The following is a 72,089-nucleotide window of genomic DNA, read 5'->3' on the forward strand; positions in this document are numbered from 1 at the left end:
GTTTTTCCTAGCCACCGTGCTTCTACACCTGCATTGCTTGCTGTTTGGGGTTTTAGGCTGGGTTTCTGTACAGCACTTTGAGATATCAGCTGATGTAAGAAGGGCTATATAAATAAATTTGATTTGATTTGATTGATTTGTATGTGTGCCACTCATAGGGTGACTGGGCAAAACAAAATATTTATGTGCCTTTGAACAGGTTATGGTAGTAGGTACCAGACACACCGGTTTGAGTGTGTCAAGAACTGCAATGCTGCTGGGGTTTTCATGCTCAAGTTTCCTATGTGTATCAAGAATGATCCAACACCCAAAGGATATCCAGCCAGCTTTACACAACTGTGGGAAGCATTGGAGTCAACATGGACCAGCATCCCTGTGGAACACTTTCGATACCTTCTTAATGTGTTCTTAATGTTTTGTACACAGTGTATATACTCTCTATCTACCCATATCAAGATACAAACAACACACATAATTATGGAGTCCTCATATGAACTTGGGACCGCAAGCGTATAAAATAGATGGTAATCACAGTAGAGCTTTTGGTTCTGTAAAGGCAAGACAGAAAAGAAGGTTGACGTTTATTGTCATGAATCTTGCTCTGGAGGCAGAACTGAACGAATTCTGCCAGCTGCAAAGTACAAATTGGATATGTGGGTTCGCCAATTAATATTTTTTGCAATATCTTTTTTTTTTATGGAGAAAAAAATTAAGAGGGCAGATTATTGTATGGCACAACATACACACGTTTTTGAGAAAGATAATTAGAAAAATAAAATGTTGAGGAAATGTATTTATTAGTTTCTTTTCATTTTGATAAGTGTTGAAAATTTTATGAATTGAAGGTTATTTGTTGATGTGAAAATTGGGGTGGGGTCAAGAGAAATTATTGTAAAAAATGTAATCCCCAGAAATTCTGGTGGAAAAAATGGTGTCCTCGCTGAAAAAGTTTGAATAACACTGCATTAGGGTTATCGGTGTGGTTAAGGTTAGGTTAAAAATCCAATTGTATGATTTTGTGGCTGTGACAGCTATAGTGACCACTCTGCAGAGCTGCCTCCAGGGCAAGATTCGTGACAATAAATGCCAACCTTCGACAGAAACACTGTAATAACTGAGTTGACTGGGGGAGGGTGACATGAAGATGTCATTGTCAGTAATCCTCAATTACAAACAACATTAACTGAAAACATATTTGAAGCCAGGTATCCTATGCATTCAGCTGAATTCACTCCTTTAATTCTGTCTCTGTACACTTGTATAGGGAGGAAAAGGAAAGTTCTCTACCTTGGTTTTATAATATGAGATGTCTAATCACATGGTCTCCCAAAATATTCAGTAATGTATAAAACAAAGGACACCCGTATCCCCTAAGTTAATATCAAAGGCCTACATCACATAATTCAAGGAGGAGTCGTGCCCCTCAAACGTTACCCAGAAAAAAATACGAATATTATTTTTTCTCCCAATGATCTGAACGCCGGCTGAAATTTTCCTCTTCCTGAAAATGCGGAAGGTGTGAGTAGAAGTCAAGATCAGAGAGGAACACAGACACAGAGCGTTACTAAGGCGTATTCTTTCTCTCTCTTTCTGGCAAGGCATTGACTTTCACTTTGCACAGGACTTCTACTATGATCTATGAAATATTATTAAACTAACATGGATTGCTTATAGTGAGCATAGGCGCCTAACTCTAAAGTTACGCTTCTTGTAACTATTTGCGGAAAAAGGATCATATTCATATAGACTCGTTTTGTAGGCTACACTATAGGCTTTGCGCCAAGATGTGGTGGACTCCTTTGATTGGAAACTTTGCTATTCAGGTAAAGTATAGCAACCAGGTTTAGAGAATACATGCTGTTTACCATTTTGGTTAGCACATTATAACTTAGAAGACCATTCATTGCGTTTGAGTCCTGCGGCTATAGCAGAAATGATATTTGATTCTAGCATTGCAACGCCACCATAGCTACGTATGCCAGATAGAAAAACATATGAATGTTATTAATTTTGCTTCCATCACTTTTGCTCCAATAAATACTAGTATTTGATCAATGTTAGATTATATAATAATGAATCATCATTACTTTAACCATGAATAAAACACTGTTTCTAGAGGAAAATATGACAGTGACTTAGTTAATCACCTGTAATGAACATAGTAACTGTTGATAATAACTTCATAATGGGTCGTTCCATGTCATTTCATCAAGCCATGACATCCACTATCTCAAATTGTTTCTGTAGGTAGAAACAGATAAGATTCCTGCAACATTATTTTCTTGAAATATAGTTTGATCTCTGAGAAATTAAGCTAATTAATTGAACCCAAATGGGCCCTTTTAATTCATAGGATTCATATAATATTCGAAATTATAATAGCTTACATTTGAAAACAGTTAGTATTTGAAACAGTGGTCAACAAAAACAAAGCATTGGTTGCTGCCATACCTTGTCAACAGACTGTTTACTGGGTAAGGAAATCAATGTCCTTTTGTAAATTGGGTAAATTCCAAACCAAGTTTTATTAGTCACATGCGCCGAATACAACAGGTGTAGACCTTACAGTGAAATACTTACTTACGAGCCCCTAACCAACAATGCAGTTAAAAAATATATGGATAAGAATAAGAAATAAAAGTAACAAGTAATTAAAGACCAGCAGTGAAAAAACAATAGCGAGACTATATACAGGGGAGTACCGGTACAGAGTCAATGTGCGGGGGCACTGGTTAGTTGAGGTACATGTACATGTAGGTAGAGTTATTAAAGTGACTATGCATAGATGATAACAACAGAGAGTAGCAGCGATGTAAAAGAGGGGGGCAATGCAAATAGTCTGGGTAGCCATTTGATTAGGTGTTCATGAGTCTTATGGCTTGGGGGTAGAAGCTGTTTAGAAGCCTCTTGAACCTTGCCGTGTGGTAGCAGAGAGAACAGGACGTGTACTGCGTACTAGGGTGGCTGGAGTCTTTGACAATTTTTAGGGCCTTCCTCTGACACCGCCTGGTATAGAGGTCCTGGAGGGCAGGAAGCTTGGCCCCAGTGATGTACTGGACCATTCGCACTACCCTCTGTAGTGCCTTGCGGTCAGAGGCCAAGCAGTTGCCATACCAGGCAGTGATGCAACCAGTCAGGATGCTCTCGATGGTGCAGCTGTAGAACATGTTGAGGATCTGAGGACCCATGCCAAATCTTTTCAGTCTCCTGAGGGGGAATAGGTTTTGTCGTGCCCTCTTCACGACTGTCTTGGTGTGCTTGGACCATGTTAGTTTGTTGGTGATGTGGACACCAAGGAACTTGAAGCTCTCAACCTGCTCCACTGCAGCCCTGTCGATGAGAATGGGGGCGTGCTCAGTCCTCTTTTTCCTGTAGTCCACAATCATCTCCTTTGTCTTGATCACATTGAGGGAGAGGTTGTTGTCCTGGCACCACACTCCTCCCTATTTTTTCTTTTATCTAACCTTTATTTAACTAGGCAAGTCAGATAAGACTTGCGGGGGCAAGAACAAATTATTATTTACAATGACGGCCTAGGAACAGTAGGTTAACTGCCTTGTTCAGGGGCAGAATGACATATTTTTAACATTGTCAGCTCGGGGATTCGATCTAGCAACCTTTCGGTTACTGGCCAAACGCTTTAACCACTAGGCTACCTGCCGCCCCTATAGGCTGTCTCGTTGTTGTCGGTGATCAGGCCTACCACTGTTGTGTCATCTGCAAACTTAATGATGGTGTTGGAGTCGTGCCTGGCCGTGCAGTCATGAGTGAACAGGGAGTACAGGAGAGGACTGAGAATGCATCCCTGAGGGGCCCCTGTGTTGAGGATCAGTGTGGCGGATGTGTTGTTACCTACCTTTACCACCTGGGGGTGGCCTGTCAGGAAGTCCAGGATCCAGTTGCAGTGGGAGGTGTTTAGTCCCACGGTCCTTAGATTATTGATGAGCTTTGAGGGCACTATGGTGTTGAATGCTGAGCTGTAGTCAATGAATAGCATTCTCACATAGGTGTTCCTTTTGTCCAGGTGGGAAAGGGCAGTGTGGAGTGCAATAGAGATTGCATCATCTGTGGATCTGTTGGGGCGGTATACAAATTGGAGTGGGTCTAGGGTTTCTGGGATAATGGTGTTGATGTGAGCCATGACCAGCCTTTCAAAGCACTTCATGGCTATAGACATGAGTGCTATGGGTCGGTAGTCATTTAGGCAGGTTACCTTAGTGTTCTTGAGCACAGGCACTATGGTGGTCTGCTTGAAACATGTTGGTATTACAGACTCGGAGAGGTTGAAAATATCAGTGAAGACACTTGCCAGTTGGTCAGCGCATGCTTGCAGTACGCGTCCTGGTAATCCGTCTGGCCCTGCGGCCTTGTGAATGTTGACCTGTTTAAAGGTCTTACTTACATCGGCTATGGAGAGCGTGATCACACAGTCTTCTGGAACAGCTGGTGCTCTTATGCATGTTTCAGTGTTATTTTCCTCGAAGCAAGCATAGAAGTCGTTTAGCTCGTCTGGTGGGCTCGTGTCACTGAGAAGCTCTCGGCTGTGCTTCCCTTAGTAGTCTGTAATGGTTTGCAAGTGCTGCCACATCCGACGAGTGTCGGAGCTGGTGTAGTACGATTCGATCTTAGTCTTGTATTGACGCTTAGCCTTTTTGATGGTTCGTCGGAGGGCAAAGCGGGATTTCTTATAAGCTTCCGGGTTAGAGTCCCGCTCCTTGAAAGCGGCAGCTCTAGCCTTTAGCTCAGTGCGAACTATCCCTTTAACATTGCAGGGGGGGTTCTTCAAACTTTGTTCACCTAATAGCAGGAACAGCACCATCTAGTGGTCAGAACCTGGTAATATCAGGATGTGGGATGGGACATAAACAACTTAAATGACTAATTTATCAGTACAGGGAAAGAAACATCACCATAATAATTGTCAGCCACATAGAACAGATACTATATAGTCGTTGTTGCGGTGGGATTGGTGTGGGGGTCCGAGGGTGGCTTTTGACTATTCCCTTGGATGGTGTCGAAATCCACTTCCTTTTTGTGGTGGTACGACCCAAATCTAACTACATACGCTATATGCATTCAAACTGTAAAAGCCAATTAGAGAGCTGTTAAAACAATAACATGAGGCACGTACAGTACATATACATTTCAATTAAGATATCTAAGCCTTTAAAGTGTACATAACATTGCGAACACCTGCTCTTTCCATGACGTAGACTGACCAGGTGAATCCAGGTGGAAGAAAGATATGGTCACTTATTGATGTCACTTTTTAAATCCACTTCAGTCAGTGTACAGTGCATTCGGAAAGTATCTATAAAGTACTTTTCCCACATTTTGTTACGTTACAGCCTCATTTGAAAATTGATTCAATAAAAAGGTTTCCTCATCAATCTACAAACAATACCCCATAATGACAAAGCGAAAATAAAAAACAGAAATGACTTATTTACATATGTATTCAGACCCTTTGCTATGAGGCTCAAAATTGAGCTCAGGTGCATACAACTTGATTGGAGTCCACCTGTGGTAAATTCAATTGATTGGACATGATTTAGAAAGGCACATACCTGTGTATATAACGTCCCACAGTTGACAGTGCAGAGCAAAAACCAAGCCATGAGGTTGAAGGAACTGTCCGTAGAGCTCCGAGACAGGATTGTGTCGAGGCACAGATCTGGGGAGGGGTACTGAAAAATTGAAGGTCCCCAAGAACACACTGGACTCCATCATTCTAAAATGGAATACGTTTGGAACCACCAAGACCCTTCCTAGAGCTAGCCACCCGGCCAAACTGAGCAATCGGGGGAGAAGGGCCTTGGTCAGGGAGGTGACTGGTCACTCAGGCACCTAAAGACTCTGAGACCATGAGAAACAAGATTATCTGGTGTGATGAAACCAAGATTGAACTCTTTGGTCTGAATGCCAAGCGTCACGTCTGGAGGAAACCTCGCACCATCCCTAGGGTGAAGCATGGTGGTGGCAGGATCATGTTGTGGGGATGTTTTTCAGTGGCAGGGACTGGGAGACTAGTCGGGATCGAGGGAAAGATGAACGGAGCAAAGTACAGAGAGATCCTTGATGAAAACCTGCTCCACAGTTTCACCTTCTAACAGGACGACGACCCTAAGCACACAGCCCAGACAATGCAGCAGTGGCTTCGGTATAAGTCTCTGAATGTCCTTGAGTGGCCCAGCCAGAGCCCAGACTTGAACCAGATAAAATATCTCTGGAGAGACCTGAAAATAGCTGTGCAGCGATGCTCCCCATTTGACCTGACAGAGCTTAAGAGGATGTGCAGAGAAGAATGGGAGAAACTTCCCAAATACAGGTGTGCCCAGCTTGTAGCGTCATACCCAAGAAGACTCAAGGCTGTAATCGCCGCCAAAGGTGCTTCAACAAAGTACTGAGTAAAGGGTCTGAATACTTATGTAAATGTGTTATTTCCGTTTTTTATTTTGAATGAATTTGCAAAAACGTATAAAAACCTGTTTTTGCTTTGTCATTATGGGGTATTGTGTGTAGATTGCAAAAAAGAAATGTAATCAATTTTAGAACAAGGCTGTAATGTATCAAATGCACTGGAGATGAAGGGGAAAAACAGGTTAAAGAAGGATTTTTAAGCCTTGAGACAATTGAGACATGGATTGTGTATGTGTACCATTCAGGGGGTGAATGGGCAAGACAAAAGATTTAAGTGCCTTTGAAGAGGGTATGGTAGTGGGTGTCAGGCGCACCCGTTTATGGCGAGACCTGGAACACTCCTGGGGGTTTCACACTCAACAGTTTCCTGTGTGTATCAAGAATGGTCCACCACCTAAGGACATCTAGCCAACTTGACACAACTGTGGGAAGCATTGGAGTCAACATGGGCAAGCGTCCCTGTGGAACGCTTTCAACACCTTGTCGAGCTGTTCTGAGGGCAAAAGGGGGTGCAACTCAATATTAGGAAGGTGTTTCTAATGTTTTGTACACTCAGTGTGTGACCAGTATAGTCTACATAATAGGGGCTCAGTCTGTGTTTTCATTGAGTACCTGATTCCTAGCAGTTGCTCATCTAATAGCATTAGGAGGACGGGGAGAGAGAGGCAGTCATTTCTGGAGATATGGAACACTAGGCAGAACCACTGACTTAAACAGGTTTTGGGGCCTAATGGATCCCAAGGGGAAATTCACCATAGCAACCAAATGGTTATGAAGGGATGCTGTCAAAATCCTTTGTCTGTTGCGTATTCTTCACTGACAGGGTAAGTAATGGTTCAGAGGGAGATGCGTGGACATGTGCTCAGGAGGCCACACACACACTGTACACTCCAACTGTACACTCCATCCATCTCAAACCTGTTGCTCCATATGTAGGCCTATGCCTATTAGTAAATCAATGTTTTCCTTTGTATTCACTGAGGGAACATTGAGAGGCACTCTATTCTCCATTATCTCCATTTATAACACCCCAGAGCCCACAAAAGAGACTCCTTGTGGGTGTCTTCAACCAGGCTAGTGCTCCATAATAACCATGAAAACATATGTATATTTCTTTGGTTGCTATGTATATTTCTCCCCTGTCATGCCTAATGTCCTTCGAGTGAACACTTAGCATGCCCCTTTCCCGATTCACTTGTTGTCACTTTTACATCATTGGCTTACATCACTAGAGGTCCATAGTAACCTTTGAAATGTATATAATTCACATGTAAACTCCCCCAACGTATTTATTTGGACAGTGAAGCTAAACTTAAAGTGCTGAACTTAAAATGTGGCTCTATACTCCAGCATTTTGGATTTGAAATCAAATGTTCTAAATGAGGCGACAGTACAGAACATCACCTTTTATCTGTTTTACCGTTTAGAAATTAAAGCACTTTATGTATCAGGCGCCCCATTGGGAATGTATCAGAAGTATTTGGACAAATTCACTTATAGTGTATTGGATTTAGTCCAATGTTTAGTATTTGCTCCCCTATTCATAGCAGGAAATAACTACATAAATACTACTACCACACTACATCAAGCATGTGACTCTTCAAACTTGTTGATGGTAAGAGGTTAGCATGTTTTGGGGGCATGACCTTTGTGCTTCTGTAACTTTCTCTCTCATCATTATTCACGATACACGATAATCCGTCATCATGGTAGCATCTACATTAATGTAGAAGTGTTCAGAAACATATTCTATTCTTATTTAGAATTAAAGTGACTCCAAAATGACACAATACATTATTTACATTGGTCACAACATCATCTGAAACACACAAAAAACCTGGAAAATACATCCAACAAGTTTGTAGAGTCACAAGCTTGATGTAGTGTGGTAGGATTTTGATTTGATTTATTAGGATTCCCACTAGCCGACACCAATGGCGACAGCTAGTCTTACTGGGGTCCAACATATAACACAAAAGACATTACAGACAAAAGACTTTACAATTTACATACAGTGGGGCAAAAAAGTATTTAGTCAGCCACCAATTGTGCAAGTTCTCCCACTTAAAAAGATGAGAGAGGCCTGTAATTTTCCTCATAGGTACACTTCAACTATGACAGACAAAATGAGGGAAAAAAATCCAGAAAATCACATTGTAGGAATTTGTATGAATTTATTTGCAAATTATGGTGGAAAATAAGTATTTGGTCAATAAAAAAAGTTTCTCAATACTTTGTTATATACCCTTTGTTGGCAATGACAGAGGTCAAACGTTTTCTGTAAGTCTTCACAAGGTTTTCACACACTGTTGCTGGTATTTTGGCCCATTCCTCCATGCAGATCTCCTCTAGAGCAGTGATGTTTTGGGGCTGTTGCTGGGCAACACGGACTTTCAACTCCCTCCAAAGATTTTCTATGGGGTTGAGATCTGGAGACTGGCTTGGCCACTCCCGGACCTTGAAATGCTTCTTACGAAGCCACTCCTTCGTTGCCCGGGCGGTGTGTTTGGGATCATTGTCATGCTGGAAGACCCAGCCACGTTTCATCTTCAATGCCCTTGCTGATGGAAGGAGGTTTTCACTCAAAATCTCACGATACATGGCCCCATTCATTCTTTCCTTTACACGGATCAGTCGTCCTGGTCCCTTTGCAGAAAAACAGCCCCAAAGCATGATGTTTCCATCCCCATGCTTCACAGTAGGTATGGTGTTCTTTGGATGCAACTCAGCATTCTTTGTCCTCCAAGCACGACGAGTTGAGTTTTTACCAAAAAGTTCTATTTTGGTTTCATCTGACCATATGACATTCTCCCAATCTTCTTCTAGATCATCCAAATGCTCTCTAGCAAACTTCAGACGGGCCTGTACTGGCCTGTACATGTACTGGCTTAAGCAGGGGGACACGTCTGGCACTGCCGCATTTGAGTCCCTGGCGGCATAGTGTGTTACTGATGGTAGGCTTTGTTACTTTGGTCCCAGCTCTCTGCAGGTCATTCACTAGGTCCCCCCGTGTGGTTCTGGGATTTTTGCTCACTGTTCTTGTGATCATTTTGACCCCATGGGGTGAGATCTTGCTTGGAGCTCCAGATCGAGGGAGATTATCAGTGGTCTTGTATGTCTTCCATTTCCTAATAATTGCTTCCACAGTTGATTTCTTCAAACCAAGCTGCTTACCTATTGCAGATTCAGTCTTCCCAGCCTGGTGCAGGTCTACAATTTTTTTTCTGGTGTCCTTTGACAGCTCTTTGGTCTTGGCCATAGTGGAGTTTGGAGTGTGACTGTTTGAGGTTGTGGACAGGTGTCTTTTATACTGATAACAAGTTCAAACAGGTGCCATTAATACAGGTAACGAGTGGAGGACAGAGGAGCCTCTTAAAGAAGAAGTTACAGGTCTGTGAGAGCCAGAAATCTTGCTTGTTTGTAGGTGACCAAATACTTATTTTCCACCATAATTTGCAAATAAATTCATAAAAAATCCTACAATGTGATTTTCTGGATTTTTTTCTTCTCCTTTTGTCTGTCATAGTTGAAGTGTACCTATGATGAAAATTACAGGTCTCTCTCATCTTTTTAAGTGGGAGAACTTGCACAATTGGTGGCTGACTAAATACTTTTTTGCCCCACTGTACATTTAAAAACATTAACATGTCGTGTGTGTGTGTGCATCTATCAGTTACACATAAATGTCAGTACATACACACAACAAGTAGGTCACATGGTGGAGAGTCGTTGTGCCGTGAGGTGTTGCTTTATTCGTTTTTTGAAACAGGTTTGCTGTTCACTTGCGCAATATAAGATGGAAGGGAGTTCCATGCACTTTGACTCTGTAAAATACTGTACGTTTCCTTGAATTTGTTCTGGACCTGGGGACTATGAAAAGACCCCTGGTGGCATGTGTGGTGTGGTACGTGTGTGTCAGTGCTGTGTGTAAGTTGACTGTGCAAACAATTTGGAATTTCCAATATCCAACACATTCATGTTTCTTATAAAAACAACAAGTGACGTAGTCAGTCTTTCCTCAACTCTTAGGAATATTGGTCCAAGATACTAACCATTTGACTAAATGTTATACACTATAAGTGAATTTGTCCAAATACTTGACACCTTAAAATGTGCGGACTAGATACATAAAGTGCATTCATTTCTAAACGGTTTAACAGATACAGTGGGGAGAACAAGTATTTGATACACTGCCGATTTTGCAGGTTTTCCTACTTACAAAGCATGTAGAGGTCTGTAATTTTTATTATAGGTACACTTCAACTGTGAGTTGAAAATAATCCAGAAAATCACATTGTTTGATTTTTAAGTAATTAATTTGCAGGACATAAGTATTTGATCACCTACCAACCAGTAAGAATTCCGGCTCTCACAGACCTGTTAGTTTTTTTTTAAGAAGCCCTCCTGTTCTCCACTCATTACCTGTATTAACTGCACCTGTTTGAACCCGTTACCTGTATAAAAGACACCTGTCCACACACTCAATCAAACAGACTGCAACCTCTCCGCAATGGCCAAGACCAGAGAGCTGTCTAAGGACATCAGGGATACAATTGTAGACTTGCACAAGGCTGGGATGGGCTACAGGACAATAGGCAAGCAGCTTGGTGAGAAGGCAACAACTGTTGGCGCAATTATTCGAAAATGGAAGAAGTTGAAGATGACGGTCAATCACCCTCGGTCTGGGGCTCCATACAAGATCTCTCCTCGTGGGTCATCAATGATCATGAGGAAGGTGAGGGATCAGCCCAGAACTACACGACAGGACCTGGTCAATGACCTGAAGAGAGCTGGGACCACAGTCTCAAAGAAAACCATTAGGAACACACTACGCCGTCATGGATTAAAATCCTGCAGCGCACGCAAGGTCCCCCTGCTCAAACCAGCGCATGTCCAGGCCCATCTGAAGTTTGCCAATGACCATCTGGATGGTCCAGAGGAGGAATGGGAGAAGGTCATGTGGTCTGATGAGACAAAAATAGAGCTTTTTGGCCTAAACTCCACTCGCCGTGTTTGGAGGAAGAAGAAGGATGAGTACAACCCCAAGAACACCATCCCAACTGTGAAGCATGGAGGTGCAAACATTCTTTGGGGATGCTTTTCTGCAAAGGGGACAGGACGACTGCACCGTATTGAGGGGAGGATGGATGGGGCCATGTATCGCGAGATCTTGACCAACAACCTCCTTCCCTCAGTAAGAGCATTGAAGATGGGTCGTGGCTGGGTCTTCCAGCATGACAATGACCCGAAACACACAGCCAGGGCAACTAAGGAGTGGCTCCGTAAGAAGCATCTCAAGGTCCTGGAGTGGCCTAGCCAGTCTCCAGACCTGAACCCAATAGAACATTTTTGGAGGGAGCTGAAAGTCCGTATTGCCCAGCGACAGCCCCGAAACCTGAAGGATCTGGAGAAGGTCTGTATGGAGGAGTGGGCCAAAATCCCTGCTGCAGTGTGTGCAAACCTGGTCAAGAACTACAGGAAACGTATGATCTCTGTAATTGCAAACAAAGGTTTCTGTACCAAATATTAAGTTCTGCTTTTCTGATGTATCAAATACTTATGTCATGCAATAAAATGCAAATCAATTACTTAAAAATCATACAATGTGATTTTCTGGATTTTTGTTTTAGATTCCATCTATCACAGTTGAAGTGTACCTATGATAAAAATTACAGACCTCTACATGCTTTGTAAGTAGGAAAACCTGCAAAATCGGCAGTGTATCAAATACTTGTTCTCCCCACTGTATGTATAAAATATATCCTCAAACAAAAGGTGACATCCTGTGATGTTGCCTCATTTAAAATATTTGATCTCAATTCCAAAATGCTACAGTATAGATCCAAAGAAAATGTTTTACTTCACTGTCCAAATAAATATGTATTTCTACCCTAATGTCCTTCAAGTTATCACTTCTCACTTTCTTCTCAGTGGCCTCTTAAGTCCTAGTGATACCACACTGTTGGGCCACCTGTGCTTCAGCAAACACTTTTGTCTGATGTTTATGGGCCCCCACTCAAATACAGAACTTTATGTGTCTGTCTGCGTGGCCTCTCCGGCATGTGTCTCCCTCAACCATTACTTAAAGCTTAATGACTGACCATATGAAGTAAACTACTGATAGACTATGTAACTATTTAGTAGACTATGATGGGATCGTTTATTATTTTATGTTAAATAGGATTGACTTCATCAGTTTACTTCATTGAGTCCAATATCACTACTTAATGACAGTTACACATATAAAAGATATATATATATATTTATATCAAATATAAAATGGCTGCAGTCAGTCAGTGAATGAAATGTCAGTGTTCCCACATCTACAGTATAGGCCTGCTACTCTCACCAACCGCGTTCAACAGTGACAAACTCTATCCATGGCTTGCATATACTACCGATGTGAGTGTTTGCGTAGTTAGATTGCGCAGAGGAAAAGTGGACCTTATCGCACTCTGTACTGCTAATCTGCATTCCAAATGGCACCCTGTTCCCTAATGGTCCACAACTTTTGACCAGGCCCCATAGAGCTCTGGTCAAAGTAGTACATTATATACGGATTAGGCTGCCATTTGGGACGCACGCTAGTCTGCTACTGCAAGTGAGTGGGGGAGTCATGTTCGTGGCTCGGCATTCAAGGCTCAACTTTTCTGCTTAGATCTGACAGCTTGTGAGTATCATGCTGCTGCTGAACACACACGCAGACACGCACATGCACACAGCAGAGCAATGTTTTGAATTACTGTAGCCTCCCTCTCTGTCTAGTTTTGTTAAAGAGGTGCCATGCCGATCAGCAAACCGTCATTTCCTAAAAGGCTAATATTCTTCCGTCTACTTTCACAAGTAAGAAACTCTTGAGGTCAAAGGTACAGGATTCCATTGCTTTCAGTAGATGATCTACAGTGACGGTTCGAGTAGACAATCTACAGCAAACAGAAATAGCGACACCCAGATAGTTGTTGACGACAACAATACCTCTAGGAACTACAACACCACCTTGGTTGTAACCAGGTTCTTTGTTGGGATTTGTAGTTACGTGTGTGTAGGGCTTAGCTAAAGTAGGGAGTGTATAAGGATGTCTACTGCCCTATAATAACCCCTTGAGAAAAAGCCTGCCTTTCCTGAAGAAAAACAGCAGTGTTGTTGACATGTTGTGGGCTTGTGTGTTTTTGTTGTTGTTTGTATCCAGGTGGCTGCTGCAGGAACACCAGTGCTGTTCCAGTTCCCCTTTCTGGGCCCTTCTCCCATGCAGGAGACCCACATGGGCTAAGAAGGTCTGGGTCGGGACCACAGGAACAGCCTGACCAGTAATTTCCTGCTACTCACAGGTAATATGCTAGATATCATTTGATACAGCGGGAGGAACTAACAGTGGTTACAATGTCTCAGTGGGTTGGTTCATGGTGCTTGAAACACAAAGCTGTATGTTCACTCTCACTTTCAAATTGGAAATATATAAGGAGACGTGTTAAATGAAGTAATTACCATTGTTGTACTTTTTATGATTAATCAAAGCATTTGCTGCTTCTAGGCTCTGTTTGTTTTCTTAGAACAGTTTGACCCATGTAGCAAATTTTACACTCGGTTAACATTGCACAACCATAGAGATTCCTTTACATGCCAGTGCCCCGAGGCTCAAGAAAGCTCTCAGTGAAATGAATAATGCACATGGAAATGTGTGGCTCTTTTGTGTGGGGAGGCCAGTTTAGCCTGAGATTACACTGACACACTGACACCTGTAATTGGTGTCATGAAGAGAGTTCCTCGAATTTGGGATCGCATGATGATGCTAGTCTGGGCATTGTAAAAAGAGAGGGAGGAAGAGAAGGAAATAAAGAAGGGATAAAGAAAAGTGTGCACAACTCATTCCTCCAGGATTAGGGGATGAAAAGCGGGCTGGTATGCGGCTGCTGCTGGGTCCGGCTCGGACACAAACAACGCACTGGCCCTCTAACCTGCTTTACCTTCAAACATTTCTCCTTAAGTCTACTGCCTCAAAACCGTAGGCCCACCAGCTGTGGCCCACAACTACCTTTCACTATGTTTCTGAATGGGCCCATGCCGTCTAGGTTTGTTGTAAGTCTGCCGATCTCGTTATGGTCGCTTCACACTCTGTACGTTGTAAGTCTGTAACTTCTGGGTTTGGTCTCTTACTTCCTCTTTGTCTCTATCACTTCCTGTCCAGGTCCGGAGACTGCAGAGAGCCAAGATGCACGGCTGCCGGAAGAAAACCAGGGTGCTGTGTGTGATGATGATGCTCAACGTCTTCGTCTTCATCCTCGTGGGCGTGTCTCGGAACCTGGGCCAGGACAAGGGGGACCAGCGGAAGCTGCGCATTCCCTCCAAGAGGTTCTGGAGGAAGCAGATGACCAGCGAGATCTTTTGGAATAAGGAGCAGCAGAGGCTGGACTACATCTACAACCCCATCCTCATGCCGGGTTTGACCAATGACTCCCTCCTGGAGCTACCTGATTGGCTCAACGACACCAGGTCCCCGGACCCCTGCAAACCGGACTACAGCGTCACCACCCAGGTGAAGGACTACAACTCCCTGCCACCCCGCTTCCAGGACTTCCTGCTGCACATGCGCTGCCGCTCGTATCCGATGATCATGGACCAACCACGCGTGTGCGAGAGCAAACCCTACCTCCTGTTGGCTGTCAAGTCCCTGGCGCCTCACTTCGACCGGCGGCAGGCCATCCGGGAGTCGTGGGGGCGGGTGGGCGTTCTGGCCAATCGGACTGTAGCCACGGTCTTCCTCCTTGGCAATGCCTCGGCAGCCGACCACTTCCCCAACCTGTTTGGGATGCTCAGTCATGAGGCCAGACTTTACGGGGACCTCCTCCAGTGGGACTACCGAGACTCCTTCTTCAACCTCACCCTCAAAGAGGTGCTATTCCTGGACTGGTTCAGCCAGCGTTGCCCCGACGCCCGCTTTGTCTTCAAGGGGGATGACGACGTCTTCGTCAACACCTGGAGGATCTTAGACTTCCTCCACAATCTTCCAGAGATCAGGGCCAGGGATCTGTTCATAGGGGACGTAATCACCAACGCCGGCCCGCACCGGGACAAGAAGCTCAAGTACTTCATCCCAGAGAGTGTATTTATGGGGCCATACCCGCCTTACGCCGGGGGAGGAGGGTTCCTGTACTCTGGGGAACTGGCACTGCAGTTGCACAACATCTCCCAGCAGGTGGCACTGTATCCCATTGATGATGTCTACACAGGAATGTGTCTCCAGAAGCTGGGCTTGGTCCCGGAGAAGCACAAGGGCTTCAGGACGTTTGACATTGACGAGAAATACAGGGGCAACCCGTGCGCGTATAAGAGCTTAATGCTCGTGCACAGCAGGACACCGCAGGAGATGATCAAAATCTGGGCCTGGCTCAGCGATCCGGAATTGGACTGTCAGTGAGACATCTACATCATCCCATATTACACCCTATTCCCTACACAGGGCACTATTTTTGACCAGAGACCTATGCACCCTGGTCTAAAGTAGTGTACTATATAGGGAATAGGGGTGCCATTTGGCATGCATCCAATGGGTCTTTGAGAAATTTGTTTGATGTGTTCTAAGGGAAATCCTCGAGGTTCGGTAGCAATGTTGCGTTCACGTGCTAATCTGACTTGCTAACTAGTTGTAGTTATACACGTGCCGCGTTCAACCAGTTAACAAGTCGAACATTTTTAAGTTTCCTAGTTCCGACAAGCACGTCACAAGTCAGTGTGTTCCAGCTTCAATAGAATCAGCTGATATATCCCAAGCATTCCAAAGTATTTTTTACATGAACAACCATTCATGTACACTTTCCAAGACAGTGTTCGGCAAATGTAGTATCATTAATATAAATGTACTACTACTGTATGTACTATACAGGCACTATTGCATGCGAGGTCCTTCATTTGCAAGAAATATAATTTGTCACAATAACAGTCATGTGAAAATCATCTACGATTTGGGGGGGGGGGGGGGGGGGGGGGGAATCCATATCACAAGAAAGTTCTCTACTTGTGCAAAATGGCAAATGGTGTGTGAATGTCCTGCTTAACCTGTTTCTCCAGATGGTTACACCATCAATGGATCTGACGTTCCTTTGCACTTGATTCTAGAAACAAACTATTTATGTTATTTGAAAGATTGCTGGTTTATTATAACTCTTAAAAGGTGGAAACCGTAGCGGTGAATCTACCACGCCCGTTTGTGTGATATTACAACAACAAAGAATTTACTTAAAACAACACTGTTTTTTTTCCCCTTCATAATGAACATCATTGAACATCATTACACACACGATAGGACAGCAGAGTATACTGAGTGTACAAAACATTAAGGACACCTTCCTAATATCGAGTTGGACCACCTTTTGCCCTCAGAACAGCTTCAATTCGCCGGGGGGTGGACTCTACGAGGTGTTTAAAGTGTTCCACAGGGATGCTGGCCCATGTTGACTCCAATGCTTCCCACAGTTGTGTCAAGTTGGCTGGATGTCCTTTGGGTGGTGGAACATTCTTGATACACATAGGAAACTGTTGAGCGTGAAAAACCCAGCAGCGTTGCAGTTCTAGACACAAACGGGTGTGCCTGGCACTTACTACCATACCCAGTTCAAAGGCACTTCAATCTTTTGTTTTGCCCATTCGCCCTCTGAATGGGACACAAACAATCCATGTCTCAAGGCTTAAAAATCCTTCATTAACCTGTCTCCTCCCCTCCCCATCTATACTGATTGAAGTGGATTTAACGGGATCATAGCTTTCTCCTGGTCAGTCTGTGTCATGGAAAGAGTATGCATCCTTAATGTTTTGTACACTCGGCGTATGTAAAAAATTTTTACCACACTTATTGAGCTCCTCTTCTCCATTTCATAAACAAAACAAAAACTATAACAAATGTGCCTGGGGCGACCAGTGGCACCTTTGTGTAGATCTCAGCTTTAAATTCGTGCTCTTTCTGTATACTCACAACAGAGGAGGCTGCTGAGGGGAGGACAGCTCAATAATAATTGCTGGAATGGAGCAAATGGGGTGGCATCAAACCATGTGTTTGATACCATTCCACTGATTCCACTCCAGCCATTACCAGGAGCCCGTCCTCCCCAATTAAGGTGCCACCAACCTCCTGTGACCCACAAGCCTATAATGGAATTAACTGAGTCTGTACTTCCAACTCCATTTTCTGCCCTATGTTTGTTTGTTTTTATGTTTTCAGAAAGTGTCTTATGTGATGGATACCTGGAGTATTTTCATTTTTTATGACAGTGAATAAAAAAAACGATTCAAACATCAAACCTTGGAATCACTCTCGTGCTTCAAAGTTGATCTGAATCATAAAGCACTCACTAAAGATGCCATACCTTGATAAGCTTTGCTAAACTATTGCTCTATCTTTATCATCAATCAGCAGCATTAGGCTACTTAAAGTGTCCCAAAATAAGTATCTGTTCACTACTGTATACAAAACATCAAACGTTTAGAATAAACATCTTTACCATTAGATCATTAATAATTGATGGAATTGTCGTTCTTGTAAAATAGATTTGTATTTATAAAGTACTTGGTAAGATAAAAGTACAACATAATACTTGTTGCTTCTGAGATGTACAGCTGCAGAAGTCAAGTTATCTTACCTACAACAGTGTAGCAGTGACACCTAGTGGATACACCCCATATAGACCAGAAGCATCCGAATATCAAGGCGTGCTAATTAGCTAAATGGCAATATATTTCACCTGTTTACGTCCACTTTTAGCGGAAACGAAAAGAAACATCGCAGGAAATAATTGACAATAGCTGGGACAGTGTAGGAAGCCGACCTGCTTGCTAAATAGTGGAAAAAGTAAACACAACGTGACACAAAAATGTCACGAAATCATTCAAAGTTCATATTTGTACGTTCACTACTACTTGCCAATGGTTTATTTACCGCAAACTGCGACCTGTCCTGGGTAAGTAGATGACTGACTTCCTTTTATAAGCATTTTCCCTACATTTCGCTGGAGATTGTAGTTAGATTTCAAGTTGTTGACTAACATTCGTGGTTTAATGCTACCTCAACGTTTTTATTACGTCCTTAGATAAATAACTTTAGGAATGACGCTTACAACCCTCCCGGTAAGACAAATATTTATTATGTAGCCTTTGGGCCCTGTACTATGGTCTTTGTTTAATTCTCAAGTGTGTGTGTGTTGGTGGTGTTAGGCCTATGACTGACATTTGGACATTACTGGATTGTCCTCTACACTCTCTGTCCACAACTTCTCAGATGACAGTCATGGTAATGTGGGCAACGCCTTCTTCGCGCTGCGAAGTTGCCACCAGGTGATGCGCGGCAAGAGCGGCGAGTTCTTCTCCCCAGACTACCTGTGCTCCAACCCACCTCTCTGGTGCAACTGGACCATCCAGGTAGACCCTGGTAAACGTGTACTCCTCCACCTAGAGGACTTCACCCAGTCAGACGCATGCAGCGGGAAGCTGGACCAGATCCACCTGGACGAGCCCCTGGGGGTCGCGGGGGGTCACAGGATCCTGGAGAAGTGTTGGCGTGAGGCCAAGTACACGTCCCTCTCCAACATCCTCCACGTGGTTCAGCTGATCAGAGGCAAACCCAGTCCACCCCACAGGGGCTTCTATGGGCGATACGAGGCGTTCGTACCGCCAGTCACGTACCATGCTTATGGTGATACCACCGAAGAAGACTGGAAGCTGATGACTGAACCAAAACCGATAGAACTGGAACCCTTTCCCTCTCTGGGAAGTTTCACCAAGTTTCTTCCCGTGAAGAGGGGTGAACCTACGGAGGGCATTTTACTGGAGAGCCCCACCCCGCCAGCTCAGACCAACCCGGAGTTGGTGTTTGACTATTTTGACCAACTCACTTCCTCCTCTGTGTCCAATGAGCTTCCACCATGGGAAGCAGAGGAGCAAATGGTCAGAGAGGGGCTCTTCAAGTCTTCTCCTGTTCAGAGAGAGGAGGAAGTTTGGAACAGAGGAATCTCAGAGGGGACTGAAGCAGACGAGAGCCACCTGACAATGGAAGACTGGAAAGTGGGTAACTTGAGTGGAGATGTGGTGGACCGTGAGTCCCATCTGCACTTGACTCCCACTCCCCACATGGTGGTCACTCGTCATGGGACGTCAGGGAGGGATGCCACTCGGACCCACACAGCACACCTTGGAAGTGACGCCTCCACACGCCAGCCCCCTGTTTTGAATCCCAAATCCTCATTACGCACTCCGTCTGCTATGCGAAGGAACGTGGATGCTCAAACTACAGATTCCATTCCTCCTACAGAGTTGAACATCGTGTCACACACAACAGAGGTGGATGACCAAGGTGAGGATTCTGGCAATGAGGAATTGCTGAAAATGACTCTGGGTGAGTCTACAGCATCCAGTGACACTCATACACCCACTGATACCCAGGATCCCTTCAACCATCTCCCAAACATGGTTGAACCGTTTTTCGACAGCAGACGTTATGGTAGGTAGTCAGCAATTTAATTTGCATACTTTGTTGTCTGGTTTATGAAAACTGTCTTGCGTGTTTACTTTGCAGAGGAAGCCAGAAATCACACCGAAGTATCACACTTACCAGAAGGTGATTTCTTTTTTCTTTTCAAAAAGGTATTTTTAATATAATTCCAAGGCTATAACAAAAGTTTCAAGTCACTAGCCTTTGTACAATTAGTTATAGAGCTGTGTATGAGTATTAAAGTAGATGCCTACTTTTTGTATTTCTCAGACTACCTATTTGAAGTGGCTGTTGAAGTCAACTTCCTTGTGACGCCAGAGGAGAATTGGGACCATCTTGTGAGATCACTGTTGATCTCTGTGGAGTCTCTGGTGAGTTATCTCATGTACAATAGAGCCTGACAGTGGAGGTGTCATAATACCCATAAAACCTAGCAGTCAAACAAGGAAATGGTTCCAATCGTTTTTCCACCATGAATTTTCCCATGGGAGGTTTTAGAAACACTTAAAATAAGGGCTGTCGTTTTGTCTTACCTTGGCGTGACATTTTGATATCCATGTAAATCTCTCTTAGACAAGGTGAGAGATATTCGGCTCTATTTACACTCAGATTAAAAAATTCTAATAAGCATCAAAGTAGACATCATGCAAAACTACAAATCCCTGTAAGCTCCTGCACGTCATCTCTAGCTGACACCTTTGCTAACAGGTATTGTATCAATTTAAAACTTGCACAAGACGGTTCCCAAAACTGTCTATTTTAAAGAAATGTGGCCAACATGAGGTAATACAGAGATTCTTACCTTTGCCTCGATTCGACAGTCTCATCTAGATTATGGCATTTGTTGTTCTTTATGATGGCCAAATTAGTAGCCAATTAGTATTTCAGTTTTTTGGGGGGGTACCCCCAAATACAGGTGAATACAGTGCCTTTGGAAAGTGTTCAGACCCCTTGACCTTTTCCACATGTTAGGTTACAGCCTTATTCTAAAATTCTCATTAAACATCATATTTACATAAGTATTCAGACCCTTTACTCAGTACTTTGTTGAAGCACCTTTGGCAGCAATTACAGCCTTGAGTCTTCTTGGGTATGACGCTACAAGCTTGGCACACCTGTATTTGGGGAGTTTCTCCCATGCTCTCAAGCTTTGTCAGGTTGTATGGGGAGTGTTGCTGCTCGGCTATTTCCAGGTCTCTTCAGAGATGTTTGATCTGGTTCAAATCCGGGCTCTGGCTGGGCCACTCAAGGACATGGAGACTTATCCCGAAGCCACTCCTGCATTGCCTTGGCTATGTGCTTAGGGTTAATGTCCTGTTGGAAGGTGAATCTTCGCCCCAGTCAGGTATTGAGCGTTCTGGAGCAGGTTTTCATCAAGGATCTCTCTGTACTTTGCACCGTTCATCTTTGCCTCGATCCTGACTAGTCTCCTAGTCACTGCCGCTGAAAAACACCCCCACAGCATGATGCTGCCACCACCATGCTTCACTGTAGGGATGGTGCCAGGTTTCCTCTAGACGTGATGCTTGGCATTCAGGCCACAAGGTTGAATCAAGGTTTCATCAGACCAGAGAATCTTGTTTCTCATGGTTTGAGAGTCCTTTAGGTGCCTTTTGGCAAGCTCCAAGCGGGCTGTAATGTGCCTTTTACTGAGGAGTGGCTTCTGTCTGGCCACTCTATCATTTAGGCCTGCTTGGTGGAGGGCTGCAGATTATGGTTGTCCTTCTGGATGGTTTTTCCATTGCCACAGAGGAGCTTTCTGAGTGACCATTAGGTTCTTCGTCACCTCCCTGACCAAGGCCCCCCCGATTGCTCAGTTTGGCCGGGCGGCTAGCTCTAGAAAGGGTCTTGGTGGTTCCAAACTTCTTCCATTTTAGAATGATGGAGTCCAGTGTGTTCTTGGGGACCTTCATTGCTGCAGACATGTTTTGGTACCCTTCCCCAGATCAGTGCTTCGACACTATCCTGTCTCAGAGCTCTACGGACAATTCCTTAGACCTCATGGCTTGTTTTTTTGCTCTGACATGCACTGTAAAATGTAGGACCTTATATAGTCAGGTGTGTGTGTGCTTTTCCAAATCATGTCCAATCAATTGAATTTACCACAGGTGGACTCCAATTAAGTTGTAAAAACAACTCAAGGATGATCAATGTAAAACAGGATGCACCTGTGCTTAATTTCGAGTCTCATAGCAAAGGGTCTGAATACTTATGTAAATAAGGTATTTGTTATTTTTTTATAAATTTGCAAATGTTCATAAATCTGTTCTCTGTTATTGTGTAGATTGCTGAGGATTTTTATTTATTCAATTTTAGAATAAGGCTGGATTGTAACAAAATGTCAAGGGGTCTGAATACTTTCCGAAGGCACTGTCCTAAGTCACCTTGTCCTAGAGAGATTTACACGGTTATCAAAACGCCACGCCAGGGTAAGCCTAAAGGCCCCTGTGGGGGAAATTAATGATGGGGAAACATTTCCCTGTTTGACCTCTAGGCTTTATGGGATTTATGACCGGCTGTGGTTCTCTAACTTTCTTCATAAATGAATGTCATCTTACAGTGCCTTCAGAAGGTATTCATACCCCTTGACCTATTCACCATTTTGTTTACAGCCTGAATTCAAAATTGATTAAATATTAAATATTATTTTCTTTTCATCATGTTCCCAGTGGGTCAGAAGTTTACATATACTCAATTAGTATTTGGTAGCATTGCCTTTAAATTGTTTAACTTGGGTCAAACGTTTCGGGTAGCCTTCCACAAGCTTCTGAATTTTGGCCCATTCCTCCTGACAGAGCTGGTGTAACTGAGTCAGGTTTGTAGGCTGCCTTGCTCGCACACGCTTTTTCAGTTCTGCCCACACATTTTCTATAGGATTGAGGTCAGGGCTTTGTGATGGCCACTCCAATACCTTGACTTTGGAAGTATGCTTGTGGTCATTGTCCATTTGGAAAACCCATTTGCAACCAAGCTTTAACTTCCTGACTGATGTCTTGAGATGTTGCTTCAATATATCCACACAATTTTCCTACCTCCATGATGCCATCTGATTTGTGAAGTGCACCAGTCCCTCCTGCAGCAAAGCACCCCCACAACATGATGCTGCCACCCCCGTGCTTCATGGTTGTGATGGTGTTCTTCGGCATGCAAGCCTCCCCCTTTTTACTCCAAACATAACGATGGTCATTATTGCCAAACAGTTATATTTTTGTTTTGTCAGACCAGAGGATATTTCTCAAAAGTACAATCTTTGTCCCAGTGTGCAGTTGCAAACTGTAGTCTGGCATTTTTGTGGTGGTTTTATAGCAGTGGTTTCTTCCTTGCTGAGAGGCCTTTCAGGTTGTCGATATAGGACTCGTTTTACTGTGGTTAGAGATACTTTTGTACCTGTTTCCTCCAGCATTTTCACAAGGTCCTTTGCTGTTCTGGGATTGATTTTCACATTTCGCACCAAGGTACGTTCATCTCTAGGAGACAGAATGCTTCTCCTTCCTGAGCGGTATGACGGCTGTGTGGTTCCATGGTGTTTATTACTTGCATTTTCTTTAGATTTTCCCATGTTGTCAAGCAAAGAGGCACTGAGTTTGAAGGTAGGCCTTGAAATACATCCACAGGTACACCTCCAATTGACTCAAATGATGTCAATTAGCCTATCAGAAGCTTCTACAGCATGACATAATTTTCTGGAATTTTCCAAGCTGTTTAAAGGCACAGTCAACTTAGTGTATGTAAACTTCTGACCAACTGGAATTGTGATACAGTGAAATAATCTGTCTGTAAACAATTGTTAGAAAATGTACTTGCGTCATGCACAAAGTAGATGTCCTAACCGACTTGCCAAAACTAGTTTGTTAACAAGAAATTTGAAGTGGTTGAAAAACTTGTTTGAATGACTCCAACCTAAGTGTATGTAAACTTCCAACTTTAACTGTACATGAGTATTCCCACACATGACTGGAGACTTTGTAGAAGCACCTTTGGCTGCAATTACAGCTCAGTCTTTCTGGGTAAGTCTCTAAGAGCTATCCACGCCATTTAAAAACACAACATTATTTTCAGGTCTTGCCATAGATTTTCAAGTAGGAAAGTTCAAATTTTAGTCAACTAACGCAGCCACTCAGGAACATTCACTGTCTTTTTGGTAAACAACTCATGTAGATTTGCCCTTTTTGGGTTATTGTCCTGCTGGAAGGTGAATTCCTCTCCCAGTGCCTGGTGGGAAAGACTGAACTAGGATTTTTATCCTGGAAAAACTCCCCTTAACAATCACAATAATTCCTAAAACATTATGCAGCCACCACTATGCTTGAAAATATGGAGTGGTACTGTGTTGTATGGAATTTGCCCCAAACACAAAACTTTGAATTCAGGACAAAAAGTTGAATGCTTTTTTGCACTTACTTTAGTGCCTTGTTGCAAATAGGAAGTATTTTTTTATTTTGTGCAGGCTTCCGTTTCACTCTGTTAGTATTGTGTAGTAACTATACTGAACAAAAATATAAACGCAACATGTAAAGTGTTGGTTTCATGAGCTGAAATAAAGCTGAAGAGTTCCATATGCACAAAAAGCTTATTTCTCTCAAATGTTGTGCACAAATTTGTTTACATCCCTGTTGGTGAGCATTTTTCCTTTGCCAAGATACACCACACCTGTCAGGTGGATGGATTATCAAGAAGCTGATTTAAACAGCATGATCATTACACAGTTGCACCTTGTGCTGGGGACAATAAAAGGCCACTCAATGTGCAGTTGTCACACAATACCACAGAGGTCTCAAGTTTTGAAGGAGAGTGTCCACCAGAGCTGTTGCCTGAGAATTGAATGTTAATTTCTTTTACCATACAATGTCATTTTAGAGAATTTGGCAGTAACACCAACAGGCCTCACAACCGCAGACCACGTGTAACCATGCCAGTCCAGGACCTCCACATCCGGCTTCTTCACCTGTGGGATTTTCTGAGACCAGTCATCTGGACAGTGAATGAAACTGGGTTTGCACAACCAATATTTGTTGTGGGCGAAGCTCAGCAGCATGCTCGTTTCCTCACCAGAGTCTTGACCTGACTGCAATTTGGCGTCATAAGTGGCTTCAGTAGGTAAATGCTCACCTTCAATGTCCATTGACATGCTGAAGAAGTGTGCTCTTCACAGGTGAATCCCAGTTTTGAACTGTACTGGGCAGATGGCAGAGAGTGTATGGTGTCGGGGAGTGGTTTGCTACGGACAACAAACGGAACTGCTTTTTATCAATGACAATTTGAATGCGCAGAGATACCGTGACGAGATCTTGATGCCCATTGTCGTGCCATTCATCTGCGGCCATCACGTTTCAGCATAATGCATAGCCCCATATCACAAGTATCTGTACAGAATTCCTAGAAGCTGAAAATTGCCCAGGTCTTCCATGGCCTGCATACTCACCAGACGTGTCACCCGTTGAGCATGTTTGGGATGCTCTGGGTCGACGTGTACGACAGCGTGTTCCAGTTCCCCTAGCGACTTTGCACAGCCATTGGAAGAGCGGGACACATTCCACAGGCCACAATCAACAGCCTGATCAACTCTACGCGAATGAGATGTCTCGCTGCACGAGGCAAATGGTCACACCAGATACTGACTGGTTTTCTAATCCACTCCCCTACCCTTTTAAGGTATCTGTGACCAACAGATGCATATCTGTATTCCCAGTCCATGTAGAAGGGCCTAATGAATTTATTTCATCTGACTGATTTCCATATGAATTAACTCAGTAAAATCTTTGAAATTGTTGCATGTTGCGTTTTTTATATTTTTTGGTCAGTATACAATGTTGATCCATCCTGTTTTCTCCTATTACAGCCATTAAAGTCTAACGGTTTTAACGTCACATTGGCCTCGTGGTGAAATACCTGAATGGTTAACTTCCTCTCCGGCCACTGAGTTAGGAAGGACTCCTGTGTCTTTCTAGTGACTGTGTATTGTTACACCATCCAAAGTGTAATTTAGTCACTTCTCCATGCTCAAAGGGATATTACTTTTTATTTTATTTGTAGGTGCTGTTCTTTGTGAAAAACAAACCCATTCCACTTTGACATTATAGGTTATTGTGTGTAGGCCAGTGATGACAAAAGTCTAAATTGAATCCATTTTAAGCTAAGGCTTTAACAAATCAAAATGTGTAAAGACTGTATATGGCTTTTGGTCAATATTTACTGTGACTGGACTGGTGCAATTATTAATTTGTTTTTCAGGTTAATGAGCAGTTGGAAATTGTCCACAAACCCAAAACCCTATCCTCCAAAAGAATAAAAAGGTTGGTTTACTACATTTTGTAACCAAGAGCTCCAAATGCCTTTATTGACTGCAAACAAATACTTGTATTTTTACTGCATAAAAAGGGGTTGTTAGCAGTTGATTGATAAAAATACTAAACTTTTGCAGAAGTAGGCTACAACTAATGGATTGAATGCCTTTTAAAAAAAAATGTTTTGCTTTGTTGTATCAACAGGTTGAGTGCAGGAGTGCTTTATATCCTCTGGCTGCATATTGGGGGTGGGCCAGAAGGGGTGAAGATTCACAGGACCCTGCACCTGGCCCTGCAGGAGCTGTTGGAGATGGTGGTTAGCCCCAGGGACATCTCAACGCAGGGTGTCATCGTCTCTGTATCCACCGCTGGTAGGTTTCAAAGTTTCCTACAAACAAATATAAATCTGTAGCTTATTTTGCACTGTACTCTGATCTTTACAAATGGCACTAAAGGTTACTGCAGATGTTTAAGATATTGTGTTGTATAGCTTGCAACTAGGTGTCTTGGGGCTCAATGAGGTGAGAAATGTATTTGTTTGACTTTAAATCATTTGATTTGAAGTGATTTGTTTTCATATTTAATAACTCCATTAATCAACGTTACTTATGCACCCTTTGTCTCTCAGATGTGAATGAGTGTGTGACTCAGCTGGTGCTGTGTGACATCAACGCTGAGTGTGTAAACCACTTTGGTTCCTACTCATGCCGATGCCACTCCGGGTTCAAGGACATGTCTAGACTGGGCTCAGGTGGAACCATTTGCGTGGACACCAAGGCCGCTGATACGGACCGGCACAACGAGTCGAAGATTACGGTGGATCAGCATAGTCCTGAGCAGCAGCAGCGTAACACTGGTACTCCATAGATTTTGGTAGAATTATTGTTCTCTGAAGTACAAGGAAAACATACAGTATGACATTGGTTAGTTAAAAATCAGTGGCACTGAAGTTGATAAGTTAGACCACCACCCTAATATTCCCGATTTAACCCCTGAAAATGGGTTCGTTAGGTAACAGAATGTGTAACCCTAACAGAATGTTAGACAAAGGTGCATGGTTATGAAGGTGACTGCACTAGGTAAATTGTGTACATCTAATCCTTGCCTAACCTTTGACCTTAGGCTGTACTTCAGTGTGGTCCAGCGGGATGGTCAAAGGCATCTACGTGGTGTGCTTCCTGCTCAGCTTCCTCATCCTGCTGCTCCTCGGTACCGTGGGCGTGCTGTACCACCGCCACCACCGGGGGGCCTTCCTGGTCCACTGTCGGAGCAGCAGCCACGGGAGCGTCCCCCCCATCCCCCCTCCTGACTACAAAAACGACGGCAACGACAACACTTCCATCCGCACCAACTCGGAGCTGCCCCCTCCGCTCCCACCCATACAGCGCCCTAAGGAGAGCTGTGCTCGCTCTAAGGAAGGCTGGGCTCACCCCAAGGACTGCTGCCCCTCAGTGGACCTGCCCCTGCTGCGCTTCAGCCCCCTGCTGCCTCTTGATGGGTACATGGAGCCAGGGGAGGGTGTCAAGCTTTGAAGAGAAGATTGCTCTGTGATTGTCCTGAATGTGCAATGAGAGCATTGAGACCCCGTTCTGGGCAGGTTGACTTCACTGTTTCCTAAGTTCATTGTTTTTCTGTTTATCTTTGCCTTTTTCTCTATTTTGATGAAATATCTTGACTGTTATTACTTTTTGTATTACCTTGTCTTTGTGTGTAGTTTGGATGTGCTACTTGATATATTCTTTGGATCATTGTATATAGTATATTTAACAGAGTAACTTCAATTAAATAAATGTTAACTTGGCTCTACATTGAATATATATTAAAAACAAGATTTTTAAAATATTGAAATGGGGAAAGTACAATTTCTATAACAAAGTAGGCTTCTTTGTTTTATATGCAGGCATATCTGCTGTTTTGGCCTTATGCCTCAAAATACAATGTATTTACTTGAGGGGAAAAGGCCACAGAAAGCGGACCTTAAACAAAAATACCGATGTCACAGCGCTATTACGCGATGTTGTGCTTTTCCCACAAGGTGGCAGCGCGTGCTAGGAAGTGTCTCTGAAAAGCTTCGTTTTCGACTGGGTAAATACTAAGTTTGTTTTGCTCTGTGGTTCTTAAATATGTTTTAAAAAAACAAGGGTATACTGAAAACGTAAAACAAATACAGGAGCAGAGGCACGCACCAATGACCCCCACCGTCGGAGAATAGATGAGGAAACGGTAAGAATGAGCCATTGTGCCTCTGAAAGATGATGAAATTCTAGACCCCCGCGCACCTAATCTGTGGCCCGAGCTCAGAAATGTTAATCCCCAGTCTCTGTAGAAAAAAAACTTAGTGGTAGATTGTGTTTTGTCGGTGAAATGGCACGGTGTCAAACCGTACTCTTTCATTTGTTCCACTGCCAGAATGCTATGCAAGGAAATTGCATAATAAAGGTCGCTGACTGAATTTCATTAGGCTACCTGCTCTGCTCAGCGGCCTAACCAGTTATCCGAGCCAAATTATTAATATTTCAGGAATGACAGGACTATTTCAAATTGTGTAGCTAGGCCTACTAAAATTCCTTGCATGATTCACCAATGTCCACAATAAAACATGTCCACCTTTCTCTCAAAAGTGCTTTGATTGTAATTGGAGTGTAAAACATTGCCACATGCCTGGCTGAGAAGTTTGACATTGTCCTTTACTCATGGCATTGCCCTAATAAAGATAAACAAATTAATACAATATGGATAAGAGGGAACTGCTCTTTTGAAGGGAAACAAATCCCATGTGCATTTGAATGGTAGAGAAGGTAACTCAAGTTATGGGTGGGCAGACAGGTTCCTATCTGAATTGTTGCTATTGGATGAGGAGCAGAGTTTGCATTTTATGCAGGCGGGAAGTGCGTTTAACAGGCTAATCTTTGGCTGGCCAGGCAGGGTGGGGAGACAGGGTGGTCCACCTAGTCCAAACCACATTAATAGGCTTACACCACCTAATCCAAGGCAGTGTGCTGTCACATGGGAAGTCTGCTGACCTTACTTTATTTTATTGCAGGGCACTTGCTCTTCAGCCCTTTTGTGCTCAAACCCGCTCAAACCCTGTGTTCTTTTCAGGAGTAAATGTCCCTTTATAAAATTCCCGGTCCCTTTCCTTCATGTCCGTGTTCAAGGGCTGGACATGAAATGAGACTGTCACTGTGATGTGTAGACTAGACTTACCGCCACAGTAGTCCTCCAGCCCTGAGGCAGTACAATTTGAACAAACTGACTCGAGCCGTTCTATCAGAATCTCTGTCTCTTTCTTTAGGCCTATGACACATTGACAGTTATGTACAGCATAACAGCTAGACTAAATGTAAACTAATAGGCTATATATGCTAACATTTTGGTTGGAATGGATTTCAAGCTTGATAATGGATATGGGGTCCTCATCTGAGGCTTTGATCCAACATATTGTGTGTGTCTGTGTTTTAATGTTGTCTGTGGTGGTCTGGTAGGTGGGGGACAGACAGATCACTTCTCCAGATGTGCTCTCAGCATCTGCTCTTCCACTGCTGCCTCCCTCTCTCACCCCACGCTGGTCCCCCCCCCCCCCCCCTGTGAATCAGATGCCAGGGCCCCTGAACCTGGGACTTCTTTGTTGCTGCTCTGAATGCCTCTCATGTCTGCTAGGTAGAATTGGCAAGGACAGCGGGCTCTGGGCAGCGATCCACAGGGCAGTGGGAAGAGGTGACGCCTCCGGCCGCTCACAGTGGGCCCTCTGGCGGAGCCGGGGGTCGAGGAGGGCACCCTTCCCTGTGGTTGGCCTGGCCTGGTCCCCCCCTGCCGTCCACCGAATCACGCTGAGCTCACCTGCCTGCCAGGCAGCGTCATCTGGCCATAATCCTCTCCATCCCCCCACCTTCCTCTGCTCAGATGCATTGTAACAGTGGGTGTGAGACTGTTCTGTTAAGAATGGGGGAGTGGCAATCTCGTCTCTGTGTGGTGGTTATGCTCAAGTATGTATTTTCTGTTGCTTGGCTTTGGGTGGATCTGGCTGGCCTGAGGCGTTCCACAAAATGGTATTTAGAGGTCTCAGATATTACACGTATTTACCGACGAGCTCGACCCTCAGGGGGCACAAACAGAAGGGTTTGTATGACGATGACAGTGATGACATCTGCAGTGGTATGTTTTACGGGCCTAGTCTACGGTATATAGTAGGGGTATATGCTACATGCACACGCCTGTATATTGTACTGGTTACGATTTGTAATGTAACCATGTAACTACCTAAACTCAGCAAAAAAAGAAACGCCCCTTTTTCAGGACCCTGTCTTTCAAAGATAATTTGTAAAAATCCAAGTAACTTCACAGATCTTCATTGTAAAGGGTTTAAACACTGTTTCCCATGCTTGTTCAATGAACCATAAACAATTCATGAACATGCACCTGTGGAACGGTCGTTAAGACACTAACAGCTTACAGATGGTAGGCAATTAAGGTCACAGTTATGAACACTTAGGACACTAAAGAGGCCTTTATACTGACTCTGAAAAACACCAAAAGAAAGATGCCTAGGGTTCCTGCTCATCTGCGTGAACGTGCCTTAGGCATGCTGCAAGGAGGCATGAGGACTGCAGATGTGGCCAAGGCAATAAATTGCATGTGCCGTATTGTGAGACGCCTGAGACAGCGCTACAGGGAGGCAGGACAGACAGCTGATCGTCCTTGCAATAGCAGACCACGTGTAACAACACCTGCACAGGATTGGTAAATCCGAACATCACACCTGCGGGACAGGTACAGGATGGCAACAACAACTGCCCGAGTTACACCAGGAACGCACAATCCCTCCATCAGTGCTCAGACTGTCCGCAATAGGCTGAGAGAGGCTGGACTGAGGGATTGTAGGATTGTTGTAAGGCAGGTCCTCACCAGGCATCACCGGCAACAACGTCGCCTATGGGCACTAACCCACCGTCGCTGGACCAGAGAGGACTGGCAAAAGGTGCTCTTCACTGACGAGTCGCGGTTTTGTCTCACCAGGGGTGAGCAGGGGCCTTGTCAAGGACGAAGGCATGAACGTTACACCGAGGCCTGTACTCTGGAGCGGGATCGATTTGGAGGTGGAGGGTCCGTCATGGTCTGGGGTGGTGTGTCACAGCATCATCGGACTGAGCTTATTGTCATTGCAGGCAATCTCAAAGCTGTGCGTTACAAGGAAGACATCCTCCTCCCTCATGTGGTACTCTTCCTGCAGGCTCATCCTGACATGACCCTCCAGCCATACTGCTCATTCTGTGCGTGATTTCCTGCAAAACAGGAATGTCAGTGTTCTGCCATGGCCAGCGAAGAGCCTGGATCTCAATCCCATTGAGCACGTCTGGGACCTCTTGGATAGGGCTAGGGCCATTCCCCCAGAAATGCCCGGGAACTTGCGGGTGCCTTGGTGGAAGAGTGGGGTAACAGCTCACAGCAAGAACTGGCAAATCTGGTGCTGTCCATGAGGAGGAGATGCACTGCAGTACTTAATGCAGCTGGTGGCCACACCAGATACTGACTGTTACTTTTGATTTGACCCCCCCTTTGTTCAGGGACACATCAATTTCTGTTAGTCACATGTCTGTGGAACTTGTTCAGTTTATGTCTCAGTTTGTTGAATCTTGTTATGTTCATACAAATATTTACATATGCTAAGTTTGCTGAAAATAAACGCAGTTGACAGTGAGAGTACGTTTCTTTTTTTGCCGAGTTCATATGTGGGTTGCATCCAAGCCTCTTGCAATACAGTGGCCATGCCTCCAACACACTAAAGCTAATGTTTACGAGCATAAAGGATGACCTAATGGTTGTAGCCAATGCCACCAGCTAGATCTCTCTGCCTGATACTTCAGGCTAGCTCTGCTAGCTTATGCCACGAGCGTCTCGATGTGCTGTTACCTTGTTGTGTGGTATTTACAGTTTTTCTCGATTGCTTGAGCACATTCGTTCAAACGGAATTCACTATTTTCTAAACAATTAACACGCAGCCCCAAACTGTAGGTCAAAATGACACCTTTAATTTGCTAAGTGTATTAAGACAAAACATTAAATACGTGACACAAAATCAATTACCTCCATTAAAACATACAACTTGTTATCTAATGAAAAGTAATTTCAATCAATTACTATAAATACTAATTATCAATATATCCTAACATGGTTATACCTCTTTTATATGTCTGTGCCATGTGTTGATACTAGAATTATAGTATGCACCATAAAAGGCAAGTAAACATCACTGCATCACTGCATGAGCTGTATTCTTTTTTCCTAGAATGATTTTACCAAAGATGACCAATTCAGAAACATGTCAATCAAGAGCATAAATATCCAGGAACAAAAGGCTTTATTTAACCTTTTTCCATTTGAACTGAGAGCTGAACTATACTACATGGCTAAAAGTATGTGGGCAACCGTTCAAATGAGTGGATTAGACTATTTCAGCCACACCCATTGCTGACAGTTGTATAAAATCATGCACACAGCCATTCAACCTCCATAGACAAACATTGGCAGTAGAATGGCCTATACTGAACAGCTCAGTGACTTTCAACGTGGCACCATCATAGGATGCCACCTTGCCAACAAGTCAGTTCGTTAAATTTTTGCTCTGCTAGAGCTGCCCCACTAGAGCTGCCCCGGTCAACTGTAAGTGCTGTTATTATGAAGTGGAAAAGTCTAGGAGCAACAAAGGCTCAGCCGCAAAGTGGTAGGCCTCACAATCTCACAAAACGGGACCGCAGAGAGCTGAAGCACATGGCGCGTAAAACTTGTCTGTTCTCAGTTGCAACACTCACTACGGAGTTCCAATCTGCCTCTGGAAGCAGCTTCATGAAATGGGTTTCCATGGACGAGAAGCCACACACAAGCCTAAGATCACCATGTGCAATGCCAAGCCATCGGCTGGAGTGGTGTGAAGCTCGTCGCCATTGGACTCTGGAGCAGCGGAAACGCGTTCTCTGGAGAGATGAATTACGCTTCACCATCTGGTGGAGGAGGTATAATGGTCTGGTGTCTTTGACAATTTTTAGGGTCTTCCTCTGACACCGCCTGGTATAGAGGTCCTGGATGGCAGGAAGCTTGGCCCCGTTTGCACTACCCTCTGTAGTGCCTTGCGGTCGGAGGCCGAGCAGTTGCCATACAGGCAGTGACGCAACCAGTCAGGATGCTCTCGATGGTGCAGCTGTAGAATCGTTTGAGGATCTGAGGACCCATGCCAAATCTTTTCAGTCTCCTGAGGGGGAATAGGTTTTGTCGTGCCCTCTTCACAACTGTCTTGATGTGCTTGGACCATGTTAGTTTGTTGGTGATGTGGACACCAAGTAACTTGAAGCTCTCAACCTGCTCCACTGCAGCCCTGTCGATGAGAATGGGGGTGTGCTCGGTCCACATTCTAGACAATTCTGTGCTTTCAACTTTGTGGCAACAGTTTGGGGAAGGCCCTTTCCTGTTTCAGCATGACAATGCCCCTGTGCACAAAGTGAGGTCCATACAGAAATGGTTTGTCAAGATCGGGGTGGAAGAACTAGACTGGCCTGCACAGAGCCCTGACCTCAACCACATAGAATACCTTTGGAATGAATTGGAATGAATTGGAATGCCGACTGCGAGCCATGCCTAATCACCCAACATCAGTGCCCGACCTCACTAATGCTCTTGTGGCTGAATGGAAGCAAGTCCCCGCATCAATGTTCCAACATCTAGTAGAAAGCCTTTCCAGAAGATTGGAGGCTGTTATAGTAGCAGAGGGGGGGGGGGGTGGCGGGGGGGGGGGGGGGGGGGGGGGGACCAACTCCATATTAATGTCCATGATTTTGTAATGAGTGTAACAAGTGGGCTGAGAGTCGGGAAGCAAGTTCAGGGAGTGAGAGTTTTAACAAATAAAAGAAAAAATGAACACGAAACACAAACAACGCACCAACATGAAAACAGAGTCAATAACACCTGAGGAAAGAACCACGGGGAGTGACAGATATAGGGAAGAAAATCAAGGAGATGATGGAGTCCAGGTGAGTGTCATGGGGCAACAAGTCAGCACCTCAGGAGTAAATGTCAGTTGGCTTTTCATAGCCGATCATTGAGAGTATCTCTACCGCTCCTGCTGTCTCTAGACAGTTGAAAACAGCAGGTCTGGGACAGGTAGCATGTCCGGTGAACAGGTCAGGGTTCCATAGCCGCAGGCAGAACAGTTGAAACTGGAGCAGCAGCACGGCCAGGTGGACTGGGGACAGCAAGGAGTTATCATGCCAGGTAGTCCTGAGGCATGGTCCTAGGGCTCAGGTCCTCCGAGAGAGAGAAAGAAAGAGAGAATTAGAGAGAGCATACTTAAATTCACACAGGACACCGGATAAGACAGGAGAAATACTCCAGATATAACAGACTGACCCTAGCCCCCTGACACATAAACTACTGCAGCATAAATACTGTAGGCTGAAACAGGAGGGGTCAGGAGACACTGTGGCCCCATCCGATGATACCCCCGGACAGGGCAAAACAGGCAGGATATAACCCCACCCACTTTGCCAAAGCACAGCCCCCACACCACTAGAGGTTGTGTTTACTCTGCAAAAATGTGCCTAGCATTTTCATTGTGTTAGTAATCAAGACAAACTGTAATAGTATGTTTGGTGTGTGGTAGTGTAGTGTTTTGTCATTGGCATTACACATTCAGATGTTTTATTACCATATAGGCCTACTACTAGACAGATTGAATGGGAATAAGATTCTGGTCAACAGATGCAGCAATGTAATGCATGTAGGCCTGTAGGCCTAGGCTAATGACACTGGTCGAATGCAGAATATTAATCCTTAACAGCCAGACAGAGCATACAGTTGGCATAGTAGTTATTTATTATTTCATATTTTTAAAGCACATTTTTGTGTATGCCGCTACACAGTACGTGAGTTTTCGTGTCAAAATTGTTCTCACCTTTTTTTGCCCCTCACCAGGTTGCATACTTGGTATTGTTTCACATCTGTATTTGCATTCAATTTATAAAGAAATAAAGTGGGATTTATGTATCTTTATAATTAGACTGAACTTTCCATTTTAAGTTGAAGACTTGGTATTATACCTCCTAGCTAGTGATATTCCATTCAGGTGGGGTGATTTGGAGGTCCCAGGCAGGGGCCAGTCTGAATGTGCCATGAACACAACCAGTCATAATGTTTTCATCTTATTGTCAAACAAATTGCTTCAAAAGGAGGTTACCTTCGCACATTCGTCCAAAATAGTTCCAGCATCCGAACAGTGTACCTGACAACTTTCCTTCAAATCGCAAGTGGCTGAAACTGTCTCGCTGGACAAAATATCTGAGCGAGTAAAACAGCGCCCCTCTGTCTTACTATATGTAGCCCATATATCTGATACTGTCTGGCCAAAAAGAGTATGACAGGCCATACTCTTTTTGTCCAGACAGCATCGGATACATGGGCTACACATACACGTCCTCTCGATAACGATGGCAGTATTAGCAGCAGCACCTGTGTTTTTACTATAGAAATGTGTTAACTTTTACAATTTTCTGTTGCCCCACTCTGACAAGCGCCTCATTGCTGCAGCTTAATATCAATGAAATTCATGTTTGCAATCGTATCGCGTGAAACAATGAACGGGAACTCTGCCACGGTGGAATAGTCCATTATTTTGAACCAGTCCGTGGGTGATTAATGACGTTTGTTTCTACTATCATGAGAAAAATATGTATTTATTTATTACCTTTCTTTAACTAGGCAAGTCAGTAAAGAACAAGTTCTTATTTTCAATGACAGCCTAGGAACAGTGGGTTAACTGCCTTGTTCAGGGGCAGAACGACAGATATTTTACCTTGTCAGCTTGGGGATTTGATCTTGCAACCTTTCAGTTACTAGGCCAACGCTCTAACCACTAGGCTACCTGCCACCCCGTTCTATGTTAATACTGTTATGAAATGTATGTATATTATGTATGGAAATAAATTATTGATCTAATTATTAATTATTATCCAGCTGTATGGATTAATTAACTTTTTTGTAGGCCTTTTTTGTCGACAATGGGGCCTCATTAACCTGGTTACAGTGGCCATGCAACCCCCCCCCCCCCCCCCCCCCCCCCCCCCCCCCCCTCTCCCCATTTCCTTGATTCCACTGATTCCATTATTTTTTCCAAGTGGACAGGGACCGTTTTTACCCATCACCAAATGGTGTCTCACCGTATCACATCACTACATTTCCCGTGTTATTTATTACGTCAATCAGCCTGGTTTACACACAGTAGTGTTCAGGAATCCAGACAGAGACTGATGATGTGTTTTTGGAACCTTTTGGGGGGGGGGGGGCAGTTAGCCTACCTGTATACATTCAGGGAAGGCTTTGATTTACTGTTGAGTCAGATACAGTACTCCTCTGTGAAGGCTTTGTTTTACTGTTGAGTCAGATACAGTACTCCTCTGTGAAGGCTTTGTTTTACTGTTGAGTCAGATACAGTACTCCTCTGTGAAGGCTTTGTTTTACTGTTGAGTCAGATACAGTACTCCTCTGTGAAGGCTTTGTTTTACTGTTGAGTCAGATACAGTACTCCTCTGTGAATGCTTTGTTTTACTGTTGAGTCAGATACAGTACTCCTCTGTGAAGGCTTTGTTTTACTGTTGAGTCAGATACAGTACTCCTCTGTGAAGGTTTTGTTTTACTGTTGAGTCAGATACAGTGCTCATCTGTGAAGGTTTTGTTTTACTTTTGAGTCAGATACAGTAGTCCTCTGTGACGTTGTCTTTTCCAGTCTGGATGACTCTCTCCCAGTGAGTCAGTTAGATGGAACACAACGTGCCTCCCTCCGTCTCCGTGGGGGTCTGACGCCTGTCTTTGTGCTCTGGGCCACAGTGACAGTGGACTTCTGTAGCTCTCTGTTTGTGGTGGAGCCAGTGATCTGCTCCGTTAGGTCCACAAGGGAGCACCGCCACAATGATGGAGTGACTTTACCCGTCCGGTGTGTCAAGAGACTAGTTAATGAACCTCTGCTCACACTGCAGCTGCAAGCCTCAGCCTGGGTGGTCAACATGTCTGCCCTCTAATGCCCACATTGCTGTTTCATCATGGATTATCATTGAACATAAGCATACCATAGTAAGGCAATGTTCAGCCATCCTGTCAAAGCAGAACCTGCCCCACAGGAACAGTTATTTGGGGATTTGGCAGTTGTATTAACTTTGAGCACAAGTATCGATCCCACCTTTGCTGCTGCTCCATAGCCTGTCTAATTTACAACGTGGGCCTATTGATTGTAATACATCTCTCTTTCCTTCTCTCTCTGACCTCAGTGAGCATACTGCTGACTAGAGGGCCTTGCTCCCCCCTCTGTTGCGGGGCAGAGCTGGACAGGGACTAATATGACAGGAGGGCTATGTGTGTGTTCCAGAGTACGCCTGCATGTTCATAGGGAAACGGCCATATTGCTTGTCCCGAGGGAGAGCCGCCGTTGGAGAAAACCGCTGACCTTGCATCTCCTAAACAGGATGAGTCCACTGATAGTCCATTAGATTTGTATTAACCTGATATGACTGTTGTGTTGCTATTATATCAGATGCAGGAGGGAGTTTTTTTCCCCCTTTCTACTCATGGCACAATGTATTGGAATTGGCCTCTGCAATTTATTTTTCTATTAGCCAAGTCCTCTGAAGTGTGATTGGGCTGTGAGCCAGTGGTAACTGGTCAGGCCGGTGGAGAGTGGACTGGCCGAGCTGATAAGGCTAGAGTCAGTCCAATACTCTACACAGCACAGTGACTCTGGCTACGGATGGACCGCTTTTACAACTGTGATTGAATCTAGATATGAGGAACTGGTCTGACCACCCATCCCCCCTAGGGACAAGCTCCACCATACACAACCGGGGGTGACTTCCTGTTCCAGCTCTCTATAAACTTACAGTACCTTACCTTGGCTGAGCTCGAAAGGCATCAACAAAACAGTCTTCATTTTTCCTAAGCTGTGATGTGCTGTGTATACACAGCTGATCAACTGCGGCTATCAAAAGCTTCTGAATTGCTGTAAGTAGGGCAGATGGCTGTGGTATTTTGTGTCTTCACTAATCCAGGCTGGATATTTACTGGTAACATTTCACAAAATGGCTCCAGGGCATAGAAGAGTTTTGGAGGGGGGGGGGGGGGGGGGGGGGGTCTCTAACCAGTGCACCCTCACCACCACTAACTCTATCCCCTTTAACAGTGATGTCCCCCCCCCCCCCCCCCCCCTCCTCCTCCCTGGCACTTGGACCAGCTGTGGATCAATACAGGGACATCTGTTGGTGTTTCAGCCGTTGTGCCCCATGGCTCACCTGCTACTGAACATACCATGTAACTGTAGCAATACAGGCATAGTGTTCTCAGTAACTACTGCAACTCTGGGGCTCATAGTGATAAGTGGAAATTGAATCTTATTCCCAACCCCGGTCACTGAATTGGCTAGATCTTCCATTCCATTTCCAAAATATTGCAGAACCATTTTCAAGCTATGACTTGATATCTCTTGATACAGTAGTTTGTTTGAGGTCAGTTTCCCTTGAAATGAATGAGGAGATAAATTAGACCAAAAAACAACAACATAACCTAATCAGTTCTCAGGGGTACTTGAGGACCAGCTTTTAGACTCCTTCCCAGATTGAACCAATGACATACTGTAGACCTACCAGTACTGTATGTGTGACGCTGCAGCAAGTTAGAATAGTCTATAGGGGGCAGTGCACAGCCTTTTCCCCGCTACACCCTCTTCTCTCTCCTCCCAATGCAGGACTTTAATCATTCTTTGGATACAACAATAGGAGAAACATTTATAGTCATATCCCGGTAATGAAAGAGGTGTCTCGTTGTCCTCTTTCATTTAACACATTGTCACAACCCAGAGCCCTAATCTCGCTCTCTGACGGACAGTTGCATCCTGGGAAAGAGGCGCATGTCATTGTTTGAGTGAGTCAAATCTGTTAAGCCCTTATTCTTCCGAGGGTTATTTGCATATTCGGAAGTATTCTTTTAGTGGCGGGCCAAATCCTCCTTATATGTGATGTGATGCATTTTTTTTGTCTCATTTGTGAAGTATCTACATGCACTATTAGCGCTGCATAATACCGCTGTATAATCTCAGAGATAAGATGGGTTCTCTAAAGTGTAGCATTACGCCGGGATGAAACAACGCAATTTCAAGCAGACTCAAAGGGGCTCAAATGTCAACGGAAATGTCAAGTGCTTTCGCAACGGCCAAATACCGGAATACCTTTTTTTTATCACCACCACCACCATCACTATTCCTCACTAGGCCTGGACTCTGTAATATGTGATAACACCAGCTCCCTCTGACACACCTGGCCTCCCCTCCCCCTCTCTCACGCCTCCTCTGATTTATAATCAGGATGGCTTTCCTAATTCCACAGCGAGACTCCGTCCGTTATCTACGCTTTGGCGTTAAGCGCGGCGAGGTACATGGCACAGTCTGGCATGCGCACCACCGCGTGTCTGTCTGTGTCCGTGTCAGGCAGTGCAGCCCCCCAGGAGTCCCTTCTGCGCATCGGGGCCTGGAACGACCACAGTAGCATTGTTTAGTTCAGGTGGTAACCTGGTAACTGATAGAAGAGAGTAATGGAGGTATACTACTATGAAGACGTACTACTGCAACCCTACGAGTGAGCCTACCATCTGTCTATGTACCTATGCATGTACAGTATGCATGTATATGCAACGTAGACTGTCATTCAGAAGCGTACTCTTTGTACGGTACCATATTCATGAGACACAACCGTACCATCGGCTCGCTTCTCCCTCCTCTGGTTCGTTCCAATGTCATATCAGAGACGGAAGACATTTCCAGAGTCACTTTGCATCTGTTCCGTGGCTGTGTTTGTCTATTTGTTTTGTTCTTCCCTGCTGTGTATCTAAGCGTTGATTTCTGCCGGCGAGGGACACATGAGAAGAGCCATGGCACGAACAGAAAACAAGCCCTCAGAGACGGGGAGGATGAAATGAAAACACAAGGAAAGGAAACAAGGCCCAGGAATAAGCTGCGATTAAACCGCAAACAATCAGGCAGGCAGGGACGAGGAGTTGGAGAGAACAAAAACACAACAATGCACGCAAATAAAACGGGCAAACAGGGAACGCCACGTGTTTATGGGAAGATCTTGGCGAGGACAAATTACACCAACTGCCGATTAACAGAGCGGCGTGCTTTGAAGAAAAAAGAGAAGGAAAAATGTTGTTTTGTTGGAAATGGGAACCGTTTCTTTGACAAAGAGATGTCATTGGATATCATTGTAGGAAATGGACGCCTCTGTGAGTGTTATCAAGCTGCACTAGAAAACAACACACCAACAATCCTGAACCTGTTTTCGCTCGCCATTGCTTTAAAGACCTGTAACATTTCAGCAAAACAAATATTCTTGCGTCATCTGAAACTGTCAGCATTCTTTTGGCACTTGGGTCTTATTGGCCTTGAAGCTAATCTCTCTCTCTCTCTACGTTCTACAGTAGAGAGCTTGGTCGAAACTCTTCAAGTGGAACGATGGTGGTGTTTCCATACAATTGACTGCGCTTCTGAAGTCCTGACACAAGGTCCCTTATGACAGATGAGGGCTTTTTAATGGTCTCCATGTGAACGCACTGGACTGGTTCCTCTTAATTAGTACTTTGTCTCTGGTTAGAAGTGACCTTTTCTTTTTCACCCTCCTCTTTTGCACTTTTACTCTGTTTCTGTCTCTCTCTCCTTGGTTATGCTTGGCTTTGCCCCTATACCATACTGTATAGTCAGCCATTTTGACAATGCCATTCCAGCAAGATGGCCCTTTCTGAATCGCTAATGATACCACACTGTTTCGTTCCAAAATTGGCCCCTTTGAATTCCTGGCCACTTTATGGCACAACCTTAAACCACAAACCCATCCAAAAAGCACAACCAGCAGTGTCGCCCTGTCATCCCGCCCTCTCTCCCAGGCGCAACCATGGTTTCTCTGGCATGTCTGGAGAGCGGCTGCAGCCATCGCCTCCTCCATTTGGAGAATCAGAGATGACCTTTCCATGAATAAAGTCAAAGAGGATTAAGGCAGAAGAAGCCTTCCCAACGTCGGGCGAGGGGAGCGGCAGATGCAACCTCCTCTGAACGTGGCTAGAGTGTTGATGCCTCCGCCGCCTGAAGGCAACGCTTACGAGGGCTGAGTGTGTGTGTGTGTGTGTGTGTGTGTGTGTGTGTGTGTGTGTGTGTGTGTGTGTGTGTGTGTGTGTGTGTGTGTGTGTGTGTGTGTGTGTGTGTGTGTGTGTGTGTGTATGTGTGTGTGTGTGTATTTAAATGTTCGGCAAAAAAAGACAGACCTGGCTCTAAGTGGAATGATAGGAGAAAAGAAAACAGTCAGAGGACCTGTCTTCTTGAGATGCAAAAAAAAAAGTATATTTTCAAAATTCCTGCTAATCCCTTATTGAAGATATACATTGAATTATTGCCCCAATCATTAATCCGTTCAATTTGAGACGATAGCATCGCAACCTAATATCCTTATCTGATTTATTTGCCACTCCTATCTAATCCATAGGTTACAAGATGTACGAACATGGGGTGTATTGCGTTAAGTAAAAGATCTGCCCATCACACACTCAGGATTATAGCAATTGTGCTTAGCCTACTTTTATTCACAGCTGAACTAGAGCCAGGATGAGGGATGTGTATTGACGCCCCCTGCCTTTGATCAGTCTTAACGGAATCTTATTTCTTCATTAGCATTAATGCATTTGGCGGATATTGATCTTTGATATCAGACAAACGAATGATAACTGATCCCCTTATATATGTTGATTCTTCCCCTCCATTGTCCTCAAATCACCACCTGCTCTCATTGGGTTGCTTTGTGTTGTTCACACATCGCTTTGTACTGTGTGTGATGCAGTATACCTAAAAGCTTTGTCAAAACTGGTTTTGGATCAGTCCTGGATCTCAATCGCAACAGAAACCTTTTGGGGTCCACTATGGTAGTAGATAAAGTGGGCGCCTGTTCTGTTGTATTCATTTGGCAGAGTCCTCGTTGCCTTAGACCGAGTCAGAAGCGCAGGCCTCCCCGGTGGAGTCAAAGGTTGGGCTGCTGCTAATCTGTGCAACATTAGGAGAGTAATCCTCAGGGTTGAAGCTTGACTGTTAACAGTTTTCTTCTTCCCTTTTGTCTTTGTGGTAAGTGATCTTGGAAGATTTTGAGGGATGCCCCTAGTCCACAGAGGTAGCATTAATCGTGGGAAAGAAATTCTTCCACTGCTACTACAGAATTGTGGTTGTGGTTTTTTAGTTCTTTGTGTTGTGGTTTCCACTGCTATAGGCTACAGAATTGTGGGTATTTTAGTTTGGAGGATATTGACTTCTTTTCACCTCTAAACCACCTCTCTGGACTCAGACTGATAAGAAAATGATGTTCCACAAACCACTTGGACGAAGGAGTGGGAAGAAAGAATGAGAAATATATAGATAAATCCTCCTTTTTCCTCGACCTATACCAGCTAAACCACCTGCTACTCTACAAAGAGAAATTCCCAGGCTTAGGGAATGAAAGAGCCCTTCAACACAGTGGGTTTTGTCTCCTTGTGCAAATGGAGAGAAGCAGGGCATGTCAGATTGACGTGGCACTTCTTGTCATTCAACACAAGTTTTCGGCTTAATCCCCCTTCTGAATCCACTTCTTGACTTCAGTGTCCGTGGGTTTTATTTCTGCGGTCTTCATATTTCTAAACGTCTGTTTTCAGTAAACAGAAGTAGTGTAAGAAGTAGATACAGAAGAAAGGCAGCTTTCTGTTCTGTGTGTTTCAGTGTCTGTCTGTGTGTGTGTGTGTGTGTGTGTGTGTGTGTGTGTGTGTGTGTGTGTGTGTGTGTGTGTGTGTGTGTGTGTGTGTGTGTGTGTGTGTGTGTGTGTGTGTGTGTGTGTGTGTGTGTGTGTGTGTGTGTGCTTTCTTGCTTACACAGTTCCTGTGTTAAGTGCTTAAAAATCACCCCCAATACTCACGCACATCGGTATAGGAACGCTTTACAAAGCCTTGTGTAATCTTCCTTTTTGGTGGGTCCTTAGTTTCATCTGCAGGGGATTACTGTACGGCTTTTTTTTTTGGAATCTGCAAATAAGGAGGGATGTACAAAATGGCGGAAAAAGGAAAACAAATTGTATTGTAATCTCTCGAGAGAAAAGGACGCTTGAGTGAGGGAGTCCCATTGACCCTCCATCTTTTTCTCCCTTCCTGAAAATCCCATAATCCTTCATGTTTGATGTCTCAAAGCTAATGGCGTTTATTAGGACGGCCCAAAAGGCGCTTTGTCCCCGGCATGGTTGCTGTTGAGGTTTTGAATGACATTGCGGAGAGAGAGCGGGTAACTTTAGCTTAATCTGGGCTTATCTGGCCCCGACGCACACACAGGTGTGTGGCCCTTAAGCCCAGGGGAGGCAGGCCTTCTTCTGCAACCCACCACCAAAGATCAATCCAGCTCCTCAGGCCAGAGACATCCAGAGGAACATACACACCGAACCTTTAACCCAAGACGCTTTATCCTCCTCATGGATTGAAGTGCTCATTATCACATTTTAATTAAATTAAAGCCAATGCTCTTTCTCGATATCTCTTTCTCTCTCTGGTGCAGAAGACCCAGACCGAACTTAAACTTGCTTGAATCAGTTTTTGTCTTGTGAGTGAATGGAGAAGGCAGCTATACGGGTTTGATTGTATGCTCCATAATGGTTTGGTTTCAGGCCTATACCTTTACTTTAAGCTTCTACTTCATGACATGGCAGTGGGCGATGACTTTTGCCCTCTTTACATAAGGCTCCTTAAAGAAACGTCTTTGCCTGTGTTTGTCCATTACATCATACCAGGTATTGTCTTTGAGCTTTTGATACTTCATTTGCTGTATGTGGTAATTGGTCACAGCTATAACTATTTCAGCACTAATTGTTTAATTTAAGATATCATATGTGCATCAAAACTGGTTGACGTTGCTGCTATGCACACTGTGTCCGTTTGGAAAATGTAGGCCTATAACATACATCATCGTGTGGCCGAGGAGTGCTGACGCTCTTATTGGATTTGTAAGCCGCTCCTTCAATAAAAATAATGAATTTCCCAAAATTCAATAGCAGATATAAAGGCCAACGGCCCAGTGATCCATAAACACTACGATGATGAGGTCATCATCTCCAGGTTACGTGTGGAAAGTATTAAGTAATTAAATACAGCAATGAAATAATAGTAGAATACATTTACAATTCAAATATGGTTTCCATAATGAACGATATACGTTATTTAAGTGCAATGATAGGAGATGGCAAGCATTGTAATCGATGTGTTGTGTACAATTTTAAGAGAATAATCCTACATATCTTTAGCTTAAAAAGCGTTGTGTCGCATATGTAAATCTTACCCACCAAAGCATTAAGGTGACTTAACTTTAGGTCATATGTTTTCTGTCAAGGATGTAACCTTCAGGGGTCGACTTTCAAACCCCTCCCATGCACATAGTAAAAAGGGGTGGGATCCAAAGGAAGAGGAACAGTAATATCTGTCATACCATTTTCTCTTGAAACTCCTGCACCACCTAAACTGGTGAGTTTAGGGTTCCTCATCTGCCTTCCTTCAGCATTGCTATTGAGTTTGATTCCCGTATGGTCCAATATGATAGATTTACTGTATCAGGTCTATTGACTAATTAACTACAATTTAACGTCCTCTTTCGTGGTTTCATTTTCCTCAAGGGCGACCTGTCCACTTAGCCACTGTATGCTCCATATCAGTAGCTTCTATTTAGATAGAAAACAGACGTTGAGAATAATGTCTAGATAATCCAGGAGTAGACTCAATCTGGCTCTGGGAAACGGACCCCAGACGATACCTGTTCTATTGGACCTTTCTCTCATTTGTCTCCCTAGCCCCCAAGTCACTTTCCCTCGCTGCCCCATCTCAGTAAATGATGAGTCGTCACTGTACAGGGCGATAGCTGGACCGCCTCCATTCATTCTCTCTTGACATTTTGTCACCTCTAACATAATGACTTTGGGTGACCAACAGGGGGCATTAGCCAGCAGCTTTAAAATGGATGCTTTGATATCCCTAAGCTGTTGCTGTAAGCTTCTCATATCAGTGACAGAGGGAGATGAGCAGCATTCGCTGCTATTTATGATCAAGATTACATTTTGGTCAATTACCTCTCTCCTCCCCATCCTATTATTAATGTGCACTAGTATCTTATTGCTGATGTCGGTGTTTTGTGTGTGTGTGTGTGTGTGTGTGTATGTGTGTGTGTGTGTGTGTGTGTGTGTGTGTGTGTGTGTGTGTGTGTGTGTGTGTGTGTGTGTGTGTGTGTGTGTGTGTGTGTGTGTGTGTGTGTGTGTGTGTGCAAGCCTATAGCATGGGTATGTGCGTACGTGCGTGTGCATTTTTACGTGCATGTGCGTAGCTACACGTTTTCGTTTTAGGAAGCCAGAGCACAGTAGACGTTTGTATGGCATAACAAGATTACACTGCAGAATCCTAGCTCCCAGGGAAAGAGCGTCACATCACCCTCAGCCTTTTTCTCTCGGCGTCTGTCTCTCTTTCACCAGGCTTAGACGCGCTGATCTCAGATACAACCATCCTCTAATCCAAGCCTTGATAAGGCTTCAAAGCAACATGCCATTAATAGCGTGTTTGACATTATCCGTGGAAATACGCTGGTTTGAACATATGACCCCCTCATTATGAGGACCCATATGTTCTCATACGCCACATTATTCCATTGAAGTGTTAGCTCTTTAGACTAAGCACGCCTGCAGGGCGATACTCAGTGTTTATTACTGTTAAATGAATGTGATGATATTTTCAAGGAGTTAAAATGTCAGGGCCTTAATCAGAAATAACACATTGTGGTGACGTTAACCCAGGTTTCTGCAATATTCAAAATTACCATAGAAAAAGTGCTCTCTACATTGACTCTGAAAAAACTGCAATAGAGCACACACAGGACAGTATTCAATTCAATCACATTTTTGGGCAATCATTGCTGGTAGGCATAGTAGGCATATAGTCTACTATCCTGTAGTCAAACTGCAAAGTTACTCCATAAAAAGAGTATTGTATGTTCGGTATGGACCATGATGTTGAGACAGCCAGCACAAAGAACATCTGTCAGCCCCTCTCTCCAGAGCAGGCCCTGGGCCCTCTGTGTATCAAGCAGTGAGGGGGTTGCCCCTGCCATGTGCTTGTCATGTGCCATGGTAATTGTGGCCCATTGTCCTCAACCGGACTCCTGCCTTTCCCTTTTGATGTGAATACACAAATTTCTCATTTTTCTCCCCCCCGCATCCCTCTCTCCATCCATATATGGCTCTAGTGTTTCTCCGAGCAGCCTTTGATAGTGGCGCAATAACGTTAATTGTTTTGTACTTTTCTGCAGCCGGTCCTCGTAGGTGGGCTCAATAATCTATACGGACACCAAAGCCTAGACCCCCATGCAATGTCAGGACCCCATGCTCTGAGAAAATAGGTAATTAGTGGACTGTTGTTTAAAGTGACGGACGGGGACCCTATCTCGATTCTCGTCACTGTTTTGAAGGTATTGGACATCTCGCGTCTTGTCGGCGGTTGTCGCAGCTGGGAAACAAAGTAGGAACTGTTTCCGCACGCCGCTGGTCCCAGTAGCGCCTTTGATTTCGTAAATTGTCTCATTAAAGATGAGACTGGAATCACCGTGGAGACTTGGCCCGAGTGGGAATTTGCCCTCGGTGCTGAAGAGCTGTTAGCACATCGGAGCGGCAGATTCCCAAGGCTTTAGGCCTGGGCAATTAGGCCTGGGAGTCAGGGAGGCAAAAGCATGTGCAAGCAAGGGGAGGGAGGGAGGAAGGGGAGAGTCCAGGTGAGCCTCCTCCTCGTGATCACTGGCATGTTAGAATTAGTTTAATTGGGGCTCCGTTTGATTTTCACCGACGACAACCCTCCCCCCACACACACTCAGACGCACTCACACAGACAGACGCACCCAACTCCACCCCCTAACTTAATGGCAGAATGGTGACTTGTCAAAGTTGACAGCGACCTCGATGTCAGAGAGAGGGGAATGGGGAGAGGGGGTAGTGAGAAACCCTTTGAAGTGTGGCACCCACTCCTTTTGCCCTACCTACTTTTGAGCACAGCATTTTCTTGTCTTTTTCTGGAAGAAACGTTTGAAAACAAATTGACACCTGGCCTTTGGGTCTTCTCCTCTGCTCCTCTGAGACCACGAGGTATTTTTCTAATGTCACCTGCTGCAGATGACTTCAATGGGATTATCGCATTCTCTTCTTGAGGACGTGATTAGACATGGTGTGGTTACCTGAACTTTTCCCCAGGTTGTCAAGACTTTACGTGAACTTTTAACTCTCTTCCAATGATGTGTTCATCCTGAGGTGTCTGCTTTGTTGAATTATCGCCAGCCCTTCAATAGTCCTAATTGGGACGGTTGGTTGTCATAAGGTAATGATAAAAAGAAGAGGGAGAAAGAACCCCAACTAATTTCCATTGGTGTGTCATGCTTGCTGGAAATTCACATTTAAACAGGCCAATTAGGGCCGGCAGACCTTCCCGGTCATCACACGCCGGTCGGTCCTCGGCACAAACAAACACACCAAGGACCCTATTATCCTCCTTCCCTCTCAAAGGCAGTCAAGCAATGTCTCTCCTTAAGTAGTGCATTTTAAGAAGCTGTACTATCTAATATTCTGCCACTCTCACCCACTCTTGTTTTTCTCAGCGTCCTAGAGGCAGGTTTCGGCTTTGTGCTCTTCCTCCAACCCCCCCCCCCCCCCCCCTTCTTCTTCTCTCTGTTGAGGAATCTGGCCTAAATGAAAGCACATAGTTGGTGCGGGCGACTCATCGGGGCCTGGGCATCAGAGTGTTTCGTGCCGCCCCGTCAGTTGATGTTCTTGAATTGGTTTGAAGGGAGATCAAAGGGTCCCTCCGAATGGAGAGCCTGCTGTCGGAGAGAGAGACTGCTTCCTCGACCGAACCGCGGGCTCTGCTGATCAAGCCGTCACATGTGCCTTCCGTTTCCCTCAGCCCTGGCAGGGAGCACCACTGCGGAAACTACGGGGACGAACATGGGAACATTTTTTGTTTTTCACTTTGACCTCTCCTGGTGTGTTGACGTCTGCTGAAGCGTGATGACGTCCGTTTTTCTTTTTCTTCACCCCACATTGCACCTCTTTGCGTTATTTTGGGGGTTGTTGCCAAAGCTCATTTGGTACATTGTTGACTGAATTTGCTCTACTGCAGAGAGCACTGTTCATTTTCCTAATCATGTTTCTCAGATCTCTATATTGAGGGACTCAGTCTTCCCTCATGTGACATTACAAATTACATTCCCTCTGTAAAATGTTTGTTCTGTTCCTCATGAAGAGAGTGCATCATGAATGTACAACCGCCCCCACCATTTGTCTCCATGTTGTCTACCCCCAGCCCCCCTGTAACCCCACCAGCCTCATCCCACCCCACCATCACCGCCCCCACCACCGTCCCGCCGCCGTATCATCGGCACACACACACGCCGCATCATAATTAGGCCATGTACCGAGTTCCCCGATAACATGTACAGTTTATTTTCCCGTCTTAATTCCTTATCAGATGCATTGATCGCGCCGCGCCTGCATTGATCTGGGGCCACTGTCTGGAGAGCAGCGATAAGCGGTGGCTCGTCTCCCTCTCCCCGTGCCTCACCCTCGGTGTTCACCGCGCCTCCGCCGGGCCGGAGGGGGGAGCGGAGGCCCGGGATTAGCACCTTATTAGCTTCACAGGAGGCTTCGCATTTTTTAAAGCTGACACCTCGACAGCCGCGCCGGGGCTACGTTACCAATGGGGAAACATGCACACCGGCTCGACTCCATGACAATACACGCTTCAAAAGGCTCAGAGGGATGAGAGGTTGGCTGTTTTTCATAGTCGTTTTTTTTCCTCTCTCTTTAAAGATGTGCCGTATATTTACATAGAGTGACACTTCAATACGGACACAAACCTTTAGCAACTATTGTCATTCTACCTGTTCTTAACCGCAGGCAAAACATGTATTAGCAATTCAAATTCTAAATGCTTTAGATGTTGATCTCAGGGCGATATAACCATTTGCACTTATTTTCGTTGTTGCAGGATTGTCGATGGCACGGTCACACACAGCGACAAGAAGACTGCTTGGGTAAGTGTCATTTCAGGCCTACTGTCCATAAAGCACTTGTCTGCAATAGGCTTTGCTCTTGTTTGCCATTAGTCTTAGACCAGGTGAGAACAGGTGACGTGTATGTTTGCGTTGAAAGGAAGTGGTGATAAGTGAGAATTAATGCACAAGCACACTCCCCACACTATTTGTCACACACACACACACACCCTCTATCTCTGTCACACACACACGCACTCATGCACCAACACAAATGCACAATCACTCCTATCTGATCAGCGAAAGATGAACTAGTGTCATTCAGGCCCCCACAAGACAGAGGGGTTTGTTGACGGTTGGGTTTCTCTCTCTTTATGCGTTGTAACCTGCCCTTCTTTAAGCCCCAGCTAGGCCTTAAAATGCATCCGTCGCTCCCCGAGGGGAGGGTTGCACCACCAGTGCCTCTGGGCTAATGGCCATGAGCGGCCAGCCCATTAGGCCCCTGTTATTGGGACTCCCTCATTAGCATCTGGGCCCATTGTGTGGCCAAACAATGGCAACAAACAAAACATTAACATGGAAATGGGCGAAATGTACCTAATTAGTTTTCTGTGCTTGTATTGTTAAGCTCTAAAAAGATAGAGCTAAATTGCTTTGGATTTCAACGAGGTTCCAAAGCCCCCCTCCTCCGCTGTGGTTTCTGGAAAGTCACCGAGAAAGAGAATGGTGTGTGTCAATCTCCACTGGTCTATGACTATTGTAAGGACAATGTAGCAACATGTCATAAAAGGAAAATGAAGTACATTTAAAGAGCGATTTCTGCATAGTCCATTTCCTGGTTGCAAAAATTTGAATAGTTCGCCTAATTTCAGTTTATGTGACTAAACAAGAAAGTATAGTGCAGAGAATCATTGGGACCATCTAAACCGCAGTGAAATCTATTTTTCATAACCACAAATATTGTATTTTCAGCTGTTTGAAACTGGTGTACAAAATCGAAAGTAAGCTAAAATTTTAATTAAGAACGGGAAGCCTATAAATAGTGCACATAGAACAGATATACCACTTCTTAGACTTGCTTTCAATGCAAGGACAGATCTATAAAGCACATTTCTATGTGAATTTGCTTAGGTCGCCCAAAAAGTTACATATTGCAGCTTTAAGTGTTATATATGTGAACATATTTCTTATACATAGTATTGGCATAGCTATTAATCACATAACATCTAAATGTTAGGTCTTACTGGCAAGATGAATACAAGGACTGTCTTACCTATATAGTATAATGCTCCTGTGTATTATGTTCCTGAAGTGTTGCTTTTAGTGTGCATTCATTGGTCTGTCCTTTATACAATTGAGTTTGTCATTGTCTTTGTTCATGTGAAGTTCTTGGGATGTTCGACGATGATAACTTTCTGTCAGCAGTTGCTATTTTATGGAAGACCTTTATAAGTGGTACGGTAACTCAAGAGGGCCTTTCTCAACAGCAGTCCTTGTGCTGAATGAACAACCTTTTGGTTTGTGGAATGAATGACCCCCTTCCTCCCAAACGCACCCTGGGCATGTTTATTGAATTTCTTGTCGGCCATCTTTGTTTACATCATTAAGGCAAAGTGGGAATCCCTCGACTCACACAGAAAGGGATTAACGACACTTCGCCCATGACCAAACCAGACCGGTGGTATAGAAGAATGACCAATCTTCATAACCATGACCAGCCCTGTTTAACATTCAGCTTGGAGACTTGGCCCGTTTCCCCAATCATGTTTTATTTTTACCATCTCGCTCTTGTTTAGTGTTGTTTTGACTGTCACTATCCAGGGTAATATTCCCTCAGTACATCACAAAAATGTGGCTGTAATGAGAGAGAGCAGAGAAAATGATTTCTCACTAGCTCTATTTTTGATGTTGTCTCTGGCCTCCTTCCCATTGAAATAGAGACACATTGACTGACAGTATCAGCTTGTTAATTAGTCGTTATTGGTTGTCCTGAACAAGCTCTTTGACTGGGGAGCCCTTACCAGTGACCTTGGTAACCCCTGGCCATTCTACCTCAGACTCCAACACGGTGGATGCTCATCATTAACCGCTCGTCAATCACCGTTAACACACTGCTCTGCCAAGCTGCCTGCCACTACACAGCCGGCATCCACACTCTGCTCTTTTTGTTAGCGCAGTCTGCTCTATGGGCCAGTTTTTTTTATACCAGTTTATACTCTTGGATTGGTCCATTTTTGGACCAGTTTATACTCTTGGATTGGCACAGTTTTGGACCAGTTTATACTCTTGGATTGGGACAGTTTTGGACCAGTTTATACTCTTGGATTGGTCCAGTTTTGGACCAGTTTATACTCTTGGATTGGGCCAGTTTTGGACCAGTTTATACTCTTGGATTGGGCCAGTTTTGGACCAGTTTATACTCTTGGATTGGGCCAGTTTTGGACCACCAACTACTACAATCCTATGGAACTGGATGACATCTGCAGTTACCATAGATGCCAAAAGTATTTTCCGGATTGCTGACTGTTTGGACAACACCAAGGTAAGTCTAAAGAAAAGGTAGAACTTTATTTTAGTTTTACTATCCTTTTAAGTGTCTTGGATTGGACCAATTGGGACACAGCTTTCCTGTTATTATCAGCTACTAGCCACCTGGATTATTCTATTGATTGTTCTGGAGCCTTTGCATCACTTCCTGCGGATCCAGCAGACCCAGCTGATGATGTCTTTAACTCTCCCTCCCATCATCCACGAATCCTGGAACCAGTCAACCCATTTTCCACCCTATCAACAGAGGATCATATCAGTATCATATGCATGGTCTTCATGATCCCCTCTGAATGATATTCAATAACTCCATTTGAAGACTGCACATTTCATTACAAGAGGCATCCCTGAGTGATATGATTCACGCCTGTTCCTGTGTAGACACTGGACGTTCTTAACCCCCTCAGATTGCTCCACTACTCTGTGGTGTTTGCATCATTAGGCCTCCAGAGGGCTTGGGGGAATTTAAACAAATACCATTTGTTTGAGTGGCCTCTGGCACCCGAGCGCTTGAGCCAGAGGTTTATCTCCTATGCCGATGAGCAACTGACTGCCGGGGAAGGTTGCAGTGTATATTATGGTTTTAGATTAAAGAGCAGCAAAGCTCAGGAACAAGGCCTAATCCCACTCCTCGGTGCAGCTCACGGAGCAGTCGTGTTGACCGTGACCTTTTTGGGAAGGGACGATTTGGTTGAAGATGCCCCCAGGATTGTGTGTGGGGGTACAGAGTCAGGACAGGCCGCCAGTTAATTGATTTTAAATTTATATTTTTTTTTTTTGCTGTCAAATCCCAGCAGGCTCTAGATCGAAGTCTCCCTCTCGCTCTCTCTGTCTCTCTCTTTGTGCTCTAAATAAGGACAAAGCTGTTTTTGTTGCCGTTTTTTTGTCGCCGTGTTGATGGAGTTCTATTTATATGTACTGTAGTTCCCTCTCCCCCGAGATACACAGCCCGATTCTATGCAAAGTCTTAGGGCCTTGAATGTTTCTTTGTGGGGTTTTAGGGCTAAAGGAGGAGGATAAACAGCTTCCCTGTCCCCAGGAGGAATGGGTATCCCCATGCCCCTGGAGGCAAGAGAATGGGACTTGGGGAGAACCCCCCTCTGCCCTCAATTGGTGATTTGTTCCTATGCTAAGGGCCACTGCTGTTGTTATGTTGTAGGTTGCATAGGGCCTGATAACTGCCTGTGTCACACTGCAGCTCCCCTCATTAGTCACGCACCCTAGCCCCAACGTGATTTACTATCAAAACACATTGGTGTGTGTGTGTGTGTCTGTGTGAGAGTTATTAATGTTCATCCTTAAAATGAAACAATTGCAGCTGCTTTAATGTGGTTTATTGTGTTAAGTAAACATAGTAGAACAATTGGAATTGATTCAGTTCAACTACCGAATTTACATGACAGTGTTCAATTTCGTCAAGATACATCATTGAAGTCATTACAGCCAATGCTATGCCAGATCCTAGGAGCCATCCTTAGTATCTCCTCGGGGAGATACAGCAAGGTTAGGGAATTTCCCTACCTGCCCCAGTGCTGTTGGCACAGGGTTAATAGGTGTTCAACCCTCCCATTATCCATGAGCGTTTGTGAATTACCAGCCGAGTGATGTTTACCATTGATATCATATATATGCTAATTTCGCCACTTAATTAGTGGGGAGGGGCCGGCGGGTGGGGCAGCAGGAGGAGTGAGGGAGGGGGCGATCATGTGTAAAATTGATTTGTGAGGGGTGATATTTGATAGACCGCAGGGGAGTGGAGGCTCTTTGGAGAGAGAGCAGGCAGGGGGTGCTGCCATGGGGAGTGGGCTCAGAACAGAGACTCCTCATAGAAGAAAGTCAGACTTTTATTTCGGTCTTTCCTCCATCCATGACAGTTGAGGTGTAGTTAGGCTGAAACAAACTTGTGTATCACAGTTAAACCTATTTCTCTGCATGCATGAATATGATATAAAAAAAGATGACGGTATGAGGTTTTTGATTCAGGGCTAAATTGAGTGATTTAACATCCTACTTTACATAATTAAGTAGGTTTTTGCACAATTGCCCTTTAAGGTTATTGTGGCTGCTTTTGTTGTCCTCCATATTAAATAGTTAATTGGTAATAGTTCAATTTCCTAATCGTTGGTTGGGGAATTCCCTCTCTAACTACCGTTAATTACAGTAGTGCCTTAACGATGCTCACCAGAGAGCTCAGAGCAGCCAGCATATTTAATTAACTTGTTAGTCTTTCATCAGGGGTTACTGGAAAATAACACTGGGAAATAATACTATTAGAGGAATTCATAATTCTGATAACAAAACAATAGTTGAATTTGCTAAATGCCAGATTTGGGGGATTGTATTTTTTACTACAGAAACACACACACACACACACACACACACACACACACACACACACACACACACACACACACACACACACACACACACACACACACACACACACACACACACAGCAAACCTTTCATGGTAGAAGGACATGTCCTAACCTCTATATGCATTAAAATAAAAACACTTATATTCTTTATTTTACACAGGCCCTCAACTTAAAAGTTTCCTAGATGACTCTCAGGTGTTTACTTTCTATCCTTATTTATTTAAATTGTGTTTTTTTTGCATTCGTTCTCACAATTTAAACTGTGAATATTATGTAAAATAACAACTACATGAGACAAAAATACATATATTGAGCACAAATATGTTTTGCTTTGATAAGTTGAAAATGCACTTCTTGTGCCAGCCGGCGTGCTCATTGTCAAGTCCCTGGTTTTAGCCCAAGGTTTAAGCCGCCGTACGTGAGACGCATGGCTAAATGTCTGCTGGCTCTGAAACAAACAGCCCGCACCCAGCTTTAAGTATATTATCAGCCAAGTTCCTTTAGGAACGTATTGCTAAAGAAGCTTACCATTTAATTAATGTAAGTTCGGCACAGATTACACCCAGGCCAGTCTTGTAAGCGGAGGCTAGTCTTATTGACCTCCTATGCAAGAGCTTAAAGACACAAGAATGGCATTTTTACTAAACTTTAATGGGATAACTAGTATAATCTATCCGAAGTAAGGGAGGAATAAAGTGTTTTAAACATAATACCCTTCCAAGTTGTGAGTGGGAGAAGGTCTGTGATGTGAAGTGCAGGGCTGACATAGCTACTTGTTTATTTGGGCATTAACTAGATATTTGACATATTTTTGCCTGCCTGGGATTTTCAGTTGATTTGTTTTGTATTCATTTATCTGTGTCACCATTTTTTTTGGAAATAATGCTGACATTTTTTAGGCTAGCTTTTTTGGAATTCTTTTTTTCCCGATGTTTAAAAACTCCTCAACAGGCAAAGTTGGAGATGAAATGACAGAATGTTTATAGATGCTCATTTTGTCTAATGATTTGATCGTGTTTTGTTAGAAGGAGATACCAATGTGTAATTGTGAATTTCTTTAAAATTAGAAGGAAAAAATGATACAGACAGACAACATAAGAGATGAACATATAGACGTGTTAATAGAACTGTAGAAGTTTGAAGAAGTATGTTTTATATTCACTGGAATGACATTTAGTAAGATTAATAGGGTTTGTTATTTTTGGTATATTACTTCAGCATTGTTTGGCTGACACACAAACTCCACAAATGGTACTATTTCACACGGAATGCAATACGCAAATTATATAATCTAGAACGAAAGCCGTTTTATTTGTTTATTTTGCAAATTCTCCACCCATCCCCCCCACCTATCCATCCTCTCTAACCCATTTTACCACAGATGTTGCTGTGATTTTTTTCTCTCTTCTTTTTTTTAGTTTCGATGTCACCCTTTTCAAACATTCTTTAACAGTGGAATAAAGGGATGGGGGATAGAGAAGATTAGGCAATGGGATCCTCCAGGCATTGTCTGAAAATCTGCAGATAAAAAGCATTGGTTTGGTGGAATGGGAGGGGAGCTGGAAGGGGTGGGACTGGGAGGGATTCGTAGCGTACGGGGGCAGGTGGTGGTGGGGGCGGGTATTTTGGGGGTGCTTAGAAGCGATAGAGCCAACTGAGAAAAATGATATTGATATTTTGATATAGCAAGCCAACCAACCTCTTATCATAAGGACCTTGCATTGCATGTGAGGCTGTATTCAGCTGCTGAATATTGATGTCAGCAATAAGCTGGTGAAATTTGGCATGGCAACAGCACATTGCCAAAAATAGGACAGTGATCGGAGCTCATTGTATCATCTTAATGGAAATATTGGGACAGGATTCTTCGTCTTTTAATCTTGCAGCATCTTCTTCAGAATTGACCATATTGTCATAGATAGACATTGAAACCCTAGTATGAAATTCCTATCAAATCTGTTTGGCAAAGGATCGCTGTTAACAACAATCCAGAGCATTTTGTTCAAGTCTCTCCAATTTCTTTATATACAAAGTAGGCCAGCATTCCTCCCATAGCATTGAAGTGCTTGATGAACAATCCATGTGTATTGACGAACCCATTAGCACCCTCATTTGAATCCATTGAAAGGTGATACTGTTTTCCTAACCTTGATAGTCCATTAATTTAATCCACATTTGTTTCCTCAATGTTTTTTTGGGGAAGGATTACACATTCTGCCACATCTAAACTAGAAGAAGCCAAAGGCATAGTTTATCATTAGGTGAGGACAGGGTAACTTTGCCTAATTGATCATCATTTAGTTGACAAATTATGTCCTGACAGTGTAATTGAATTTGATTTAATGTGGTCCTTCAAGGGATCCATTGACATGTAAACTGATCAAGACCCTCATATCAGTTAATGGTCAATGACTGGGAGCCTGCTAATGATGCCCCTTCATTGACTTGCTAAACTAGCCATTCCATTCCTTAAGTAGTTGTTATTTCCTTTAGCCTAGAGTGTATTTTGACTGATAGACATCCAGACTCCAGGAATTGTAATGCAATCGACCGTTATCTTGTGAACATATTCACATTTTTGTTTTGCAAGGCTATTCTTGGTGAGCAGGCCTAATGTTAAACTATATTTATTATTACAATTTAACAGTTAACATTCAAGTTATTTATTTTAGGTGTTGCCCCCCCCCATCCCATTTTATAAGTATAGCACCAGGTTCTTGCCTTTCGAGCCAGGCCCATGGTGGTGCAACAACAAGCAGCTAATACCAGTTAAACCAGCACATTACATAAGAGATAAGGTAATAGGAAAGGAAATGACCCTCTTGTATTTTGGGAAGAGCTTTTGCCTTCCCCCTAGCTTTCTTTAAACAATTCAAGGAGATGGAAAAGGGGGAAAAAACTCCCTGGTGGAATTTTTTCTCCAGATGCTTTGCCGTAGACTAATGGTGTTAGCGCAGCCATTAGCCCGGCAGATTCATTCATTAAGCTAATGTGAGGCTAACCCTGTCGGCCCTGCTGAAACGCATGCAATATGACACTGCTCAAATTTGTTCTAACACATGCCCTGGGGAGCCAAACAGCCCGGTGCTAATGGGGGAGGCGGAGCCAATTACGCTAATTAAATTGGTGCTGTCAACAGACTGTAGTAGAACTGACTGACTAGCTATCTCTTCTTTCCACCTCTCTGCTTGCGTTCCCCCCTCGCTCTCGCTCTATTGCTCTTTTCCTTCATGTCTTTCCACCTCTGTTTTCGCTCCTCGTTTCACGTCTTCTTCCTCCTCCTCTCGTTCACTTCTCTCTTTCTACTCCGCTCGTTTGCATCTTTCTCTTCTCCCCACTCTTTTTCTCTGTCTGTGCGTCTGGTGTGCGATGGGAAGCGTATGGCCCGTGCTAGGAGAGCGATAAGGCCTGTTTGTTTGCGTGTGGGGATGGGTGGTCTTGAGTCTTATTTACCTGCAGGTGAAGAGGCTTTTACATTCAGGTCTCTGCGGGCCTATCTTTACATTGTGCTCCCTGCCGTTCTGTCAGCACTCATCTGGAGCACTGTTGAATTAATAGTCTGCAGTCTCACACCAAGGGCCCTACACAACATATGGCCACCGGCACCAATACACTCTCCCATGGAGCCTCTCACAAGCCACGGCCAGATGAGCATCAGTAGAACCACCCTTCTGAGGAATATGTGTGCGCTAAACTCAAATTGGTTGTAGTCGTAGAACAGCTTTGAATAGGTATTTGTTTGCTAGATATTGACAAAAGTAGTGTATAGTCATTAGCCAGTTGTGATCAGAGGCTTATAGACAGCGTTGCATTAAGTCTACTTAATCACTATTGGTGTCAATCTAGCCAACGATTCCAAACTCTTGTTGCATCTGGTTGGCTGAGGCAGAGGGAGGCCTGATCTGGTGGCTGGCCGGGCCTAGATATGTCACGCAGGTGCTGCTTCTTCCCCCCCGGAGCCCAACATTCTTCCATAGCCATGTGTGCCTGGGCAAACCACGCATACGAGGAGCGTCGTCCCACCGCTGACTAATCAGTACCCCGGCAACATGCATTGTTGCTCTATGCAAATCCATTCACATTGGAATAGGGGGCTGGGGGGGGGGGGGGGGATCCCGAGCTCAGGCAACAGAGTTGGATAGAAAACTGAGGCCAGCCAATAAATGAAAGTTTGCCTTAAATCCTTGGGATAATAGAAGCAGGGTTGGGGCCGAGCCTCGAAGCCGAGATAAACAGAGGGATTACTCCTCGGTTTTGCATCACTCGCTCTCCTCTGGGTGGCCCTTAACCGTCAAGAAAGCAGAGGGGGAGAAGAAGAAAAACCGTTTAACGCATGGACATTCACACAGCACATGGGGGAAAGGAGTGAGCCTAATTCCATCAAAGACGGAGAAATTAGCAATTAATTTATTCGAGCCTCCTCCCTTCCCCCCACCCTCCCTCTATTTTAGGCCCAATTGTTGGTCAGTTCTGCGACATCTGGTCCTGAGCAGTCCGTGTAGCTGATGACTGATGGCCTCTCCACTAAAGTAGCAGACAGAGAAATCGCCCCTTTTTCATTCATTTCTTTCCCCCTCGGAGATTAGTTAGGAACGAGGAAAGTAATCATTAAAAATGTTGCTCTTTTTCCAGGCCATGCATAACCACAGGCGGCGACTTTATTTGCAATTGTAATTTAAAGAATAATTAAAATAAGTTAAATGATTCTGTAAATGTAGAACAACTTGAGTCTTTGTGCTCAAGGGTGCATGAACCTCCCTCCTATGGCTGGTTGCTCTGATAAACTCGCTAATGAAAGGATGTTGCTCGACACTAATGACAATTTTTAAGTGTTTTTGGATTTGCCTCATCCCTCCGTCCTCTGTGCACTTTCTCTCTGATGGTGGTGGTGGCATGCGTTTTGTAATGGCGTTCAGGGGACAGCAGTTCTGATGCTGGGAATCCTATTTATTTGATTTGCTGTAAACATTGATGAAACATTATTGTAATAATCATTCATACATTTTTGCCTTTAAAGGCCAAAAAATCGGTAACTTCTGAGAACATAGATTGTGTAATACAGATAAAGATAGGAAAGGGAATGAACCCTGTATTGATGCATGTCATGTCTGGTGACTTTAAAGCCTTTTTTATTTTCACCTGGAGCTAATGCTGCTCAATCAAATGCAGATTGTCAAGGGGAGAGGAGATGGCCTGCATAACGATACCAGAGCGTTTTTTAAATTCAGTGTTTGAGATATGGGCTTTTGAGCAGCAGCAGATTATAGCTCCCTCCAGCTCTTGTGGAAATGAGCTGTTGACATTCTTTGGGGTCATTGTCCAAGATAGCTGGGCCAACCACCAGGATTTAGTAGATAAACCCTTCCACTGAGACCTTTATCCATTTCACATTTCGCCACAACTTGAAAAGGTTAACAAAATGATGCTTGGCAATGTACACCTCTATAGTCCTATCTCCCTCACAAATACTGACGTCAATATGCTGTCTGCGTTAAATAAATAAGAGTTCTGTCAAGCTATTCGAAGGTAAGTTTGTATATTTGCACGTGTAGGCCTATGTTAACACGGCTTCTCACATTTATCTTGCTTTGCCTGCAAACCTGCCTCATATTTTGTCTGATATTGGACCCATTGGAATAGACCTTCGACCATGCTTGTCCATCTTGCACCGTTGGCAATTGTGACTGATCTTGGCTTCTCTTTATGATACACATAAGGCTATAGGACCATATATCGCAAAATGGCGTGAAGAGGAGCCACAAGCATTCACTGAAAGGGACTTCTTTAATCATTTAGAAACAAAAACCCAAGGAATTTCTCATTAAGAACGCGGTCAAAGTACAGGAAGGCGATGATGTTATTGTTTTTTTCCCATGATCCTTTTGGCAACCTCGGGTCTTAGGAAAACAACCCAGACGACATGACAAAAAAAGAACTTGAAAGGACACAAAAGCACAATGAGGGACGAAGGCAAGGCGCACCACTGGCGGCTGTCTCGGACCCAGCGGAGGAGTAGGCCTCGCCATACAGCCCCGGCCACTCCAATTCTGAGCCGATGCTAATGAGGCCGCTCTGATCCCTCCGGCGCTTCCCATGTTTTCAACACCTTCAAGGACCACATGGCGCTAGCAGCATAAAGACAACTAAATGAGAAATCGGAACATTTTTTTGTGGAGCTGGGACTCTCGGTGGCGGCTTGCTTTTCAGGCTCGGACTGCTCATTGAATATTCCCTCCATGAAAAGATAAGAAAGAGGTGCAACAGGGGGTAAGGATGACTAAACTTCTACGAAAAATGGACATATTTGCCGATAATCGATTTATGGGTCCACAAGGCACTGAAGCCACTGACGAAGAAAGAAGAAATGATCCTGAGATTTGAAATCGGAAAGAAAGAAAGAAAGAAAGAAAGAAAGAAAGAAAAGGGAGAAGATGGTCAAATTTTGGCGGGTGTTTCTCACAAGCACCATAATGAGATCACTAACATCTTGAGTCGGCCTCAGCTATAGTGGGCCAAACAACAGCCTGGCAGATGAAAGGTGAATGGGCCCTAGGTTCCCGCTGGCTGTTTTAGACCCCCTTTAATAGCACTGAGCCCTATGAAAGGCTCCTGGGCAGTAGCTCATATTAGCGCCCAGGCACACTGGTTAATAGGATGATGCCTTTTGGCTTTTGTCATGAGATTATTAAGGGTTCTGTTGTCACCGGTGCCTGTTGAGCACAAGCCCCTAGAATCGTCTCCCTGCGCTCATTGTCTAGTTTATGTGGTAAAAGGGGTCTTTTGATGAGACACCTCTCAGGGCTCTATCAGGTGAGCTCTGCTCAGGGGTCTCCCATCTACTACACCCTCAGGAAAATCTCAAGTGCTCTGTTTCCCACTAAAGACCCTTGAATCTGTCATCATCTTCGACAAAGCCAAAAGCTACAGAAGGTAGGTAAGAGGCAGGAGGAAAAGGGAAATGAATAAAGCGATCTCTCGGTCATAGAAAAATGAAATATGTTTGAATTAATTAATTAATTTACCCTCTTCCTATGTAGTATAGTAGGGCTATACAAACTGAAGGAGAGAGGTATAGAATGTTGAACTAAATGGAATCTGGTCTAACAGCTTTACATTGTAGTACATCATTTGAAACAGTGAAAGGTTTTAGTAAAGAGGAAAATCCCCTCCCTGTGTGTGTGTGTGTGTGTGTGTGTGTGTGTAAAGAAGAAGGGCTATATAAATACATTTGATTTTGATTTGATTTGATGATTCCATTGTCCTAATGGCTCTTTGAGGATGACTGGCAGATAGTGGGTTCAATTAGTAGCTTGGTCATAGAAGAGCCAACGGTGGGATGTGCAATGTAATTACATGTGGTTTTTATGATTAATGGAGAGTTGTGCCTCAGGTCATCTTTTAACCACCTTCAGAATGATGGTCAAATTGAAATCAGTGTGAAGGTGCAAGAATAGTATAGTATATTGCTGAGTCAAGGGCATGCATCCTTGGTTAGGAGTGTGTGTGTGTTCGTGTTCGTGTGTGTGTGTGTGTGTGTGTGTGTGTGTGTGTGTGTGTTAGTATGCCTAAATGTATGTATCTGTGTTCTTCTGCAAGACTCAATTCACCCACCCAACAAAACAATTCATGTTGTGAGATTTACGGATGATTACAGCTGTGAGTCTTTTCGGGTAAGTCTCCAAGAGCTTTGCACACCTGCATTGTACAATGTTATTATAATATATATTTTTAGGGGGTAGATCAGCTTTAATATTGCAGAGAGATTGTAACTTCCATCAATGTAATTATCTACATTATTTCCAATCCCCCATATATATGTTTGTAAATATATATATTTATACAGTACCAGTCAAAAGTTTGGACACACATACACATTCAAGGGTTTTTCTTTATTTGTACTATTTTTTACATTGTAGAATAATAGTGAAGACATCAAAACTATGAAATAACACATATAGAATCATGTATTAATCAAAAAAGTGTTAAACAAATCTAAATATATTTTAGATTCTTCAAAGTAGCCACCCTTTGCCTTGATGACAGCTTTGCACACTCTTGGCATTCTCTCAACTAGCTTCATGAGGAATGCTTTTCCAACAGTCTTGAAGATGTTCCCACATATGCTGAGCACTTGCTGGCTGCTTTTCCTTCACTCTGCGGTCCAACTCATCCCAAACCATTTCAGTTGTCTTGAGGTCGGGTGATTGTGGAGGTCATCTGATGCAGCACCCCATCACTTTCCTTCTTGGTCAAATAGCCCTTGCACAGCCTGGAGGTTTGTTTTGGGTCATTGTCCTGTTGAAAAACAAATGATAGTGCGCAAACCAAATGGGATGGCGTATCGCTACAGAATTATGTGGTTAAGTGTGCCTTGAATTCTAAATAAATCTAAATAAAAAATTCTAAATAAATCACTGACAGTGTCACCAGCAAAGCGCCCCCACACCATCACACCTCCTCCTCCATGCTTCACGGTGGGAAGCACACATGCGGAGCTCATCCGTTCACCTACTCTGTGTCTCACAAAGATACGACGGTTGGAACCAAAAATTGCTAATTTGGACACCAAAAATCCCAAATATGGACTCATCAGACCAAAGGACAGATTTCCACCAGTCTAATGTCCATTGCTTGCGTTTCTTGGCCAAAACAGGTTTTTAGAAATGTTTTATTACAAATAAATGTATCACAAATAAAAAACTTAATTAACCTATTTACATAAGTATTCAGACCCTTTGTTATGAGACTCGAATTTGAGCTCAGGTGCATCCTGTTTCCATTGATCATCCTTGATGATTCTACAACTTGATTGGAGTCCACCTGTGGTAAATTCAAGTGATTGGGCATGATTTGGAAAGGCATACACCTGTCTATATATTGTCCCACAGTTGACAGTGCATGTCAGAGCAAAAACCAAGCAATGAGTTCGAAGGAATTGTCCGTAGAGCTCCGAGCACAGATCTGGGGAAGGGAATTAAAAAGAAATCTGCAGCATTAAAGGTCCCCAAGAACACAGTGGCCTCCATCATTCTTAAATGGAAGATGTTTGTAACCACCAAGACTCTTCCTAGAGCTGGCCGCCTGGCCAAAATGAGCAATCGGAGGAGAAGTGTCTTGGTTAGGGAGGTGACCAAGAACCCGATGGTCACTCTGACAAAGCTCCAGAGTTCCTCTTTGGCGATGGGAGAACCTTGCAGAAGGACAACCATCTTGCAGCACTCCACCAATCAGGCCTTTATGGTAGAGTGGCCAGACGGAAGCCACTCCTCATTAAAAGGCACATGACAGCCCGCTTGGAGTTTGCCAAAAGGCACCTAAAGACTCTCAGACCATGAGAAACAAGATTCTCTGGTCTGATGAAACCAAGATTGAACTTTTTGTCTGAATGCCAAGCGTCACGTCTGGAGGAAACCTGGCACCATCCCTACAGTGAAGCATCATGCTGTGGGGATGTTTTTCAGCGGCAGGGACTGGGAGACTAGCCAGGATCGAAGGAAAGATGAATGGAACAAAGTCCAGAGAGATGCTTAATGAAAACCTGCTCAACAACCCTAAGCACACAGCCAAGACAACGCAGGAGTGGCTTCGGGGCAAGTCTCTCAATGTCCTTGAGTGGCCCAGATGTTCGATCGGACTTGAACCCGATCAAACATCTTTGGAGAGACCTGAAAATAGCTGTGCAGTGATGCTCCCCTTCAAACCTGACAGAGCTTTAGAGGATCTGCAGAGAAGAATGGGTGAAACTCGACAAATACAGGTGTGCCAACCTTGTAGCGTCATACCCAAGAAGACGCGAGGCTGTAATCGCTGCCAAAGGTGCTTCAACAAAGTACTGAGTAAAGGGTCTGAATACTTATGTAAATGTGATATATCCGGTTTTTATTTTTAATACGTTTGCAAAAACGTATATAAACCTGTTTTTGCTTTGTCATTATGGGGTATTTTGTGTAGATTGAAGAGGGGGAAAAACGATGTAATACATTTTAGAATAAGGCTGTAACGTAACAAAATGTGGAAAAAGTCAAGGGGTCTAAATACTTTTCGAATGCACTGTATATATACACATAACTTTAAAAAAATATATTTCCTTTATTATTTTCCAATACCCCTACCACCCCTCCCCTATTTGGAGTAAACTAATGAACAATAACACTTAGGCTTTTACTTCCAGCTTATACACACTATATACCTTTTACGGACATAATCTATTTTACAATAATTATATTTTGTTTGTTTTTAGTCATGTCCTTCCTCTACCCTCAACCTCTCCCATGTATTTCTGATGTCCATCCAGTTTCTATTTGCAATATATTTTCAACTGTGCTGTGATGCTTCACAAAAGTTCTGATCCTTTCTATTCTCATAGTTTCTACATATTGTAAATTAAAGATAAACATTTTGTATTAGTGATGCACCGATATTACATTTTTGGCCGATACCGATATCCGATATTTTCCTTGCCAAAAAACCCGATACCGATACGATAACCGATATATAAAAAATTGAGCATCCTTTTAAGCATTCTAGTACAGTTAAATAGTTAAAACACACACACGGACGCAGCGGTCTAAGGCACTGCATCTCCGTGCAAGAGGCGTCACTACAGTCCCTGTTTCGAATCCAGGCTGTATAACATCCATTGGGAGTCCCATAGGGCGGCGCACAATTGGCCCAGCGTCGTCCGGGTTTGGCCGGGGTAGGCCGTCATTGTAAATAAGAATTTGTTATTAACTGACTTGCCTAGTTAAATTAATGGTGGTCGGACCCATTTATGTGGCGCTAGCCACAATAAGGATTAGCCACAATATTGGACTTTGTGGTTAGCCTTCAAAATAAAATGATGTCATTGACAGTGATGCAAATTATTACAAATAATAGAATTATGCCATAATTTAATAGATCATGCTAAACGAGGTTGGAATGTTGTTATATAAAATCAACAAAAGATAATAATTTGTTAATTTGACAATCTGTTGAAATCACACTGGACGTATTATACTTTAGAATTGCATTGGGGGCATACTTATTTCACTGTACAGCCTTACCTATCAAATCAAATCAAACTGTATTTGTCACATGCGCCGAATACAACAAGTGTAGACTTTACTGTGGAATGCTTACTTACAAGCCCTTAACCAACAGTGCAGTTCAAGAAGAGTTAAGAAAATATTTACCAAGTAGACTAAAATAAAAAGTAATAATAAAAAGTAACACGATAATAATAACAATAACGAGGCTATATACAGGGGGCGCCGGTACCGAGTAAGTGTGGGGGGTACAGGTTAGTTGAGGTAATTTGTACATGTAGGTGAGGGTTAAGTGACTATGCATAGATAATAAACAGCGTGGAAGCAGTGTAGTAGAAGCAGTGTACAAAAGGGAGGGGTGTCCATGTAAATTGTCCGGTGGCGATTTTATTAATTGTTCAGCAGTCTTATGGCTTCAGGGTAGAAGCTGTTGAGGAGCCTTTTGGTCCTAGACTTGGCGCTCCGGTATCGCTTGCCGTGTGGTAGCAGAGAAAACAGTCTATAACTTGGGTGACTGGAGTCTCTGATGATTTTATGGGCTTTCCTCTGACACCTCCTATTATATAGGTCCTGGGTGGCAGGAAGCTTGGCCCCAGTGATGTACTGAGCGGTTCGAACTACCCTCTGTAGTGCCTTACGGTCAGATGCCGAGCAGTTGCCATACCAGGCGGTGATGCAACCGGTCAGGATGCTCTCAATGGTACAGCTGTAGAACCTTTTGAGGATCTGGGGACCCATGCCAAATCTATGGATTGTGGATCATTGACATGAGGTATCAGTCTACTCAGTGACACCCAGAGAGCATTAGCATCGTAGCTCTTATTGCGGGACTCTGAAACAACTGTGAATTGAGCCACATTTATTGTCAAACTATGTGTATTGAACACTATTCCCAAGGAAAAACAATGGATGTTTTGGAGTCTGATAACTCTGAGTAGGACGTTGGGAAAAAATATATTGGGTATTGAGTAAACTGTTACCCATTTCATTGATCCCCAATCCCCGATCCCCAAATTTGCACAGTGTAATATGAATGTCAATACACACAATAGGCTGACTGGGAGGTGATTTCACACAGTCACAGTCCTGTGATAACTACAACGCTAATATTTGCATAAACTCTTCACAGTTGTGTTCTGTGGGTGTCACCGAGTAGACTGATACCCCATTTCATTGCTTCACATTCCAACCTTGTTTAACTTTATCTAGTCTAAATATGGCATGATTCCACCAATTGTAACCTTCTGCATCACTTTCAAAGAGGTACTTTTATTTTGAAGGCAAACCGCAAACGCCACTATTGTGCCTAATCCTTATTGTGGCTAGCTTCACAACACATAACCCGGTCAGGTCGAGCCTCACTAGTCAGAAGAAGCTAGCTGGTTGCTTATAATGTTAGCTTTGGGCAACAGGGTTAAGTAGTTGGCTAGCTATTTATTTTCATTCACTGAAATTACATTTCAATAGGCAAACAACAAGTGGCTACTTAGCTAATGCTTACTCACAAGGATTGCTAAATCATTACTAAGAATAGTGAAAATGACTGCAGTTTCTACTGGTCATTGTTTTCAGGCTGGTTGTATTGATGCTTTCTAGGTACCAAGCTAAAGCTAGCTAGCTACCTCAGAAGTTGCGGTCGAACAAATAATGCTTTATTACCAACGCGGTATTATAAACACATCGTTCATGGCCGGTGTTTGCTTGTTTGCAGACCTTTTTTGTACATCTTTGACAGTGCTACTGATAGTAGTGGTGGCACTTGGCTTGCACTTGCAAATTCAGAACACACAACATTCTATAATAGAGCTGTGGTATTTGACGTGTCAAATTAAAAGCTTATTTAACGTGTCAAATGTGTTATTGGCAAATAGCGTTATTTGATGTGTATCTTTTTTGACACGCAAAGATCCAAATGACGTTCCATAGTATGTTGTGAAGCTAATAGCAGTGACGCTATTATTGTGTAAGTCCGGTAGGGCAACATCTGAATAATAGCGCACTTGGTAACGTTAGTGTGAATTGGTGCTCGACCAGTTGCGAAAGCCAACATCAACCACGACAGAGAACGGTTGATTGTCAAGGGCAATTAATTCCATTATCTTGGCTTTAATGGATTTCGCCTTTGAGTTGTCTCGCTGAAATGTTCTTACTCTTTCAAATGACTACTCGACTTGTTGACTGCTCAGTCCCCACAGCAGACATTGTGGTCTAGGTTATGAATGCTGTGTTGCACATGTAGCGCAACATTTTGTATGGCGTCTTTACGTCCTGTACCTACATTATATAAGTATGCACGTCAGCTTTGACATCGGTTTTTCACATTGCCGTTAAACTAGACATCGGGCCAATGCCGATGTTGCCATTTTTAGCTAATATCAGCCCGATTCCGATATGTTAACCAATATATCGTGCATCCCCATTTTGTATTGTAAAATATTTCTTCAAGCTCTGTCATGTTGGTTGTTGATCATTTCTAGACAGCCATTTTCGAGTCTTGCATAGATTTTCAAGATGATTTAAGTCAAAACTGTAACTATCTCACTCAACATTCAATGTTGTCTTGGTAAGCAACTCCAGTGTAAATGTGTCCTTGTGTTTAAGGTTATTGTCTTGCTGAATGGTGAATTTGTCTCCTACTGTCTGTTGGAAAGCAGACTGAACCAGGTTTTCCTCAAGGATCTTGCCTGTGATTAGCTTTATTCCATTTATTTTTATCCTGGAAAGCTCCCTAGTCCTTGCCGATGACAAGCACACCCATAACATGATGCAGCCACCACCATGCTTAAAAATATGAAGAGTGGTACTCAGTGATGTGTTGTGTTGGATTGGCCCCAAACATAAAACTTTTGTATTCAGGACATAAAGATAATTTCTTTGCCAAGTGTTTTGCAGTTTTACTTTAGTGATAAATTGCAAACAGGATGTATATTATGGAATAATTGTATTCTGTACAGGCTTCCTTCTTTTCACTCTGTAATTTAGTTAATATTGTGGAGTTACAACAATGTTGTTGATCCATCCTCAGTTTTCTCCTATCATAGCCATTAAAGTCTGTAACTGTTTTAAAGTCACCATTGGCCTCATGGTGATATCCCTGAGCAGTTTCCTTCCTCTCCGGCAACTGAGTTAGGAAGGACGCCTGTATCTTGTAGTGACTGGGTGTATTGATACACCATCCAAAGTGTAATTAATAACTTCACCATGCTCAAAGGGATATTAAGTGTCTGTTTTTTTTACCCATCTACCAACATGTGCCCTTCTTTGCGAGACATTGGAAAATCTCCTTGGTCTTTGTCGTTGAATCTGTGTTTGAAATTCAGTGCTCGAATGAGGGACCTTACAGATAATTGTATGTGTGGGGTACAGAGATGAGGTGTCATTAAAAATAATGTTAAACACTATTATTGCACACAGAGTGAGTCCATGCAACTTATTATGTGACAATTTTAAGTAAATATTTACTCAATAACTTATTTAGGCCTGTCATAACTGTCACGTTCTGACCTTAGTTCATTTGTTTTGTCTTTTGTTTTAGTTGGTCAGGGCATGAGTTGGGTGGGTAATCTATGTTTTCTATTTCTGTGTTGGTTTTCTGTGTTTCGCCTGATATGATTCTCAATCAGAGGCAGCTGTCAATCGTTGTCCCTGATTGGGAACCATATTTAGGTGGCCTGTTTTTCTGTTGGGTTTTGTGGGTGGTTGTCTTCAGTCTTTGTGTGTCTGCACCAGATAGAACTGTTTCGGTTTTCACTTTTGTTGTTTTGTATTTTGAAGTGTTCTGTGTTTTGATTTTTATTAAATTAAGATGAACACTAACCACGCTGCGCTTTGGTCCTCTCCTTCCACCGACGAAAGCCGTTACAATAACAAAGATGTTGAATACTTATTGACCCTAAACCTTTCAGCTTTTCATTTGTAATTAATTTGTAAAAATGTCTAAACACATGATTCCACTTTGACATTATGGGGTATTGTGTGTAGGCCAGTGACACAAAATCGCAATTGAATACATTTTAAATTAAGGTCGTAACAACACAAAATGTGGAAAAGGTCAAGGGGTGTGAATACTTTCTGAAGGCACTGTAATTAAGGATTACATTCTCGAACATCTGTCGAAATGCCATATGTAGCTTTTCTCATTTTTAAGAGATTACACAATGATCTGGATAAAGGGAAAATAATTGAGCAGAACTTGGATAACGGTTATCCAGGTTGACGTTAAACAATGAACACTCTATGTCCATTTTGCAATGAAGACCCTTTCAATCACAAGTGCTTTATACCTCGAGATTAGTTTTGGTGACTTAAGGAGCTAGACTACCTCGGTATACCCCACCATCTGCCCCCAACTCCAACCCCTTCACAGAAATAGCGCAAGGATACTGCCAGCCTTTTCACTCACTTCTTAACAAGAATCCTCCAAACACAGGCCCACTTCAAGTAATTAAATCAATCCCTTTGTGCTTCTCCAATATTCTCCTTCAGTGGGTGACTGCCCCACATCTGATTATGGCTCTTCATGCATATTCAGGGTGAAATCCGCTCGACTTCGTCCATAACGAGCTCTTACTTTTATGTTTGTGTCATGAGCTGGTCATGTTTGCCAATTTTTCTTCTCCTTTTCTTTTTGGAAATCTATCCATCTACCTCTTAGTCTGCAGATTGTTTCAGCGAGTCGTTAGACTGCGAAACGAGGAGTGGTCACTTCAAACGGCCATGTAGGAAAAATAACGTAGAGGAGAAGTTAGGGTCGAAGCCCGATAGACAAATTGGATTAGTGAGTATTGGATTAAATGGAAAACGGAGGGATAACAAACAAGAAAAGCTGGCTGTGATCACAGGGTTTAATATATTTATTTTCCTCCGATCCCTTTCTTCTCCCTCCCCCTTTTATTTATTTTCTTTTGGAGTAAAGACCCCTTGGTTTAAGACAGACTTATTAAAACCCGGGATTAATTTGTAATGCTTCCTTAACCCTCCGGGTCAACTGAAGATTTGTTATCTAAAGCAAACAGGAAAAATTGTACTATAACAACTCGACAAGAGCTTTAAGTGAGATTTGAGGTTTAGAGGAAGGTGTTCTACTTATTTGAACAAGGAAAACGAACCCTAGCAGGATATGTTGGATGTGTGTGTGCATATTTGTACAATGTAAAGCCTTGATAGTCCATCCTTATAATGTTCAAATTGTGCACCTCATGTCTCAATGAATCAATGAAAATAGATAATATAATTTCGCAAACATACACACATCCATTAAAAAAGAACTTGAGCCATATAATACTGAACATATTGAACATATTGAACCATTGAAAAAGGAACAAGAAACAAGAAACAACAAAGCAGAATCAAGCCTAATTCTATGAGCGTATTTACAAAAGGCCCTCATTTTTAATCAGCCGAAGATCCAAAGTAGTAGAATTGAGACACTGGGCCACTCTCATTAGCTTCATCTTTTTAATGTAGCAGTGGCTAAAATGGTAATCTTAATCTTATTTGGTTATTGAGGCTCTGCTCGGGTCTCCCTGGTTGGTTTCGAAGGCCTTTGGGGACATAGCCCAGTCCCCATAAGCCCGGGCCCCACAAACCACCAACTGCTGCCTCAATCCCTGCCACAGCAGCTCAACCTATTCCACAAGGTCGTAGTTCAAGGGGCTCAAGGGGTTGAGCTGAGGAGCAGGGAGACTGCCTGGGAGTAGTAGACCACCCTCCTCAAAGATCTCCTCTGGAGAACCAGACCGCCGAGGTCTACCTGAATCATATGTCACGTATGTCAGTCCAAGCTGTTTCCAGGCCAGTATTGAGTATTCAGAAAGCAGCTCAGAGTAGGAGTACTGATCTAGGATCAATTTGACCTTTTTAGATAGTAATGGATACGTTTACATTGACAGGGCGGGTGGACCTGATCCTAGATTAGCACTCTTACTCTGAGATGTTTTATGAATACCCTAAACTCATCATCTAGGACCAAGCATTTAGCTGTGATGACCTTTTATTTCCATTCAGGGAAGGCTAGTTAGAATACTACTCCATTTCATTACCTTCTCACTAGCACAAAAACTAGTACAACAATTACATTTGAAAGGGTTTTATTTTTATATAACATTTCACATGACATTGTTCAAACAGTGAGGGTTTTTGCCAAGAATCTGGAGCGGGACAAGAGGAAACATCTTGAAGGCCGCCTAAAGAGGGAGGCCTCAGTGGGGTTGTATGCAGTGGGGGTTTGTCTTGCCGCAAGATACAACAGATACAACCCCACTGAGGCCTCCCTCCTTAGACGGCCTCCAGATCTCCGCAGTCCTCTTGCTTGTCTTCAGAGCTGTTGTGTATGATTCCATTTGCTCTACCTATCCAATGCATTGTTTTAACGCTTTCATATTTCTGCCTTTACATCGTTTTTTCATACAATTCACACCTGAATAGGAAAATGCCGTTCTGTTCTATTACACGTATATCGCTGCCTCTGCAGCCTCTTCCCAGGAAGCAGAAACGTCATACCACTCTCCCACTTACCCACCTTCATACTGTATAGTACAATGACATCTAATGGTATTTGAGTTCTGCTTGTGTGTGTGTGTGTGTGTGTGTGTGTGTGTGTGTGTGTGTGTGTGTGTGTGTGTGTGTGTGCGTGTGTGTGTGCAAATGCATTCTCTGGTGATGCTACTACACACTTGTGCCTAGCAAAGTCAAACACCTGCTCTTGCAAGTGCAGTAATCTAAGCTGTTTGCCCAACAAAGAAATACCAGTTTGTCTATTGACATGGGCATCGTCCTAAGTGTCTCATGTTTGTCTATTTAATACACATTTAGCACACGTCCT

The 72,089-nt window shown here is 43.6% G+C and overlaps 2 protein-coding genes across 5 annotated transcripts; both read left to right on the forward strand.

Moving 5' to 3' along the window:
• The first annotated feature begins 1,392 nt into the window (after positions 1-1,392).
• Positions 1,393-16,382, forward strand: LOC129838521 (N-acetyllactosaminide beta-1,3-N-acetylglucosaminyltransferase 2-like). Of its 2 annotated transcripts, none has more exons than XM_055905557.1 (3): positions 1,393-1,823; positions 13,610-13,748; positions 14,606-16,382. In XM_055905557.1, exon 3 carries the CDS (start codon positions 14,630-14,632, stop codon positions 15,833-15,835), a length of 1,206 nt encoding a protein of 401 aa, XP_055761532.1. In that variant the 5' UTR covers positions 1,393-1,823; positions 13,610-13,748; positions 14,606-14,629; the 3' UTR covers positions 15,836-16,382. The 2 variants fall into 2 exon arrangements, with proteins under 2 accessions (XP_055761532.1, XP_055761539.1); XM_055905564.1 differs by lacking the exon at positions 1,393-1,823 and adding an exon at positions 12,823-13,090.
• Positions 16,383-16,387: 5 nt separating this feature from the next.
• On the forward strand, positions 16,388-27,979 carry LOC129838507 (uncharacterized). Of its 3 annotated transcripts, none has more exons than XM_055905530.1 (9): positions 16,388-18,368; positions 18,498-18,534; positions 18,686-19,903; positions 19,979-20,020; positions 20,165-20,265; positions 26,126-26,187; positions 26,383-26,549; positions 26,807-27,034; positions 27,301-27,979. In XM_055905530.1, the coding sequence occupies exons 1-9, from the start codon at positions 18,282-18,284 to the stop codon at positions 27,708-27,710; spliced, it is 2,352 nt and encodes a 783-aa protein (XP_055761505.1). In that variant the 5' UTR covers positions 16,388-18,281; the 3' UTR covers positions 27,711-27,979. The 3 variants fall into 3 exon arrangements, with proteins under 3 accessions (XP_055761505.1, XP_055761514.1, XP_055761521.1); XM_055905539.1 differs by having other exon boundaries at positions 18,686-19,798; XM_055905546.1 differs by having other exon boundaries at positions 18,686-19,756.
• The last annotated feature ends 44,110 nt before the right edge of the window (positions 27,980-72,089 follow it).

Source organism: Salvelinus fontinalis, chromosome 3 (assembly GCF_029448725.1).
Source record: "Salvelinus fontinalis isolate EN_2023a chromosome 3, ASM2944872v1, whole genome shotgun sequence".
NCBI lineage: Eukaryota > Metazoa > Chordata > Actinopteri > Salmoniformes > Salmonidae > Salvelinus > Salvelinus fontinalis.

What these genes read in the sequence shown, in the direction of transcription:
- LOC129838507 (XM_055905530.1), top strand. Translation starts at nt 18,282, where the DNA reads ATGTCACGAAATCATTCAAAGTTCATATTTGTACGTTCACTACTACTT. An exon ending in TTTCGACAGCAGACGTTATG is followed by an intron (nt 19,904 to 19,978) that starts GTAGGTAGTCAG and finishes TTTACTTTGCAG; the next exon opens with AGGAAGCCAGAAATCACACC. An exon ending in CGTCTCTGTATCCACCGCTG is followed by an intron (nt 26,550 to 26,806) that starts GTAGGTTTCAAA and finishes TTTGTCTCTCAG; the next exon opens with ATGTGAATGAGTGTGTGACT.
- LOC129838521 (XM_055905557.1), top strand. Translation starts at nt 14,630, where the DNA reads ATGCACGGCTGCCGGAAGAAAACCAGGGTGCTGTGTGTGATGATGATG.